A 68,621-nucleotide genomic window follows, 5' to 3' on the forward strand; every position below is an offset into this window, starting at 1 on the left:
AGTGGTGTTAACAAAGGGTTTTATCTTTATGGGGGCTGTTTGATTTACAGAATAAAATAACCCAAGGTAACAAAGCTGGATGAATTAAAAGCTTAACAGCATGAAAAGGTATTCTAGCCCCACAAATTCTTCAGGGAACTTGCCTGGGCTATCCCACTCCTCCTTGCGACCAGTGACACTGCCAGCCAGCACTGTCCTTCCCTCTGGGGCTCTCCAGTACTTGGTTGCTGGCTTTATCCTTTCTAGGAAAGAGGTTTTAGGGGCAGGCAGGCGGTGGCTTTTGGCAGGGATGCAGCACTGTGGGGCTGCTGGGGGGTTTGCAGAGCCAGGATTACAGTTCTGACTGCTTGTGGTTTGACTTTTATTTGATGAGTCAAGGGATGTGAACACATGGGCTGTGTTTGCAAGGGTGATGCTTCTGCAGCTCTGACGGGCAAGAACAAGGGCTGGGGGGGGGGAAATAGTGGGGAGGGATGTTTCTGAGAATCTTCTTCAGTCTTTGCTCTCCTTTCCTGGCAATATCAGCAAGCACTCCAGCACCGCTGCTCTCTAATCTAATCAGACCCAGGGAAACAGGATTTGCTGCAGTGTCTGACCACTTAGATACCCACCAGCAGAGTGAATACCAGACATGTTCTGTGAGAATGGCCAAAAGCTATTCCAGCCCCTTCCAGTGCAGAGATGAGATCTCTGGAAGCTGCACCTCTCCCTGCTTTGGGCTGCTGCTCCAAATTCCACCACTGCTGGCCCTTAGCAAGACTCTGCAGGTGGGTTCATCAATGCAGAGGGGGATGTGTACACAGGGAGCTCAGACCAGGGGGCGTGCAGCCCCTTCCTTCTCATGAGCATTTGTGGGTGTCTTCCAAAGTGTTTTCCTTTATGATTCTTGATTAGTAGATAAAAGGTCATTTCTCCTTTTAATGGAGTCTCTGATGTTAATGGTCTCCCTCCAATCAGATTAAGGTGTTTTGGCCCATTTTACTCTCATGGAGGATGATTGAGAAATATCTGGTTCACAGCCGGCTCCTTGCACTCTCACTGTGCTGAGCTGCTGCCACTGAGACGCTGCTGGGGAATAAAAAACCAAAAGAAGCTGGAGGAGTTCAGCCCCTCCCTCCACAGGGGTCCAGCACTGCCTCCTACCAGCCCCTTCTGGGCTGTGGGCACATCCTGGGAAGAACACGGAGAGCAGTGGGAAGGCTGTGCTGAGGCTGTGCTCACCCCACTGAGCTCCTGGGGCAGCTGGTGCTGCAGCCAGTGCCCTGCCCTCATGCAGCGGGAGCTGTGCTGCCCTCCTGCCTGCTCCTGCCAGGTCCTGCCCTCCCTGCCTGGTCCTGCCCACCCTGCCAGCCTCTGCCATGTGCCATGGGCAAGGGCAAAGCAAAGCTCTGGAGTCTGCTGGGCAATCAGAGCTATTAGACGCACTCGTGTGTGCAAGAGGGTGTGAAATGCAGATGGCTGGAGGACCCTGGGGAGCAGGAGAGAACAAGTGGGGACGTGCCCATGTCTCTGCTGAGGCCAGGAAGGAGCACTGGCTGTGGTTGCTGGGGTCCTGGTGTCCCTGAGCCCACCTGACTTGCACAGAGCAACTCCCCAGGCTGTGGTTGGTCCCTTTGTATTAACAGGGCACCACTTCTGCATTTTAAGTGTGTGCTCCTTGATGTCATCCTGCCTCTAAACGATCCTGGAAATGCATTGTCTACTTAACTACTTTTTAATTAAAAGTCAGGGATATTAGAAAAGAGAAATCAATTCTTGTCACAATTAAGACTTGGTTTGAACAATTGCAGCATGTTTCAGTGAAGGATCCTCTCTGGGCTTATTGATCTGTATTGTCATAATGTCTAGGTTATTGCCATGGCTCAGACAGTCTTAAATGAATATTTCAGCTGAATTATGTATGTTATCTGGCAGGCAGAGGAGGCCACTCAGAGCCTGCCACTCAGAGCCTGCAGGGCTCCCCTGGCCCCCACGCCTGCTGACTGAGGCCTGGGCTGGGATGAGCACCTTGTCTCCTCCAGTGTCAGGCTCCTCTGTGAGCCTGGTCACTGTGCCAAGGGCCTGGTGACCGGCTGGGTGAGCCAGGTAGTCTCGGGGTTTGCAGCCCCAGGAAATTCTCAAAGCTTGGAGGCAGCCACAGGGCAGCCAGTGGCACCAGCTGAGCAGGAGCTGCACCTGCCATGCTGCATCTCCCTGCTAAGAGGAGCTGCGGGAGGGCAGGTGAGCACAGGGGCTGAGCCTTCCCCACAGCTGGCTGTGGCTCACCCAGCCATGGCAGTCTCTCCCTTTCCCTCTCTTTCCCTTCCTCCCTCTCTCTCTGAAGAGAGGGGCTGGTGGGAAGTCTCCAGCACTCTCCACTGTGAAAGTGACAGGAGAGTAGGAGGCTGATTAATCAAAATCTAATATGATGAAGGACCTTTTTAAAGGTAAAAGATGTCCCAGTTATGGTTTGTCTGCCCTTTAAAAGTTCTTGAAAACTAGGGGGTCTTGGAGGGAAGAAAATTGATTTCTCATGGTTTCTCTTTTACCTTGGGGCAGAAAGCAAATTCAAAGGGGCCCTGCCATGAAAGGTTAGAGTCTGCTGCTGTGGCTGATAATGAGATCTCTCAGAGATAAATCAAAACACCTGGACTTCACCACGGAGAGCTACTGGTTTAACCCAAGAGCTGGAATCAGGAAGAAGAGAGGGCACATGCTAAACCTTGCCTGCTGTGGAAGCAGAGGTGGCAGCAGCAATGCTGTAGCTCCTGTTATGTTGGTGCCAGAGCTGTTCCCTCCTGCCTGGTGGTGCCTGGCCCATCCAGCACCTCCCCACAGTTTGTGCAGAGCCTCTGGCCACCATCAATGTACCTTTCACACCATCACTGCTCCCTTATGTGCAGTGGCACATCAGCAGCAGCTCCTGCAGCTGTTCTCCCTTGTCCCTGTGCTCCCCCCAGTCCTGTGAGCTGCATCCCCCAGACTTGGGGGCTGGGGAAGGAAAACCCTCATGGCCTTGACAACACCCCTCGTGAAGCAATGGCTGTGGCTTCCAGGGCTGCACCCCTCTAGATGCCTCTAGATTTACTTTGTGGTAAGTAGGATTCACATAATACTTCTGGCTCGTATTAATGCTTTTAATCTGCAGGCCTCAGAAAGAGATGAGCCAGAGAAAACCGGGAGAGAGATGCTCAGGGAAAAAAAAAAGAAAAGAAGCAGAGAAAAGTGAGTAGGATGAACTCTTTACCTCTCTATCCCATTAGCATGTTCACCATGGATTGCAAAATCCTGTTAGGCACAGGCAGCCTGCAGACCTCGAGGCAGAGCAGAGCCTGCTGTATTAGTGGTGGCTTTGGCTCTGCAGCAGTGCCAGGGCTCTCCTCGAATGCTGGCTGCCCTCAGGGTGCTGGGGAGGGCTCCAGCACAGCCTGCCCCCGGCTCCAAGTGCCTCCCCCGTACTGGGACTCCCCAGCTCTGATATTTGTTGCTCTTTGTTTTGGGTTCAGTGACCCTCAGGCTCTGTGTTCGTGCCTTTGCTGTTTGACTAATTGGAGAAGTGTCTAATCCTCTTCTCCACCGATGTCACTGTTATGCAGCCTGTGATTAAACATGCTGTCAGCTGCTGCTGTTTACAGATAACAATGCTGCTTTCTCTCATTCCTACACTATCAGGCTCATTAGGAAGGTTTATGGATAAATTAGTCAGTCTGGGATTGAATAATGTCTGAAATGTCCTCAGTTCCACTGAGGAACTGCATCTTCCTGCTCTGGATAGCCAAATGTGACAGTGACCTGAGCCACTGCATGGGGCACAGCCCAGCCCCACACCAGGGTGACCCCCAGATCTGGAGCCTAATTGCTGTCCCTGTGTGGGCTCTCTTCAAGGAGACTCTTCCAGGGGTGAGCCCCCCAATTCTGGTACCAGGCTGGAGACAGCAGTCAGTGTCTGGTTGATAAAATCCCCTCTGATGCTTCATTACAGCAGATTCTGCAATACACATAAAAAGAGGCTCTTTTCCCACTCTTATTGCATGAAACACTCACACATTTCCAGAGGAGGCTCCTGGTAGGCTTGGTGCCTGGCTGTTCAATACAGCAGGAACAAACTGCAGCTGCAGATGGGAACAGGTTGTTTCTGCCATTTGTTATTTTTTCCCTAATTATGATGCAGATTGGATGCTCTCTCCAGCATTCCCTCCCTTTCTGTTTATTCAAGCAGGATTTTTGTGAACCTCGACACCAATTTCTCTCTGAGCCTGGAGTGCCCCATTAGAATGGAGCAGAATTTATTGTTTCCCTGAGCTGCAGCCCTTTCCCCAGTCCCCTTCCACCACTGGCCAGCCCTGAGCTGGGGTGGGAGCAGGCTGGGATGTGAGGATCCCCCTCTCCATCCTCAGCACAGGGCTGGCAGGACCCCATGCAGGTATCCTGGGGGATGGTGTGGCTGGCACTAGCAGTCTCTCTCTCTCTCCAGGGCTGCATCTCGCCCTGGCAGGATGGCAGCAGGAGCAGAGGCACCTGCAGGCATGGAAAGCTGTCCTGCTCTCTGCCGAGCAGTGAGCAATCTGTAATTACTGGAGAGCTTTCAGGGAGCTGGACACACCATGCTGGTGCCTTATTTAAAGTCTGCCCAAGTGCCGAGTCCTGGAGTGCAAAATGCATCTATGAATTAGCCACAGCTGGATTAAATTGCTAATTATAATTTGCAAAGTGGGTTCCCTTCTTCTGTCATGGACAAATGAAAAAGACTCACTCTGCGTGACCTCCCCATCACCCTCACCCTGTGACTGGGGGGATAATTGGTGAATGTCTTGTGGTGATTGAGTTACCAAGTGAGCCCTGAAGTGTCTTTCCTCATCAGTGTGTCACACAAGTTGCATTTCTGATTTGCCTGATGAGTAAGAGCCAGAGCAGCATCGCTCCAGGGAAATCCACAGCAGTTCAGCCCTTGTTGTTGCTAAGGGGCATTTACTGCCACGTTAGTGAGGGGCCAGGAAAGTTAGAAACCTTGGTAATGCATTTGAAATGGTGATCAGCACAAAGATATAAACATGAAAAATCTCTTCATAGATAGAGGAAACACCGTCAAACTGGGGAATCCAGGCCCAAGGTGCATTGGCACTTTGGGGTCCCCCTTTAGGGTGCGCAGGGATGCTCTCCTCAGGAGCAGTGTGAACCACACTGGCACACTCTTAGTCTTCAAATCAACCAAGGTTTGGGCTGCAGGTCCAGTGCAGTGCAGCTGGGAGCTGCTGAGGGAGGTCTGGGAAGCACTCAGGCCGTGGAGGGAGCCTGGCACCAGGGCAAGGAGTGGCCCTTGCTGTGGCCACTCTGGAGCTTCTTCCCTGGCACTCAGCCCTGGACACTCGCCTCAGAACCACACCACCAGCAGGACCAGCCTGTCTGAACCAGCTCTGACAATGAGTGATGGCCACATGCTACAGATCCCTCTGTGAAACATAACCAGCCTGCTGTAAGACCATTTCTGATGTGACTGAAAATAAAAATCCTGATGACAGCACTTCAAACAGAACTGCTACAAATCTCTGTGAGTGGTTTTAATGAAACCAGCCAGGAAGAGAAGGAGAGCAAATCAAAGGTAGGACAACTTCTTTGTTCAAATTACTGTAATTGGTATCAAAATAATGTTGGTGGTTGTTTGCACCATTATACTTGAGGTACATCCTCATTTCTCCCTCAGTTCTCAGAGGTTCACCCACCTGAGCTCTCACTCTGCACCTCTGCCTTCCCAGCAGAGCAAGTGAAGCCACAGCAGAGGGGCAGGAGGGGAAGGAGCCTGTGGGGTGCTGGCATCCTGCCCTGTGCTCAGGGCAAAGCACCTCTGAGGGGCAGGACCTGCCTCCTCCATCAGCATTCCCAGGGGAGCAGATCCCACACACAACTCCTGAGCTCAGGGCCTCCGTGTGCCCTTCAGGCTCTGTCACCAGGCTGTGACACCTGGATCCCTCCTGTCTGGCTCTAATTAGCAGCGGGTGGTAATTTTGTCTCTGGTTGAGCTGGAACTTAACACCGAGTGCATCCGTGCCCCAGCCAAAGGCAGGGTTCATACTGAGGATGACAGAACAGGGTATGAATTACTGAAGTGTAATGATGTTATGCTGCCTGGAGCTCTGGATTTTCTCAGTATATGATGAATGGGAGGCATTTAAAAAAATTAGACACTCTATTTTACATTATTTTCTAGAACGTGGATATCTGTGGGCTGTCTGGAAATCCATTAGTAAGAAATGTAAAGATGCTTAAAGGCATTTACCCAGATTAGCTGTGTTTATGCAGTCAAGGGTCTTTTATGTGATTACCTTAAAAGCTAAAGAACTGCTGCAAAACATTTACAGTGCAGACATTGTGAGGCAAAGAGAACAGATCTGACAGAAAGACAGAGCTGTTAAAGAATAAGTGCACAGCTCTGGTTGCTTTGTATTTGCAGACAAACAAGCCAGAAGGTAGAAGGGTTTTCCCTCTGCAGCCCTGAGGCTGGACCGTGCAGCTTTTGAGCATGAGATTTATGGGGAAGCTTTACATTGACTCCATTTTCACTGTGATTTCTGCCAGTTAGCAGGAGGGGATGAGCAGGGCTGGGCCAGCACTGGCTGTGATGGAGGGCTGTGACACAGGGGAGCAGCGTCTGAGCCCTGGGATCAGCTGGGGGTGGCAGACTGCTGAGGTGCCACTGGGACAGGATTGTCTGAGCCTCCGTGGGATATTCCTATGGGATATCCCTCCTCCGTGGGATATTCCCTAATGCCAGGCATGCTTGTGCTGTGCTGCTGCTGCTTCCTCTGCTCTGGCTCTGCCCTTGTCGCAGCAGAAGTCCTGGAGCGTGTTTGTGTGACATGCCCAAAACAGAACAAAACTGCAGAAATCCTTTGTTTTTATTATATAATAACACTTGCAAGTGTGGAAGAGAAAGGAGAGGTGCAAAAGCTTCCATGAGGTTTCTGCCTGCCCCTTCTTTTGTCAAGGATTGCTCTTTCAGCTGTACATTGAGGCCTGCATCCTCATGGCTCCTTTGTCCTTTAGCATAAAAAGTAATTTGTCAGCAAAAGAAGTAAAGTTTTGTTTTTCAGTACAGATCTGGCTGTCCTCCCACTGAGACTTTCAACTCTCTTTATCTCAGGAATTGATGGTCTTGGTTTCTGATTCTCTTTCCTTGGTGTTTGTATTGATTTTTTTTTCTCCAGGAGGGTTATTTTCACCGTGGTGTCAAAACTATCTTTCTGTCTCCACTTACAGCAGGTAATAGCTCACCTTGGCCAATTACACATTTTCTGGGCTAGCCCTGCTCTTTGCACAAGTTCCCCTGACAATCTGGAGCCTGGCTGACCCGATGCCTTTGCTTTCCCTCTGCTCTTGTCTCTGCAGGCTCCAGGCAGGAGTGGGGAGGGGCAGCAGCCCCAGAGCTGGATGTGAGCAGCAGAGATGACCAGACCAACCTGGTGTTCCTCTTCCTTCACCTGCAGATCCTGGCCTCTTGTGCCCCTCAAGGAGCTGGTGGGCTGTGCCATCCTGGGGACAGCATCCCTCCATCCTGTCCCTGGTGTGGCTTTGGGCTCGTGAAGAAATCCAGTAGAATCCATTAAAGGCTGCTCTGCTTCTGTTTTCTTCACACCAGCAATGGCTTTGTCATCTGCTGCTGCTGCTGAAACCAAATTCATCAGATCATTTCCCCAAAGCATGATACTTAAAATCTTAATTAAAATACCTCTGGCTGTTCTACTACCAAGATTTTATAAGTGCTTGGGATAATATTTCAGATAAATGGATAAGCTGTGTGCTTTTACCATGACAGACCCTTCTTCTAGTAAAACATATCTAACATCAAATCTTCCATAAACTTCCAAAATCCTCTTCCCTGCTTGGCTCCTCAGTGACAGGAAGGTGTACGTGCCTGTGGAGCTTGCTGGTGAATGGAGCTGTCCCAGGGGTGTGGATTGATTTCCTTCATGGCATTGATACCTTCCACTGTCCCAGCAGCAAGACCCGGCGTGTGAATACTAAAGGGAAGCTGCTGTGCCTGGAGGCAGGCAAGCCAGATCCTGTATATTACACTGTGAGAGTTGTGTGTCATATTAGAGCAATCTGGCTTTAAAGGGCATCTTTCAAGCACAAACTAGCTTTTCCCCACACTTGAGTGATCACACAAATAACTGTGATTAAAGGTCAAGTGCCTGGGTTTTTCTATTTTACTCCTCAAAAATTTATATGCGAAAGAAAACCTAGAAGTTAACATAGCATGAAATTGTTATGCAGTTCTGAGCCTTTAACGACAACTAAATATCACTTTTCTTCCTGGGTGGCTTGAGAAATCTTCAGTAATAACGGGTCACTTCTTTTGGTTTCCACTTGAGGAAGATTATAAATAAACCATGTCTTTCGCTTCCCTGCTCTGCAACATGATGGAAGGAGGGTTGTGATGGTATGAACACGTGCCCCGAGTCAGCATGGCTGTTCCTGGTCTCGCCAGGAGCTCCTGGGCTGCAGGTCCATGGCAGGAGGGGCTCCAGGGCTGGTGCAGCAGCACACAAAGCACTGATCCACGCTGAGCTGTCCTGGATGGGAAGAACATGGATAAATGGATGGAACTTTCTCCCCCGTAATGTTACCACAGAGAGGAAAGGTGATGACCATGTTTGCAAAAGAGCTGAGAAATGGAGAGCTGGAAACATCCTCTGCCTCCAAATGTCCAGCTGGGCTTGGCCTGAGCTCCGAGCACCAGCTCCTGTGAGCAGGGCTTGGCACGGGCTACCAGAGCCTGGCCGGGCTGTGCTGGATGCTCAATGCTTTTACCTCAGACCTGCAATATTTTACACACAAACACAGCAAAAGGAACATCCCACAGGAATAAATGTTTGCTTTGGTATCACGGTATCCGCCATCGGGGGAAAACCGGCAGGCATTCAGCCTGACTCAACCTCGCACGAACCTGCAAGACCTACAATTAGTAATAATCAAGCCTTGTTGATTACCCCCGATGCAGGAGGCTGGTGCCAAATGCCTTGGCTTCGGTGAGCCAAGAATTGAAGAATTGCCTCCGCAGCCCAGGCAGCCCCGCAGCCACAGCACTGTCCTGGGGGAGGGTCTGGCGGGACTCACCCTGCCCGGGCTGCCTTTCCCGGCGTTTCTGTCTGGGCATTTTTGCTTTCACAGCGGCTGCTGGGATTGGAGGACCTCGACACGAAGCCGGGAATGAAATTTCAAGACAGAAAGGCAGGACAGAGGGCTCGACAAAACCGACATTCCCGGGCACGGGCTGCAGCCAGGGCAGGGTGAGACTGCCGCGCTGCCCTCCCGAGCCCTGAGGGGGCAAAGCGCTGCTGACTGCGGCCGCGGCATCTCGCCACCAGCGAGGGCTGCCGGTGCCCTGGGCAGCAGCTCCAGCAGCACAAGGCTCAGCTCGGCCGGGCGCTCCCTCAGGAGCCGGCCCGCGGGCCGAGCCCGGCCACCGAGCCCGAGCCCTCAGCGGGGCCGCGCCGCCTCAGCCGGGGCAGAGCGACCGCCGCCCCGGCCCCGCCCCCTTCGCCCCGCCCCTGCCGCCCATTGGCCGCGCGGGCCGAGGCCCCGCCCCGGCGGCGGCGGTTGGCGCGCGGCGGCGGGGGCGGCGCGGAGCGGGAGCGCGGCGGCGGCGCGGGGCGCGGAGTCGCGGCGCCATGGAGACGGCGCTGCCGCCGCCGCTGCTGCCGCCGCTGCTGCCGCTGCTGCTGCCGCTGCTGCTGCTGCCGCTGCCGCCGCTGCCCCGCGCCGCCGCCGAGCAGGGTGAGCCGGGCGGGGCGGCGGCGCCTCCCGGTGTTCCGCCGCCTCCCGGTTCTTCGCCGCGCCCCCGACCGCGCCGTGTCCCCGGTGTTCCGTCACCGCCGTGTCCCCCGTGCCTGACCGCCTCGCGTGGTGTGGTCGCATCGGCCCCGGCTTTGGTTGCCCGCGGCGGGTCGGGCTGCGCGTTGCGGTACCGGGAGCGGCCGGCTCGGTTCGGCGGCGGGGTCGCTCCGGGGCTGGCCGGACTGGTTGTGGGACGGATGTGCCGCCGCTCTCCGGGGCGCGGAGATCTGCCGGAGAAGCGGGAGAGGACGGACGGGTCCTCCTGGAGTGACCGGGTCAGCCCGGGGTGTCCCGGTCCCCGCGATCACCGGCGGCGCGAGGCAGCGCGCTGCCAGTCCCGTGACCGGGAGACGCTTCGAGCCCTGGCGTCCGTGTCCGCGGGGACTGCGCTGCCACGGACGGAGCCCACCGGTCCCGGAGGCGAGAAGAGTGTCTCGGAGCATCCCGGAACGGGGCTCGGGGACGTGCCCGCCGGGGATGCGCCGCCGCGCCCCTCGTTCCCGGTGTCTGAGCCCGAGGCTCAACCTGCGGGTCCGGGGCTGTGGCTGTTTGCTGGCTGTGGAAGGATCGTGAAGCTGTCAGCTGAGGGAAAAAGCTCTTCCTGTCAAAGACAGAATTGGCTGTTTTGTGGGAAAAGGGTGTTGTTTGCCAGGGAAATCCCTCTTCCAAAGCAGCTGCCGGTACCTTTCGGTCCCAGCATCCGCACGCTGTGGGCATGGTACAGCGGCAGTGCTGTCTGCGGTGTCCGAGGAACCGTCCCTGGGGTTGGCACAGTCGTTAGGGCATGGATCAGGCACCTGCGAGGTTGTTCTGGCTGTGCAGTGACAGCTTCGTGGCGCTCGGTGCTCGCACGGTGATGCCATGGCCGGTGGAGCCGGGCGGGAGCTGCTCCCGTGAGACCCGGCACGGCGTGGCACTGATCTTCCCAATGCATGGACTCGGTGGGTTTTACCAGCGTTTCCCGTGTCAGTGGTTTTCCTAACATGCTGTCTTCCCTGCAGTTGTCCTGCTGGACTCAAAGGAATCGCAGGCGGAGCTGGGCTGGACCTCACACCCATCGAACGGGGTAAGCACGGGGGTGGGACTGTCCCTCTGCGCCCCTAGAGAGGGTGAAGGGGTCTGTCAGCTTCTTGGTGCTCAGCAGCACTTGAAGCGCTGCCCGTGAGAGCTTTGCTTGCACAGAGCTGGGGTGGGGCTGGCGGCCGCGGGACCTCCTCATCCATGGTCGATGGCTGGCTTGGCATGGTCAGTGCCAGGAGCCCCTGGGAGCAGAGCGAGGAGTGAGGGAATCCTCAAAATGGATTTTACACTACTAAAACAAGCCAACAGGCACTGGTTAAGGCTTTGTGTTGTGGTTTTGCACCAAGGGTCAGTCAAGCCCTTAGAGTCCGAGCGCTGTGGCTGGGGAGGTCGCTGGGATCTGTGTCAGGTAGTGTTTGTTTCATCAGCCCCTGGCTTTGCTGCTGGTGTTGGTCTAAAGCCACTTTCAGTAAGCTTGGAGTTGTGCTCCTTGCAGCTTTGGGTTCATTTTCTTGAATGGAAACAAAGCATTCAGAGGGAAGAGCGATAGGTCCTGGAGTCATCTGTGTGGCACAGCTGTTTGTTTGCAGAAGAAACTCTGTTCTGGGTATGTTTTGACTGTTTTGGATAAATTTACCCCCAGAAAGAGCTGCTTTGGGAAGTTGCCAGGTCATCATTCAGGCTGTGAGGGTTGAGTCATCATTTCGCTGATAGAACCTCTGCTGATAGCTTTAGGGGAACACTGTTTCACTTGCAGTCGGAGGATTTGTCCTGCCGTAGCTAAAACTTCTCCTGGCAGAGAAGCTTCTGTTGTTCATGAAGGCATTTGACATCCTCGTGTGATGGTGTGACTGCTGTCACATCTCCTTAGAGGTGGATTTCTTGGAAATCTTGGATTTCTCTGGGTGGCCCAACCCCATCCGGGGTTACACGGGAAGCGCTGTGTGGATGCACCTTCCCAGGGACAGAACATCTGAGGCGTGTGTGGGAGATGAAGGCTCTGGCTCCTCAGCAGATGTTGTGTCCAGAATCAGGCTTTGTTTTCCAAGACCTGCTGCCAGTGCTGCCTTTCTGGTTGCGTTTTCACAATTGCTTCTCTGCGGAGAGCTCAGGTGTTGGGTGGTCCAGGAGCAGGGTTACTGCAGCTGGTGGGTTTGGTGGGCTGAGGACTTCCAGTGCCTACAGCATAATGACCTGTGGTGGGGAGGCTTGTGGTGGTGACATTTATGCTGTTGGCGTGTCTCTGCTGGGGCAGCTCCCGAGCTTTGTGTTCTGTCCCCAGTGGGAAGAGATCAGTGGCGTGGATGAAACCTTCAAGCCAATACGCACGTACCAGGTGTGCAATGTCATGGAGCCCAACCAGAACAACTGGCTGCAGACGGGCTGGATCGCCAGGCGTGACGGCCAGAGGATCTTTATTGAGCTGAAGTTCACCCTGAGGGACTGCAACAGCATCCCTGGCGTGACGAGCACTTGCAAGGAGACTTTCAACCTGTACTACGTGGAGTCTGACTCGGACCTGGGCCGGAGCGTCCGCGAGGGCAAGCACACCAAGATCGACACCATCGCCGCCGACGAGAGCTTCACGCAGGGAGACCTGGGCGAGCGCAAGATGAAGCTCAACACGGAGCTCAGGGAGATTGGGCACCTGAGCAAGAGAGGCTTCCACCTGGGCTTCCAGGACGTGGGCGCCTGCGTGGCGCTGGTCTCCGTGCGCGTTTACTACAAGAAGTGTCTGAGCACGGTGCAGAACTTGGCCATGTTCCCAGACACGGTGGCAGAGACGGCCTTTGTGACGCTGGTGGAGGTTCAGGGCACCTGTGTTGCCCATGCTGAAGTGGACGTGGATAACCCCCCTCGGATGCACTGCAGCGCAGAGGGAGAGTGGCTGGTGCCCGTAGGGAAGTGCATGTGCAGCCCTGGCTTTGAGGAGAAGGACGGGGCATGCAGAGGTAAAAGTGGCCATTGGTGTCCTGGCAGGTTTTGTCTGTGTCAGTTCATGCTGCTGCCAGACCTCTCTGGTGCCTGAGCACGGTTTGGACGGGTGGAATTGTCTTTTGCAGCAATATGTTTGTTTGGGTGGTGGCAGCTCCCCAGTGAACCACCAGAGGTTTGTTTGGAGGGCTTGGGGCTGCTCTGCAGCCTGGTGCTGGTTGGGCAGACGTGTCAGAGCTCTGGATGCTGTCAGGCGTTTCCCACAGCTTTATCTGTAATGTTAAAATTACTCTAGAACATTAATATCCCTATTGATACGCTTTGGACACGGTTTAATAATTTGGTGACTTTACAGCTCACAAGGTGATGTTTAAGGGCAGCTGCAAAAATGGATGCACCCTCTGCCTTATCAAGGCATCCCACTAATAAACCTGGGGCTGTGACCACTTCCACCTCTCTTTCAAAGGCAGGTGAGAGCCAGGTGTGGGATGCTGGCTGTCATGCCCTTCCTCAGAGTGTAGAGCCTCTGAATGGAGAGAGTTGCTGGGCTAATGCCACCCCTGGGCACCTTCTTGCCAGCTGGGACCTGGCAAAGGAGGTGAATTCTTCAGTAAAACACGTCTGAAAAGACCCTTGCTAGCCATGCCTGGTGTCCAGATGATACCTTGGATGTCCCTTTTCACCTCAAAAACACATTGAGAGGAAAGCAGCCAAGTAAGTCCCAGGCAGGTGGAGTTGCCCTGTCCTGGAGGCAGGTGGTGCAGCAGGAGAGTGAGCTTTCTGCCCTTCAGGGGCACCTCCAGGCTTCTCACTGTGCTGCTGGTGGTGCTGCCTTCCTCCAGGTGGTGGGATGCCCTTCCCAGTGCTCTGGGCAGTGGCTTCTCCTTAAGAAGACCTTATTAAAGCTATCAAATTGAAATCTCAGTGCTGTTGATTGCTTCAGTGGCTGCATGGCAGCTTGCCATGCTTTCCACATCTGTTTGGAGTGGGGATTTACATAGTGAATCCCAGAAGGCTTTTGCTAATGTTTCAGGTTTCTCTGTGTTGAGTTTAAATAATTCATATTCTCCGAGGAAAAATATTTGAAGTAATTTAATGGACATAATTAAGTTTCTCCCCCCTCTCACAGAAAGCAGGTCATTAGTCATTCTCTGTGGAGCAGCGTCTGATGTCTGGTCAAATATCAGAAAATAGTTTTTAAGGGTTGAAAGTTTTGGGTTTGTTTGCAGCCCTGCATTAGCAGAGTGCTGAGTGAATAGCTTTAAAAGATTTCTGAGGAAAGCTGCCAGGGCTGTGGAAATTCTTCAGTGAGGACAAAAGCCCTTGAGCTGGAGGCAGCTGGATGCTTTGGGAGTTTGGGGGTGTTAAACCAGCCAGGTGATGGCACAACACACCTGGCTCCACCACTGTGACCCTGTGGAGGTGGCTTTGGAGGGCTCGGAGGGTGTGAATCCTGCTGGCCCATGGAACTTCATGGCCACAGTCTCTGCTGCAGCTCTTGTGGGCCTGAGAGGTCTGGGTGGTGGACTGGGGGTGGTGGGGGCTTTGCTGCTGCCTGTGGGGTGGCATGGGGGCCAGGGTGGTGGTGGCAGCAGGACTGTGGTGGTGGCAGCAGTGGAGGAAGCAGGAGATGAACTGGCGAAGGTGTTTAACCTTGGTGGCAGAGCTGGTGTCCCTGTAACCCTGATTTAAGTACTGAAAGCATCCTGTACCAACAGAATGTTTGTGTCCTCACTCTGAAATTAGGAGAGATGACAAAAAGCCCAATAGGACTTCTGACTCTGCTAATTCTGGCTGCAGGAAAGCTGAGTCTCCGTGTCCATCCTCCTGTCCTGCACCACTGCTCCAGCCCTCCTGTCAAGTTTGCATGTCTCTGATGAATTGTTTTGGTGTTTGGTGGAGTGCAGCCATCTCTGGGGTGGGACTGCACAACTTTAGTGTCTGCTTAACATCCGCTCATGAAGAAGAGGAGAGTTTGTCACTGAGAATGCACTCAGCCTGCTTGTCTTGTCTGATGTATCTCTGTAGCCAGCTGCTGCTCTGTGCTGCTTCCTCTGACCATAAAACCCATTCCCAGAAGATGCACAGCAGGCAAGTGGGCACTCCTGTGCTCTGTGGATGATCCCTTGCCTATCCCTGTTTTGTTTTCACTTGCCTTCTCTGCTTTGATGTCTTTTTGCCATTAATTTTGTCAGGTGTGAGCTGCAGCCCCTTTGTGCTGTTTGTTTTGTGGCGTGTAGCTATAGTTTTTGTGTAAATGAAGCCATGATGTGGGGGATCTGCCTGACATTCTCATTCAAAGTTGTCTCCTTCTGCTTCCTCTCTTCTATCCAATCTCTAGTAATATCTGCAAGGAGAATTTCAACAAAGCTCAAGGTTAATATTTACCCGCCAGATTTGCTGCAAAGAAGACAACTTAAACCAGACATTGCATTAATGTGATGGAGGCCAGTTACCAAAAATAGCTGCCAGCCACTCTTCTCTGACAGAAACGTAAATTTGTGCTCTGGCAAAGTTTCCTCCTCAATTCATTTCCCTCCGTTTCTGACAGCACTGGCAGGAGCCAGCTCTGCCCTGCTGCTGTGTCCCATGCTCTGCTGCCCCTCGCCAGCACCTGGAGCCCTGCTTGGTCTGGTCAGTGATGGTCTGGTTAGTGTCCCTGTCCCTTGTCCACATGGAAATGACATCACTGGAAACAGCTTTAGAGTTGAAATGGTTTCTAGTGCTTTGTCAGGATTTTTAAGTGACCTTTTAAAGAGATGAGTGCTGCTGCTTTTCCGGGGAGGAAAAGCTCACACAGGCAGTGGCTTCAGTGCCAGCCTTGTCCACAGGTGCTGTTTGAAATGGGGAATAACAGAAATTCCCCCTCCTTGTCTGCTTCACTGCGTGGATTTTTGAGCAGCATGTTGAATTAAACCTGCTATGGACAAGACACAAGGAGGATTTATTTGTATCTCTCTTAGGGAGAAAGCAGAGGTTTAGGGTGGGAGTGGGATGTGGGGTGAGTCAGATGCTCTTCTGGCCATTGGATATGTCCCACCACAGCATTGTGTCACTGCAGTGTCCTTAGGTGGAAAAGAAATAGTTCAATTGAAAGTTAGAGAAATCTGAAATAATAAATGACAATATTTTGTCATTTGTTGCAAAGATACCTCCTGAAGGCTGAGGTCTGCTTTTCTGTTTAAATAGAAAAAAGATGGATCCAAATGTACGGCACTTGGAGCTTTTGATTTGTTTCATCTTTTATACATTAGCTTACAAACCTGTAAGTGCTCCTGGAGTGTACTTTATCTGCTGACTGATGCTGGAGGATTATGCATACGTTTATTTTTCCTCCTGGGGCTCTGCAAGTTGCACAAAGCACCAGGTTTTGCTTTCATCACGGATGCAGCCACAGGCATCCCACAGTCAGGCGCTGTGCTTGCTGCTGTGTGGAACTGGAGGAAATTCCAGAGGAATTCTGGAGCTGGGCACATTGAGGAGGGGTTGTGAGGTGGGATTGTGAGGTGGGATCAGCTGGGTGTTGGGTGCTGCTGCCCACCAGCCACGCACACGGAGCAGCCATGTAAAATGAGTGTGTCTGCAGTAATGACCAGGCTCGGAGGTATTCATCAACTGGGGTTGCACATTGCTGCATTGCTGCTCACAGTGTGTCTGAAATAATTTTATGGCTTTGGAAGTCGTGATGGACCCAGACACAAATCGCTCCGTGACATTTGATTTCAGAGCAAGCCGCTCTGACAATTACAAGCATCACAAGTTGTTTGCAGAATTCCTGCGAGGTTGAGGTCATGGATATCTGGCTGCTGGATGAACGTGTTGGTTGGGCTGTTGGAATCCAGAGGGGACATGTCTTGCCCACAGCTGAGGGGTTTTGTGTGAGCTGAAGTGCTCAGCAGGGTGCTGGAGAGGCTGGTCAGCCAGTCCTTCACCAGGAACTCTTTGGTGGATGCATTAGGGAGCTGAGGCACAACAGTGAATTGCACTTGGCTCAGCGGATGTGCCTGCTTCAGTGTGTCCTTGAGGAACATTCTGGCATAAATAGCAATGAGGTTCTGTCAGCCCTGGCTGGATTCATCAAATGCACTCTGTTAGATATTTCAAGACTGCCTTTCTTCTGGACTAAATCACTAAATTTAATTTTGGCTGTTAAGAGTTCGTTGTTGGGGATGCACAAGGATCTTGCCCTTGGACACAGGTTTTTGTTTTAGTACTCCACAAATTATTTAACAAGGACAAAAATTACAGAGTAGCATTGTCTAGAGGTGTCAGAATTGCATGCAATGTGTTGGACCATAGGCTGCTTGTTGAAAACCAGTTATTAAAAACCTCCAAACTGTGGAAGGCAAGGTGCTTTTGGATTCTCTGGGGTGGTGCAGCCTGAAGTTCCCATCCTGGCAGACGTGGAACTGAGGTGAGAAGAGCCTGACTCAGTGCTTGCATTGATTGCTCCTCATGCTGACTTTGTCCCTCTCACACTGGCACAGAGGTTGGACACGGCTGCTGTCCCTTCTCTCTGCCTGCAGTATCGATCACAGCTGGTGCAGAGGGCAAGGTGAGATCTCAGACTCAGCGTGGAGGGGGCAGGAGCCTCTCTGCTACCCAAGGACGTTTTCCAGCAAGGCTCTTTGGCCACCTCAGTGCACCGCTGACACTCTGCTCTGTCAGGGATTTACACAGGGTGCCCTGTCTGGTTTGGGCAGCCCGTCCTTGGCCATGGGCACTGGCTGGCAGCATCTGTCCCTCCTTGGGGCTGCTGCCCCCTCCTTCCCCCTGCACTGGCCTGAGGCACTTTGCCTCTGAAGCGCTGATGAAATGTTTGGAACACAATAAACAGTGATTTGCTGATGGGATTCAGATGGATGGAGCAGGGCTGTGCCAGCCTGGTCCAGTGAGGGGTCAGCAGGAGCAAGAGCTCCTGTGAGAGATGTGTTGTGAACGCTGTGGGTGACAGTGGTGAGATTGCAGCTGTGAGTGCTGCCTGGGGAGGGCTGGATGCCAGTCTAAGAGCTGGAGGGGCCCAGTGCTCCCAGTCTGCCCTTTGCTGGGAGGGACTGGGGCTGTCAGGCTGCTGGGGTGCCTCAGCCTGTGGTGCTGTCCTGGTTCTTGCTGTGGCACCCCCAGTGCTGGCTGCCTGCCTCCCCAGCTGTGGCTTTCCTAAAGAGCATTCTTATGAATGCCTGCTTCAACAGAGAAAATTAACACACATTAAAGTAGATGAACTTTGTCAAATGCAATTCCATGACCAAAACTGGAAAGGAATTGATTTTGGAAGACAACCGAGTTGTAGTGTTAATTATAAATGCCTATATAGGCATTTTGAGGGAGGCTGCAGCTGTTATTAATTCATGCTGGCACACACAGTGCTGCTGCTGGTAGGACTTCATTGGGAAGGGAAATGGAAAGCTGTCCTGTGCCACTGGAGTAGGAAACCATGCATTTTCTAGGTCTGCATCCTCAGTTGCCCCTGCTTTGCCTGTGGCACAGGCTGGGAATGAGAGAGGACGTTGCTCTCTCCAAAAACGGCCGCTCCTGTCTGAGGAGCTGTGTCAGATGAGGTGCTAAGAGAAGCCTTTCCCAAGGTTACTTCATGCTGGGTAATCGGCCAGGCTGCCTCACAAATCAGTGCAGCTCGTTGTGCTGCTGCTTTGGCAGAGTGCAGCCAGTGTCACACAGAGGGGGAATGTGCTCTCTCTGTCAGTGACAGGGATCAGGCCTGCTTGAGGAGCTTCTGTGGTCAGCAGTGGTGGAGCTGGAGAGAGGCAGCTGATCCATCTCACCCATCTGACTGCTTCTCTTTGGCTCTGGGACAATGAATCATTGAATTTTATTGTTCAATAATTTACTTGTGGTAACACCAGAGGACCAGGATAGAAAGCAGTGTACAAAAAAAGAGAATTTCATTCTATAAATTGATGACCTGATCCCCCAAGAGCTGTCACATACCCACTGCAGAAATAAGCACTGTGAAATGACAGGGACACCTAAACCAGCTGGGGACCAAGAAAAACACTCGTAGGATGAGGTGGAAGAGGGTGGGAGTTTGTCTGAAAAAAGAAACAGAGCCACACACATGATGCATCACATGTGCTGGCACTTTTGTTCTTCTCAAGGGCAAGTTTCGGACAGCCAAGGAAAAAAAAAATTAGCAAGTAAAGCTCATGGCTCCTTGTGGGACACACTCACATGGGGTTGTGGTGCCTGCTCCTGGGACATGCACATTGGGGCATTTTGTGCCATTATTAATGACAGACACTCTGTATACTTACTTCTGGCTGTTACAAACCAGCGTGGACTAGTCTGGAAAACACTTCTAATTGGAAATGTTCAGTTTCCTGTGATGAGATGTCAGATTTGTGTGACAGGCACTTTGGAGGGATGGGGTCTGGGTTTAGTGCTTGGATCCCATCAAGTTTGCAAACAGGATTGATTTTGCTGTCGTGTCTGATGCAGTGATATTTCTGCCCTGTGTGGTGGTCAGTGCTGCCTGACTAAAGGAAAAATCACACTCCGTCTCCATTCCATGAACACACTACCAGTTCTGATTTCTTTCTCAGCTCTAAAGAGGGAACTGGAAGTTTCAGGAGTAATTTTAACATTTGCTATTTTTTCCTGGTTTATCTAGCACCCTAGATAGGGAATGACATTTACTGTGAAAGTCAGTGCTACAGAACCCAAATGGGTAAAACCAAGGGATATCTTTCTTGGTGCCAGGATCATGCAGGTGCTCAGGGAAAGCAGCTTAGAGGGTGGTGTCTGCTGGCCAGGGGCAGCAAAGGAGGCTCCAGGAAACAGGGAAATGTCCCAATTTGTCCTGTGCTGCTCTCCCCTTAACACCCTCTCTCTCTTTCAGCTTGCCTACCAGGGTTTTACAAGCTCTCCCTCCGTCTCCCTCTGTGTTCTCCATGCCCCGAGCACAGCTTCACACAGGAGGAAGCCTCCACGTTCTGTTTGTGCCAGACAAATTACTCCAGGTCTCCTTCAGACCCACCATCTGCCTCCTGCACACGTACGTCTCGCTGGAAGCTTCCAGGCACTCTGTCTGTCCAGGCACTCTGTCCTGCAGTGCCCAGGGCTGTGCCTGCCTGCTCTGTGTGCTCACCTTGGGCTCTGTGCTGGGGTGATGCTGCCCTGGGGAGGGATGGAGGGGCTGTCCCTACAACCCAGACTGATGAAGCAGTCAGGCTCGCAGACTCCCTGATAAACTGGGGCACAGTCATTTAGTCACTATAATTCACAGGTTTTAATTAAATGGCCTCTAGTTAATTGGACTGGACTCCAGCTGCTCTGGTGATGGATGCTGTCCAGCTGCCAGCACAGGGATTAGGAGCCCTCTGTCTCTGCTGAGCATGGCTGGGCAGCGCCTCACCAGGAGTGGGCTCCCAGGGCTGGTGCTGCTCAGGGAGCTGCTGGGGCCAGCCGGGTGCTCCTCATGCACACGGTGAGCTGTGCCTGGTGCTGCACACACATCCCTGCACCTGGGATCCTCTGTTCCACGTTGCACGCAGCAGTGCCTCCCTGTCCCCTCGTGCCACCCCTGCCTGTGGCTGTCCAGTGCCTCCGTGTCCCCTCATGCCACCCTGCCTGTGGCTGTCCAGGACCTTGGTGTCCCCTGGTGCCACCCCTGCCTGTGGCTGTCCAGGACCTTGGTGTCCCCTCGTGCCACCCCTGGCTGTGGCTGTCCAGGACCTTGGTGTCCCCTCGTGCCACCCCTGCCTGTGGCTGTCCAGTGCCTCCGTGTCCCCTCATGCCACCCTGCCTGTGGCTGTCCAGTGCCTCCGTGTCCCCTCGTGCCACCCCTGCCTGTGGCTGTCCAGTGCCTCCGTGTCCCCTCGTGCCACTCCTGCCTGTGGCTGTCCAGGACCTTGGTGTCCCCTTGTGCCACCCTGCCTGTGGCTGTCCAGGACCTTGGTGTCCCCTCGTGCCACCCTGCCTGTGGCTGTCCAGGACCGTGCCCTTGTGCTCTTACCTGCAGCACCTGCTGTGCTGCTCCCAGAGAGGACCTTTGGGTTTGTGATGTGTTACTCTTCGAGCCAGGTCTTATGAGCTCTCAGAGAAACCCATCACACCTGAGACAGCTCAGCTACCCCGAGCGGCATAAAATTAGCAGGATGGCTTCTGGACAGTGTTGGAAACATAAAAAGGTTTAATAAAAGGCAAAATAACAAAGCTCTTACAGAGAAAAACCGAGCCAGGTTCTGCAGGGGCAAGAGGTTCTTGCTCCTGCTAAAACACCCCACAAAATTGATTATTTCCCTTTGTTCTTTTCATTTTCCAGTGAATTACCTAGGTGGGACCTCTTGGCCTCTGTCCGGCTGGACAGCCCCAGATCTGAGGCGAAGTCCCCAAGGTCCCACGAGGCGTCTTTTGTACCAAACCGAGAGACAAACCTGTGGCCTTTCCCCCCTTTTTTAAGCGGACAAAGAACAATTTAGTCACTCCATCAACAGGGAGCACATTCCCCCACGTTCCTCCCAACCCCTGCGCACAGCCACTCTTTTCCTTGCAGGCCCACCCTCCGCGCCGAGGAACCTGGTGTACAGCCTGCGCCAGTCCTCGCTGGTGCTGCAGTGGAGCGCCCCGGCCGACGCGGGCGGCCGCAGCGACCTCACCTACAGCCTGTGGTGTGCCCGCTGCCCCGCGGTGCCAGCGGGGCGCTGCCAGCAGTGCGGCAGCAGCGTGGGCTTCGTGCCGCAGCAGACGGGGCTGGTGGAGCGCACGGCCACGCTGGTCAACCTGCTGCCCCACGTCACCTACACCATCCGCGTGCTGGCCCTCAACGGCGTCTCGGCCGTGAGCCCGCTGGCCGGCCAGCAGTACGCCGAGGTCAACGTGTCCACCGGCCACGCAGGTACGGCTCGTGGTGGCCCTGCTTTGCCCCCTCTGGCGCGGCAGCTCTGGGGTGTGGGGGTCTGCCGTGCGGGGAGGGTTTTGGTGGCTTCGCTGCTGGGAGGACGCGGAGTCTGCGGGTGGTGTGGTCGCCGTCAGCGTGCCTGTGCCGTGGCAGTGCCCCACGCCTGCTCGGTTTGTTCTGTTTGTGCTTAGGTGTGGCAGAGGGGCAGGTGAAGGCTGGCCCGTGGCAGTCTCAGAGGGTTCCTGTTGATGCCTCTGGGATGCAGGGAGTGAGCGTGGTGACAGCCTGGGCTGTGGAGGGACAAGTCTGCTCTGTGATCTGGCTGCAGTTTGAATTTACAAAACCGCCTTGGATGAAGCAACATTTTCAGCCCATTCATCAAAAAAACCCTCCTTAAAAGAGATAATTCAAATGTTGGCTATCCTTCAGAAACAAAAAAATTGATTTCGTCTCTCTATCCTGTGCTGGTCTGTGACACAATTCTTACTGTAACTGTCCCCTTCCATTTCCAGTTTGGCATTTCTGTTCCCTCGGCTAAGGAGAAGTGAGTGCCCATGCCTGGGGACAGGTCCCTGACCAGAGGGGTTGGCTCAGGAGTCCCCCCTCAGCTGTTGTCTGTGCCAAAGGACGGTCAGGTCCCTCCTGTGCTGTTGGCTATGCTGAAGGACAGTCAGCTCTGGCTTGTCGTGTCCTTGTCCATTCCCCTGCAGTTACATTATTAATTTGCATGAAAACCCTTTCCCAAGCCACAGTTAATGGAGACAGATGATCCTCAGGTACCTCTTGGCAGGAAGTGGCCAACAATTTCATCTGAAGAGATTAAACTTTGATCTTGTTATAAATAATTTTCCCACCGCTTGATCAAATGCTTTTGTGCACGTTGTTGCTTTCTCTTCCCTCATCCTTAATCCCCGTGGCTCCATTGGGGGATGCTGTGCTGCAGACTGCTCCTCAGCAGAGGTGTCATTCCTCATTAGGATCTTTGCTGTTCAAGGATGGATTTAGCTCTGGGAAGGTCTTCTGCCTCCTGAGCTCAGGCCGTGGGCACAGAGAGCAGGCTGGGGTGTGGTGAGCTTAGAGAGGTCTGATGAGAAGCCATTCCTCCAGCCTGGCAGAGGGACCGGTGCCACGGAGCTCCCACCTTGCCTGGGCCCCCAGGCCTGAGCTGGGCACAAGCTCAGGTGTGGGCAATGAGTGCCCTGTTCTCTTAGGGAGCAAAGCAGCAAGGCAGTGATGCCAGCCCATGCCTTGGCTGCTGAGAGCAGCTTTTCCCCTGGGGAAGGGGGAATCTCAGCCCCTTGCTCGATACCATGTACTCCTGAGGGAACTGAAACGCACATCCAGAATGTGGATAATTAATCCTGTAATCTGTTCAAAATCAATGTCTCTTGTTGAGCTGTCAAGTCTCCAGATGCAGGTGGTGGCTGGGAATTACCCCAGCAGCTGAGGCTCAGAAGTTTCCTGGAGCACTGACAGTTCTTATTGCTGAGGGTGTCCCCTCCTGGGCAGTGCCAGGCCAGGGCTGCCCTGCCCTGGTTCCTCTTGCCTTTGCACCGTTGGCACGGGGTGACAGGGATGGTTAGGCCATGCCTATCAGCAGAGAAGGTGGGGAGAAGGTCGTGTCCTGAGTTTGTCTGTAAGACCCCACTGCAAGGAGGGGACCCTGTGCGGGCAGGATGTGGAGCCACAGTTGGCAGGGACGGCGTGGGGAGCTGCTCCTCAGAGGACATGGTTTCTTGGAGTCCTGACTCTGCAGCCCCTTGTCACCAGAGCCCACCACAGAAGGGCTGGATGGGCCCAGAGGTCAGGAGGAGGGAGGCTCCAGGGATGCCTGGGCAGTGCTGCCTTCCGTGCTGGCTGTCATGCTGTGGTCTCGGAAGTCGTTTGCAGCAGCAGGGGAGCTCTGTCTGCTGATAAGCAGGTTCAGAGGAAAAATTAAACAAGAAACAAGACCTCATTTAGCTGTCAGATCTTGCTCCTCTAATCCAGCTCCGAGTGCAGCTCCGTGCTGTCCTTCCCCTCCAGCACTCACCAGAGGGAATTGTCCATCCTTCCTTGTAATTGCAGCGAGAAGAAGAGATGCAATTTAGTCTGCAGGTGGCAAAATTAATACAGTGTTTTTTCTAATCTGTCCCCAGCATGGGACTAAATAAAAGTGTTTGAGGAGTGAGGGGAACTGTTTGCCTGCAGGAGTGGAGCTGCATTAGCCATGTAAATGTGCACTCCAGGCCACTGTCATTTGTATTCCCGGCAGGAATACAAGGCTCCTGCCTTAAAGAGCTTTTAAATCTGCTGCTGATTAATAATGCAACCCGTGCCAGAATGCATCCTCCTTCCTGAGGCTGGAGAAGGGGGTTGAGCTGGATTTGGTCCTCCAAAGTAGATTTGCCTGTGTATGCCCAGGGCTGACTCAGTCACTGTGGGGCAGTGGGGCTGCAGGCTGAGCCAGCTCTGGGGCAAATGTCTGAGCCCCTGGGGTCTTTGCCCTGAAAGGGCTGCCTGCTGGCTGGGGAGGTGGCTTCTCTGCTTTGCAGTGGAGATCTCTGAGGCATGTTCTGTGTTGGGATGTTAGTAACTGGTGAGGGAGGGGAGAGGTGGCTCCATCTGGCACGAGCAGGGGTGTTTGGTGTTTGGTATTTGGTGCCCCAGTGCAGCTGGTGGATGCAGCGAGTTGTTCTGGGGAGGGACACGGTGCCACATGTAGTTTTATGCCTGTTCTGCTGCTATGCTGGTTAATCAACAGGAGAAAACCCACGTACAGGGGAATGGAGTTTATAAAATCAGGCAGAGTGGTGAATAATTTAATGTTTGCTTTCTCAAATAGAGGCAATGATAGGAGAGCTTAAAATATTGATGGGAAACACATCTTTTTTCGCAGTGTGAAATGCTTTATAGCCTGTGTGATTTTCTTTAATGTTTTTTAAACATGTTTGAGGCTGGCACCTGCTTTTCTGTCATGTACCATGGGCTCTGCTCTAAAGCACATCTGTGAGTGAGTGGGATTTTTCCTGATGACTTTGTTAACAGTCAGGACCACGCAGTCAGGTCTCTCCAGTCCATTTCCAGGACTCAGAGACACAGGAGGGCAGCTGTGTGATATTTTATTGATGGGGGTCATACAACACAGTGAGGAGCACTTAGCTTATCTTACAGGAGCAGGACCCAAGGCAAGTGTTGGGGGTAATGTTTGACTATGTCCCACACCCTGGGGTGGCTCACAGCAGAGGGAGCTGTGTGTGGGCCATGGGAGCTGCACAGGAGCCCCTTTCACTCCTCTCACAGGAAGACAAAGTGACTTGGAATCAAGGAGCAAATCACCATGAATAAAACATCATGAGGGCTTTTTATTTCAGCAAAGATTAATGAGCCAAGTAATAAATAAAAATTTCACAGATACTTAAGTTTACTTTCTAGGGACTTGTTCCTCTCCACAGGAGTCTTGGTGGGACAGAGACAGGTCCAGTGAATGTCCTGATTTGATGGGACAAAGTAGGACAAGCTGGAAACAGCCAACGTCCCTGTGCAGCTTTTGCTGTGCCTGAGGGCTGTGAGCTGCTGCCTGCATAGTCTGAAGACTTGTTTGGAGCCAAACCTGGTTAAAATGGGAATATTGGCAAGTGCATCTTGCAGTAGATGAACTAAATGGACGTTGGGGAGGGAGTTTGTGCTGACCAGAAATACACAGGCAGCTCCTGAGGCACAGCCTGCTCTCAAAGCAGGGCTCAAACTCCCAGCAGTCCAGCTGCATGGGGTAGACCTGGTGTGAGCTGGTTCAGGAGGCCTTGGTGTGTCCCTCCTGATCAAAGACTGTGTTTTGCCTTTCCCAGACATCCTCAGCAGGGTTCAGAGCCCAGGACATGAGCCCATCCTCAGACCCCTCAGCAGCACTAAGGGTGGAGGATGCTGTTGGGATTTTTGCCAGTTTTCCATTGGAGTGTTGCAGGCTGCCCATGGATCACAAAACTGTTGTTTTTCTATCTTCTCCCACTGGATGGCCACCAGCTTGGAGCTATTCCACTCCTGATTCAGAGAGAGGGAACTGGTGTCTGCAGAAGCCACACACTGTGCAGCTGTTCAAGTGAAAGGTTTGACTGGAGCAGCCCCTCAGTCACTGCCCTTTTCCTCTCTGCATTTTCAGTGCCATCTCCTGTCACTGACATCCGCACGGACAAGGTGGAGCAGAAGAGTGTCTCCCTGTCCTGGCAGGAGCCAGGCTTCCTGGCTGCCAATGGCACCGAGTACGAGGTCAAGTACTTTGAGAAGGTAGGCTCTGGGTGTGGGAATCCTTAAAATCAGAGGGTTTTGGGAAAGCTGCAAAGGACAGGCCTCAGAGACAGCAGAACTGTGATTAGAGCTAAGCAGTACCCATAAGATTGGTCAGCAGAAAAATTATGTAAGAAATAGAAAAGGACAAATGGAACAATGGTCTGTGTATTAACACTTGTCTAGAATAACTCCTTAAGCTGCAGAAAAGAATATCTAGCAAGATATTAGGGAGTTCTAAGCTTAATAATGCAGCTCTGTGCATTGTGTTTTAAGGCTTGGAGGCAGGTATTGTATTGGAAATAAGCAAGCACTGCTTTAACCAAAGGTACGTGTGCTTGCAGTGATTGGATAGAACTATTGTTCTATAGAACATAATAGTTCTATAGTTCAATAGAACTATTGCTTTGTGTGATTGGTCAAAAATTTTTTTAAAGTGAGTTGTAACATTAGGTTCTTTGTCTGCTGCCTGGGATGTGAGCTGCTGGCATCTTCCCGTTGTCATAACCATGTGATGAGACTGATGCTGGAAAACAAACAGCTCAAGAAGCCTTCCCCAGCAGCCCTGTCCCATTTGTGATTTGCACACAGACCCTGGCCAGAGATACTGGGCACTGCCATGGGCTCTGCTTGTGCCCCTGGCTCCGTGTCCTGCCCTTGCTGCCCTCAGGAGGAGGGGTGCTGTGTGTGCCCATCCCTCTGTGACTGCAGCCAGGCAGGGACTGACACCATGGTGGGTTCCTACCTCCTGGAGGAGATGCTCTCTGTGTTCCCAGCCTGCTCTCCAGGAGAGTGTTGGACCTTGTGGTCTGCACTGGTTTAGGGCTGAGAGCCACAAACCTGTGACTGTGGGTGGCCCATCTACATGGGAGGAGACCCAGCAAATATTTTTTATGACAGTTTCTTGATTTTAAAAATTGCTGCTGTTTGACGGGTGCAGTAGGTTGGGAATTTTAGGAGAAATACCAGTGGGAAAAGCAGGGACAAGGCTCTAAATCAAAATGAATGCAGTTTATGACACAGTTCTGCAAATTACCTTATCTGCGTGTGCTCAGGCTCGTTATGGAGCTGACGGTGTGTCAGGCACACTGTGCAGGTGACATGTCAGCTTTCTGTATTTAGAAACAAGCTACCGTGAAGCTGATTCATATTAATGTGATTTTCAGCATCTGATAGATTTGAGAGGAGGGATCTGTGGAGGAGGGCAAATGCTGGAGCCCGAGACATTAATTCCTGTGCAAATGGGCTGCAGCAACATGATACTTGGGGTATGAAATGAGGAACCTTCCTCCTTGAGTACAGAATTTAAATTCAGTTTAGCAGTTATTCACTGAAATGAGGCTCTTGATGCTGACATGGATATCAACTTCGTTCCTAATCTTTGCTTTTAAAGCTTTTGTTTTTGCTGTGAAGATTCAAAGGGGAAAACATATTGAATGGAAACACAGTTGGTAGTGATGTGAGCAGTGCAGCAAGTGGCTGCTACTCGTGCCCATGCCAGACTGTGGGGCTGGGACACTGCCCGTGCTGGACTGTGGGGCTGGGACAGTGTCTGAGCCAGACTGTGGGGCTGGGACACTGCCCGTGCTGGACTGTGGGGCTGGGACAGTGTCTGAGCCAGACTGTGGGGCTGGGACACTGCCCGTGCTGGACTGTGGGGCTGGGACACCTCCTGTGCTGAGCTGTGGGGCTGGGACACTGCCTGAGCCAGTCTGTGGGGCTTGGACACTGCCCGTGCTGGACTGTGGGGCTGGGACACTGCCCGTGCCAGACTGTGGGGCTGGGACACCTCCTGTGCTGGACTGTGGGGCTGGGACACTGCCCGTGCCAGACTGTGGGGCTGGGACAGTGCCCGTGCTGGGCTGTGGGGCTGGGACACTGCCTGTGCTGAGCTGTGGGGCTGGGACACTGCCTGTGCTGAGCTGTGGGGCTGGGACAGTGTCTGAGCCAGACTGTGGGGCTGGGACACTGCCCGTGCTGAGCTGTGGTGCTGGGACAGTGCCTGTGCTGAGCTGTGGGGCTGGGACACTGCCCGTGCTGATCTGTGGGGCTGGGGTGCCCCTTGGGGCTCCACCTGCCATTCCCCAGTGCACACAGGGTTGCTCCAGTGCTCGAGCAGCTGCTGCAGGGGGGCAGGGAAGGGCTGGCTTGTGCCCCAGCTGAGCCTGGCACGGGCAAGTCACCATGAGGGGTGGCACAGCTGCTCCCCACCACCCCATCTTCTGCCTTCACGTCCTCATAGCACCATCCACCCCCTCTGCCATTTCCTGTGACCTTCCCATGCAATTTCTGTTGATCAGACATCCAGTGAATGTGTTGTTTCTTTTGGAGGCTGGCTTTTTGGACAGGCTGTCCTGATGGGACCCAGAGCTGTGCCATGCTGGCTCTGTGTCACAGCTGTCAGTCCAGCTCCATCTCAGGTATCTCATTATTTCACAGGATCAGAGAGATCAAAGTTACTCAACTGTGAAAACCACATCGACGGCCGTGACGGTCAATAACCTGAAGCCTGGTACCCTGTACATTTTCCAAATAAGAACATCTTCCTCTCCAGACTACGGGAACTACAACCCTGGCATTGAAGTGGAGACATTGGCAGAGTGTAAGTGCAGCAGGGCTCGTGTCCCTGCCAGGGCTCTCAGCTGAGCCCTGGGGAGGCTGTGCTTTTGCAGCTCGTGCCCCAGCTGCTCCTGGTTTCGTGGAGCAGCACTTGTTCCTCTGGTTCTGCTGCTCCAGGTCTAAAGGCCACTGCTGTCCAGGAATTTGCTTCTCCTTGCATTTTCCCGTCAGATTTTGATGAGGTTGGCCCTGCTGCCCTGCCTGTCCTGAGAGAGCCTGTCCTGTCTCTTCTCAGTGAAGAGTCAGAGGGCAGCTGCTCTCTGGCTGCTTTCTCATGAGGAGGCTGGGACAGGCTCTGCTCTGGCTGAGATTGCCCAAAACCACGCTTAGCCCACGGCTGCTCCTGCCTCCCGCTGCTGTCCTGGCTCAGGAGGCACTTGGCTTGCCTGCTCCTTGGCTGGCTCAGGGCAGCCAGCAACAGTGTTATCTGCTGAGACTTCTCCTCTTGAATTCCCATTCATGACTGTGGTCCAAAAGCATCTTATTTCACCAACAGAGGGCTGGAGGGATGTTGGGCTTCGTCACAATCCCCCACGCTGGCTGGAAGAGCAAGGCTGAGCTGGCTGGCTCAGAACAGCTCCCACAGATTGTGTTTAACAGGGCTTTAAATTGCCTTCATTTGCCACACAGAAGACATTTCAGAATTAATTGAAGCCAATAAAAATTTTATAGAGAATGTAGCTATCTAATACCCCTGTTTGCAAAAGCAGGAGGAAAAGGGATTAATGTGATGAAAGAAAACTATTTGTAAGGCCATAAATTTTGATATGTTCCCCTGATAAACAGGATTCTTCCTCAGCTCTGATTACCAGCACCAGGAGCTGGTGCAGCAGTGCTGGGTTGCTCTGTCTGTGCTGCCTGCAGCACTGCCCAGCATGTTGGACTGATCCCACCAGCCTGGGCTCTTAAAGCTGAACCAGAACATGGATTGTTGTGAGGATGGTGAAAAGCATCCAAACTGCCACAGCTCTTCTGGAGGACACAGGCTGGCCATGGGAGCAGTGACCAAGGCAGCTCCTCTCCTCAAACCTGCTCCAGAGCTTGTTGATGAGTGGCTCTGCTTCCCTCCTGCAGTGACAGTGGCCTCCAGTGAGCAGAACCCCGTCCTCATCATCGCCGTGGTGGCCATCGTGGGGCTGACAGTGCTGGTGTCCCTGGTGGTCGGTGTGATGGTCTGGAGGAGGTGAGCAGGGCCAGGCGTGGTCCAGGAGGGTCTGACCTGGGGTAAGGAGCTACTGCCCAGCTGCTGGTGTGCATCTTCCTTCTCTTTGCAGGCAGTGTGGGTACAGCAAAGCCAGCCAGGACGGGGATGAGGAGCTGTACTTCCACTGTAAGTGGCACCCAGTTGTCACAGCTGGTGTGACTGTGGGGATCCCTGATTTATCATTGTTAATAACCCACCAAAGCAGCCCTCGCCCTCGCTTTTGAAATGCTGTCACCCTGTGTTATCCCAGAGCAGGGGCCAGCACAGCAAGGCTCTCTGAGCAGAGACAGCTCCGTGTGCCAATGTCTGTCCCTGCTGTGGGTGGGTCACTGCGTGCCACAGGACATGGGGATACTTGCAGCTGCCATGGGGGGTATAAATTATTGTCAGCTTCTCATGAACACCAGCAAACAGCCTTGTTTTCTGGGGCTATTCTGGATTATTGAGCAGCAATAATTTTACAGACAGCAGTTGTCAGAGGGAATTCAGATGTCGGGACTGGTGAGTTTATTTGATTCCTGGCACAAGCCCATGGAGTGCCCACGTGCTTTTCTGCTCCCCGAAGCACCTCGGAAGGAAAAGAGCCTGCCTTGACCATTCCACTTGGCTTTGGAGGGTGGGAGCTTCACTGGAGCAAAGGGGCTGCTCTCCTTTACCCAGGGGTTGTGGCAGTGGAGTAGAGCAGTTGGATTCACTCAATCCTAAAAAAAAAATAAAATCTTAGAAGCTTTAGAAATGAGTCTTTTGCTTTGCTAATAGAAAGGTGGCACGTTGGTGCTGCCCACAGACCAGGAGATGGATGAGCTGGGGCGGTGTTTCCCAGGATGGGTGGGTGGAAGTTCTGCTGAGCCCCACTCACCTGCCCTTTCTGCCTTTCCTGCAGTTAAAATACCAACCAGGAGGACATACATTGACCCCAGCACCTGCGAAGACCCCATGCAGGCTGTGCACCTCTTTGCCAAGGAACTGGACAATGCCAGCATCAAAATTGAGAGGATTATCAGGACAGGCAAGTTCCACGGGGTGCTGGCTGTGCTGGTGTGCTCCCCTTTCACTGGGCCATGGCAGTGCCAGGACATTGCTCCAGTCCTGGGGGTACCCGCCTGCAGCAGAGGATGGGAGTGGGGCTGGTGAGGATTTTATCCAGAAGCTTTGTTCCACATTGCTGGTGTTTTCCTGAGGCACTGAGCACAGCCAAGCAAACGCCACGCAGACCAGAAAGCATCAGCAATTATCTGCATCTGGGCAGTTTGACAGCAGCATGAAAACTATTTATAAATACGTGAACCTAATGATTTATCGATTTTCATCAACTTCACTGCCTAAAACTTAAAAGCAAATTAAAATCCCCTGACTGGACCCTAGAGCCTTAATGGCTACCGTGTGCCAGAATGTGGGAAACGTGATCATTCTTTGTCATTTGTTTTCCTAAAGATAAATTCAGCTGTAGCAGCAGCAGAGGTGGAGGAAGGGAGGAGGGAGGCTTTGCCTGCAGCTGAAGGACAGTGTTGAAGGGGAGAGGACACTGAAGAGGGGATGAGGTTGCCTTTGAACTGCAGTGTGGAGCAGCTCAGAGGAGCCCCATGTACCTTTCAGGAGCAAACTGGTGTTTGAAAAATCAAGAAAGAAATTAGTAAGGAAGACACTTAAATCTAAGGAAATTGGGAGTGTGTTTGTCTCACTGCTGACCTAACAATAATCTGATTTCCAAATCAATAAAGCTGTTCATAGCTACACGCTTTTTGCTGTCAAGCCAATATTGTTTTTTATGTTGGGAATTCCGTAGCTCCTGCTGTGGAGCACATGGCTGTGCAGTGGGATGTTCCTCCTCAAGGATTGCAGGAACCCTCCTTCACAGCCCTGCTGTGTCCAGCTCTGTGGGAAGCAGACCAGGAGGCAGAACTAGGGCGAGAGCATGACCTCAATGACGGGGTTACTCCTCCTCTCAGGGGCTAAAACACAAAATGCACTGGAGCAGAGCATGGAGAGAGCAGCTGAGAGGCTCAGGAGGTGCCTGAGGGTCAGCAGCCGTGCGGAGGAGCAGCACAGCGCTCAGGATGGCCCGGTGTGAGTGGCAGCAATCTGTTTAACCCGTTTCCCTGCCGTGCAGGAGAGTTTGGGGAGATGTGCCGGGGCTGCCTGAAGCTGCCCAGCAAGCGCGAGCTGCCGGTGGCCATCCAGACGCTGCGGGCCGGCTGCTCCGAGAAGCAGCAGCGCTCCTTCCTGGCCCAGGCCTGCACCATGGGCCAGTTTGACCACTCCAATGTCATCCGCCTGGAGGGGGTCATCACCAGAGGTACGTTGTTGTCCTGATCCAGGGCAAATTTGGGAGAGAACCCCCAGAAGGGCTCCTCTAGGAAAGCAGATTCAACTGGCCCCTTCCCCGCAAAGCGGTCCGGGAGAAAATGCCTCCTTGGAGAAAAGTAGAAAAAACCTGTTAATTAAACAATAAAACCTGAACAATATTAAACAAGAAAACCTCTTGCTGCTCCAAAAGAGATGGCAAACTCAGAAAATTCCCCTCCCTGGGCTGCAGCTCGGCTCACTCAGTCTTTATCAGTCCCTCAGTTGCTGGAAATGCCGCGGCCCAGGCCCGGCCCAGTGGCACAGGTGGAGCTGCCGCTGCTCTGCTGCGTGTTCAGGCCAGAGCAGGTTTAAACAGTCCAAAGAAAAGGAAAAAAAACACAGTCCAGGGAACTTCTGTGCCTCAGCGAGCTAAAACTAACTGAGGAGAGCTCTGTCCTTCCACAGAGAGTCTGTCCATCCACAGACAGCACAGTGCAGGAGCGGGAATGTGGAGGAGTGAGAGCAGTGTCTGAAAACAAACTGTGCACTTCTTCCTCCCCCCTTCACTCTCTGGAACAAGTCTTAAAAGTGCAAAACTTATCATTCAGCATAAACAGAACAAGACCATGGGGGATAAAAGCATCAGATAGTCAGCCCAGGACAGTTTTATTTATTGTTTCTTGGAGGTGGCTTCGTGTTCTTGGACATTCTCCTTTAAAATGCCCTCTTTGACTGCAGGAATAGCACACGTTTCTTGGAATTTGTTGGTTTTCAAGTGCTTTTTTAAATGTTGTTAGTATTTCTGCTAAGGTTTGTGTTTGCATTTTTACAGGTTTTTTTTGCTGCTTTGGGGTATTTTCTTGAGCTGTTGTGGTGGCATTCGCTAGCACTTCTGCTTGCATGGCTGCTGCATGCTCAGGGGTGCTTAGGTGATTGCAAGGATCTACTAGCTGTGTTAGGGTGGGCTTTGTGGCAATATACATCATATTTTTTTGCAGGTTGGATTTGCATTAGATTATTGTAAGCTGTTTTAATAATTCCTACAGTACATGGGTCCCAGGAGGCTCCTATGCAGCAATGTGTGGTATTTGCTGGGTCCCCAGGACGAAGGAGGAATTGATGAATCTGACTCCATGCTCTTAGAAGGCTAATTTATTATTTTATTATTTGAATATGTTATGTTATATTATATTATATTATATTATATTATATTATATTATATTATATTATATTATATTATATTATATTATATTATATTATATTATATTATATTATATTATATTATATTATATTATATCATATCATATTATATCATATTATATCATATTATGCTATACTAAAACTATACTAAAGAACAGAGAAAGATACAGACAGAAGGCTTAATAAGAATGAGAATGAAACCTTGTGACTGACTCCTAAGAGTCTGACATGGCTGATGGTGATTGGTCATTAACTTAAAACAATTCACATGAAACCAATCAAACAATGGCCAGTTGGTAAACAATGTCCAGACCACATTCCAAAGCAGCAAAACACAGCAGAAGCAATCAGATAATTATTGCTTTCATTTCTCTCTGAGGCTTCTCAGCTTCCCAGGAGAAGAATCCTGGGCAAAGCGGATTTTTCAGAAAATATGACAGTGACAGGAATGAGCTTAAGCTGCTGCATTGGAGAGGTAACCTGGTGCTAGAGGTGTAGCTGGCTGCCTGGAGAGCAGCTGTTCCCACATGCATCAGCTGGGTTTGCCTTTTGGTGATTAATAAAAAGCTTCCTGCTAGATTAATAAATGCAGGTAGTGGGACTGGCTTAGCAGCCAAGCACGTGTGCTCTTCATAAAAGTCAATTGAAGTGAGATTCTGTCAGTAAAACAGATGAGAGTGGCTGCTGCAGCTCTCTCCCATGAGTGCGTGTGCAGAACCAGGCTATGGATATGATAGTTTAATGGATATTCGTGTGAATCCAAAGAAACCAGAGCATGTGAGCTGATTCCAGCTAGGGTTTTTATTAGGAAAGGAAGTATTCTGGCTGAGCTGGTTGCTTTTGCTTTCACTGGGCTGTGCTGTCCTTTTTGATTCAGAGTCCAGATGAAAGGAGCTTCTGATACTGGAATCCGTTCCTAGCTGGGAATGGCAGGGAAGCCTTGGCCCTAATGCTTATTATAACCTGGCTGAGATAACGTCCTTATCTCCCCCAAAAGCCAGGCAGTGCAGGGGCTGGCACCTGGATTTGTAACCTCTGCAGAGTCTAAGTGATGGCAGCACTGACACCGTGCTGCTTGTCTGTCTGTGCAGGGAGCACCATGATGATAGTGATGGAGTACATGGGGAACGGCCTGCTGGACTCCTTCCTCAGGGTGAGTACTGGGGTGTCTGCCCAGCTGGGACTCTCCTGGCCATGTTCCCACGGCTGCCCTTTGGCTTTTCCTCCTCTGCTTTCACAGAAACACGAGGGGCAGCTCACGGGCACGCAGCTCATCTGCATGCTGCAGGGCATCGCCTCTGGCATGGCGTACCTGGCAGAGATGGGCTACGTGCACAAAAGCCTGGCTGCCCACAAGGTCCTGGTGAGCAGCAGCCTGGCATGCAAGATCACGGGGTTCAGACGGCTGCAGGAAGACAAGATGGAAACCATCTTCTCCACCATGGTGAGCTGCATTTCCACATTCTCTTGTCAACACTTTTCCTAGGCTCCCATCTCCTTCTTCAAGTGTCAACAGGGATTCTGCACCTTGGACTTCTTTCTCAGGTAGAAAGCCAATGTGTGTGGTCAGGGACCTGCACAGCAGTGGCCTGGCACCATGCCTGCTCCAACCACAACCCCACTGTGCAAATCAGGGCAGAGGGACTTGTGTTTGTACAGCTGTGAGGTGGTTTTCCTTAAATATTAGTGTACAAAATGCCATCAGCTCTTCCTGGGGACATTCTCCTCTCCCATTAATATTTCAGGACTCAACACTCCCACGTAGCATGCAGTTGTAGTGACATTTCAAACAAATTGAAGGAAAAGCTTTCTCTTAGTACTAAATGTGCTCATGGCACACGGGTTTGCTCGGTGTCCACCCTGTGATGCCAGGCAGGGCACGATGAACAGTGAATGGCTACCTGGGAATTGCCAGCATTGGCCACATCCTGCTGGGCAAGCAAATCACTCCTGCCCTTCTTCCTGTGCAGCGTGGGAAGAGCCTGGTGCTGTGGTCAGCCCCTGAGGCCATCCAGTATCACCACTTCAGTCCTGCCAGCGACGTGTGGAGCTTCGGGATCGTCATGTGGGAAGTCATGTCCTACGGGGAGAGACCCTACTGGGACATGTCCCACCAGGATGTGAGTGCCCTGCAGCTGCACGGTGCATGGTGCTGCAGCCATTGCTGCAGGATGGCTGTGCCACGCCTCTCTCTGCCGGTGTGAGGAGGGAGGCTTGCCCCAGGGGTTTGCCCCAGGGTTTGCCTCTGGTTTGCACGGCAGCACCTGACCCCAGCCCCTTTCGTCCTGCAGGTGATGAAGGCTGTGGAGGATGGGTTCCGCCTGCCTGCCCCTGCCAACTGCCAGCCTCCCCTCCACCAGCTGATGCTCAACTGCTGGCAGAAGGACCGCAGCCAGCGGCCCAAGTTCTCGCAGATCCACAATGCCTTGAGCAAGTTGGTGCAGAGCCCGGAGCCCCCAAAGTGCCCCAGCTCTGCATGCCCCAGCTCTGCCTGCCCCAGGTGACCGTCCTCTTGCCACACCAGCCCGTCCCCACTCTGCCCTGCCGTGCCCCACTCCCTCTTCACCACCCTCTCTCTTGGCAGGTCCCATGGCACGTCCATCCCCCTCTCCAAGAGAACCTTCTCGGCCTTCCCATCGTTCAGCTCCGTGGGTGAGTGGCTGGAAGCTATAGAAATGGGCAGATACAAGGACAACTTCACTGCTGCGGGCTACTGCTACCTGGAGTCGGTGGCCAGGATGACAGCCCAGTAAGTGACCCGTTCTCCTGGCTGTAACCTCATCTTGTGGGTGCAGTGAGAGCAACATTTCCTGCCCCCAGCGAGCAGAGCCACATCCAGTGTGATTTACTGATAAGCTGTTGTGCTGCAGGGTGGTGGGCTCAGAGCTGCCCCATGCCTGGCGTGCTGCAGGCTCCTGTTAGCCCAGAATGCCTGGTCAGTGTCAGGGCTGCTTTGGCTGGGGCTAAAGGTGGGGGATTTCTTACTTGAGCATGTCTGGAACAGGCACTGTCTGGCCTGGAAGCAGTCAGTGTTGGGGCACACGGTGGTCACGGTGACGTGAAATGCACATCCAGAATGTGGATAATTAATCCTGTAATCTGTTCAAAATCAATGTCTCTTGTTGAGCTGTCAAGTCTCCAGATGCAGGTGGTGGCTGGGAATTACCCAAGCAGCTGAGGCTAGGAAGTTTCCTGGAGCACTGACAGTCCTTACTGCTGAGGGTGTCCCCTCCTGGGCAGTGCCAGGCCAGGGCTGCCCTGCCCTGGTTCCTCTTGCCTTTGCACCGTTGGCACGGGGTGACAGGGATGGTTAGGCCATGCCTGTTAGCAGAGAAGGGGAGAAGGTTGTGTCCTGGGGGAGCGGCTGCAAGCTGAGTTTGTCTGTAAGACCCCACTGGGGTTGTGTGTCCTGGCTGATGTGGGGCTCATTTTGCAGAGACATCCTGAGCCTGGGCATCACGCTGGCAGAGCACCAGAGGACCATCCTGAGCGGCATCCAGAGCCTGCGGGCCCAGGTGATCCAGATGCACGGCCGGGGCGTGCAGGTGTGAAGCCGTGTCTGCAGAGGCACAGAGCAGCCTGCGCTCCCGGGGAGGAGAGGCCTGCTGGCCCCAGGCAGCCCCACCTCTGAAACCCGGGGGTCTCAGGTGGGCTGTGGGAGCCGCTGGGTGCTGCCAAACACGTGGCAAGAGAGCAGGGCTTCTGTCCCCTGCGCCAGGGCAGCCCAGGGTTCCTGGGACGTGCCTGGGTGGACGTGGCTCTCCCCAGCACTGTTTTGTAAGATGAGTCAAACTGTATTGATGCCATTTCATGTGGTAGTTGAGTTCACAGGGTGGGATGGACCTTTTTGCACTGTCTTAATCCAGAGCCAACACTTCTGTATGTAGTATCCTGCTGGTGAATCCATGGGGACTTTTATACAACCTGACAGATCACAGCAACCCCACAAGGAGTTTTTATTGCTTTTATATTTAGAGAGCAGCTCTCACCCAATGCCCAACTCCTGGAAGGTGACTTTCCCCATCTGTGCTGAAGGAAACTATTTCCCAGTTGCATCCCTTCTGCTCCATGAGCTACTTCACTGAGTTTTGACACTTCAGTTGGTGAACAAAACCAAATATTCTCCAGTAAAGCACAGAGGAAATGGTGCTGGCTGCATCCATGCAATCCACACTTTGTTTTGTGAGCATGGTGCTGCCTGCCTGGCATGCTGGCAGCTCCCATAGCTGCAGCCTGATCCCTGAGAAGACATAAATACCATCTTAATAATACAACTTTCCTTGAGGTTTGTTAATTAAATGGGTATTTGCAGCCCTGTATGGAGTTTTGTAAGGCTTTATTGTGATCTGTAAGTGTCTCAAGTGAATTATTAATGCTGAAAGGCAAAGATTTACGTAGGGGATGAAGGCTGTGGAAGATGCTCAGAGTCTGGTTGGAAATCTGCTCCAGTCAGACCCCGCTGTTAGCTGCTCTGAGAGGATGAGGATGTGAATGAGGATTGAGTGAAGGGCCCCTTGGGGCTGGCGTGGTCACCACTCTGCCCAGGAGAGTGCTGCATATGCCCTGAGGAGTTTGTTGCTCTCTGGGGAAAACAAGATCTCTCCTTCCTGCCCCCTCTGCAGTTCAAACCATGCTCCCTCCCCAGAGTCTCTTGGTCAGTGTTTTTGACAGAAATCATTTCTCTAAGTCTGGCCCATCCAGTCAGGTTGGTCACCTGCCATGCCCCTGTTTCCCAGCCTGAAGAGCAATAGCAGTGAACCAAGCCCTGCATTTAGTGAAATGCCTGATCCCAAGGATCAAGTGCAATTTGTGTGCTCTCTGTGTTTACATTTTATCTCTAGAGAAAGTACATTACAGGTTTCTAGGCAGGGGTTGAACTAGCTTGATTCTGGGTCTTCCCTCCCCTCTCCCTGCTCGTGCTGCCTGTTGGGATGCAGGAGCCGTGCTGGGAAGTTGCTGCTGGAGGAGCTGGCTGCAGCCTGGTTCACCTGTTCTCAAGGAGGTCTGGAGACATCTAGGGCTTGGTCATGGGGTGACAGTGTGCCTCAGTTTGGAAAACAAACTTGGCCATGAGCAGGCAGCAGCGTGTTCCCTCGAGTCCCCCAGAACAGACCCTGCCTCCAGAATAAGGAACGTGAGAAGGGACCAGCTCTGGGTGCCACTTGTGGCCACTGGAATCTGCTTTTCTGTCCCTCTGGGTGCTGCCCAGCTGGAAAGGGATAAACCTCAGCACAGTTATCTGTGTCAGGGCTGTTTTCCTGGGCTGCAGTGGCCAGGGCTGGTGGCTCCTGTGGAGGGGTCCCACAGGAGCTGAGCTCTGGGATGGCTCCGACTCAGCAGAAACAGGAGTCACCAGCTCTCCTGGTCTCTCCTACAAGGAAGAAAAGGAAAGCCCTCCATGGAAGCAGCCTTCTAGCCCAGGTTTTTGCAAGAATAAACACTTTTAATTGAGCTCCTCACCAATAGGAGAGAACAAAATTTGTAGATTAAGCCGTAGATTGTTGTTATGATATTAAAATTAACTTGCATCCTCTCAGCTTCTCTCCTTGGGGAAGTAGTATAATTAAATTAATCAGCAAAGCTGTTTTGCAGCTGCAAGGGAAATGCCTCAAAATGACCCTGATCTCTTCCCATCCAGCATGTCATGAGGCTCTTGCCTTCTCCACGGGCTGGGAGAGCCCCAGTCCTGTTGGAGCAGCATCTGCAACACTCCCCTCACAAGAAACCAAATGGGAATCAAGGTGGTTCATCTCCAGATGCTTTTATATTCATTAGCCACATCTTAAGTACTGTAAATACACACTTGAGAAGTCAATATATATTTTTATAAGCTTGAGACGAATGTAATATAATATTATAAAGGACTCTGTGTGCATCTCATGTTTGAGCTATAGTCAGACATCTCCAGGGACTCTCAGTTGGTTTGGAATATTTATTAATAATATTAATAATAATAGTTATTATAAATGCTAATAAAATCTATTGACATTTTTTTAAATTTTGTATTTATTAAACCATGGTTGAAGCTGGCAATAAAGAGATATCTAAATACCAGAGTAAAACCAGCCAGTAATCCTGCCCTGGTTTGTCTGTGTGGGTCATTTCAATGTTCTGGGGGAAAATGCCACTTTATCAAAGGTGGCACGTGCTGAGTAAGGAACAGTTTTAGTAGCATCAAGGTGTGAAGTGATGCCTCGTTTTGTTAAATGACATCTGTGCTAAGGTGGGCTGACAGCTGTAGAGGGGCTGGAGGGGTGGTTTCTTGCTGGTGACACTTTGTGGGGAGGAAAAAGCACCTCCTCTGCTTTGCTGGTGCATGTCGTGGTGTCGGAAAGGTGCATGGCCTGGCCTGGGGGCCAGGTGCTCTTCAGGCAGGTGGGAATCCCTCCCACCACCCTGGGACCAGAGAGCCTTGGACATGCTGCCAGAGTGGAGCTGTCAGTGCCGTGTGACAGCAGCTGTGTCAGCCTGACAGTGTGGGGATGCTGCTGAGCAGAGGGAAAATGCTGCAGAGTTCCTGCACTCAAGGCACATAATTAATTGTTTTATTGAGTGAATGAAAGCTGTGTGTGGCCAGCACATGGAATGCAAACTCAGCACAAGCAATGATATTTCAAAATTATTGGATGCCACTCTCACCTGTTCACATCTCTTTTTCCTGGGCTGTTCATTTCCAGGGACAGGCAGAGGAGCCCTGGCTGGTGTGGTGACAGCAGTGACAGCTGCTGGGAAGGGACTGAATGGGTGCTTAGAATGGGTGAAGTCTCTTTGCCTGCTGTTGGTCAGTGAATGCAGGCAGCCTCCGTGGAGCCTGGCTGGGGCTGTGCTGGCTCTATAAAAAATAATCAGAGCTCTGCAGCAGGGGGATGAGCAGTGGAAGCCCTGTCACAGCCAACCAGGGGCAGAGTGTGCCCCGTTATTGGCAGTTGTGCTGATGCCTTCAGAAGGCTGCCCTAGAACAGAGACCAGACAGAGCTAAAGAATAAAGCAGGGATTTATTAGAAGGCCTCAATGGATCCACCTTGGGCAGTGCAAGAGCACATACCCAGCTACACCCAAGATGAACCAAAATGGTCCCAGAATGGATGACTGGTCACAGGGTCTCTCACTTTTATAAGTTCTGGTCCATTTGCATATTGGAGTTAATTCTCCAATTCCAGCTTTAGCCCATGCATTCCCATCCTTCTTGTTTTTCTCTCTGCAGCCCATGGTGTTTGTGCTCTTGGGCCTGAGATTTGGATCATTTGTCCTTGGTCCCCAGCTGGAGAAGGAATTGTTTTGTCTCCCTGCTCTGTGCAGAGAGCTCACCATCCCCTAATAAGAAGCTCAGAACCACACACTAAAGCAGCACAGAACCTGAAAAATATAAAAGCTCAAACCTGAGGCACTTGGGGGATGTGGAGATGGGTTTGTCTCTCTTCTGGGGCCTTCCTGGCACTGTCTCTGCTGGAGGCTGTGGGACACCTCCTGTCCTGGCTGCAGCCCTGCACCCCGCTCAGCCCCATGCTGCAGCAGAGGAAGGGGCTCTGCTGGAAGGGGGGTCCATGTGGCTCAGACAGGGAGCCCCAACATGCAGCACTGCTGCCGAGGACGGGCTCAGCGCTTGGCAGGTGCTGATCATATGGGGGATTTTTAAAACAAAATGTTCATTGCATGGTGCTGGTGAAAGCGGAACCCAGCACTCAGCGGGCACCACCAGGGAGAGCAAGGCAGGAGCCAGAGCTGCTCCTCTTGCCCCTCACTGCCCCACAGCAGCCTCAGACATGAAATCCATCACCTTCCCCCTCAGACATGAAATCCATCACCTTCCCCCTTCCTCCTGTGGGCTCTCACTGCAGAGAGGCTGCCAGACCCAGAGTGCCGGGCTCAGACCAGCCTGGCCTTGCTGCCACCTGTCCCCACCCTGCCCACACAGGAAGGACACGGGCAGAGGAGGGCAGTGCCCTGGGGAAGTTAAAAAGAACCTGGGTCTGGAGGAAGAGCAAGGTTTGAATATGAAGAATGGCTAATTAGCAGGAAGAGCAGGTGCCATTTGTCACGCTAATCAGCGATCTGTCAGTTCGAGTGCGCTTCTTTCCTCCTGCTGCTCACCTCCCACGTGTGCCTGGAGAGCCCTGCTCAGGCTGGGACACGGCCAGACCCCCGCAGCTCCTCCTGACCCGCCAAGGACGGGTTCCCAGTGCCACACGGGGCTGTCCCCAGTGCCACACGGGGCTGTCCCCAGCGCCGTGCAACACCCAGCTCAGCCGGGACTAGGTGGGTGCACCTGTACTGGCTGGCCAAGGGGTGCCCATGGTGGGGATGTGGGGATTTATGGCCCAGCTGAGGCGCAACTGGATGACCCTGGAGCAGGGCAGGGTGACACTGGCACAGAGCTGGGTGACCCTGGAGCAGGGCAGGGTGACACTGGCACAGGGCTGGGTGACACTGACACAGGGCTGGGTGACACTGGAACAGTGCTGGGTGACCCTGGAGCAGTGTTGGGTGACACTGGCACAGGGCTGGGTGACATTGGCACAGTGCTGGGTGACACTGGAACAGTGCTGGGTGACCCTGGAGCAGTGTTGGGTGACACTGGCACAGGGCTGGGTGACCCTGGAGCAGTGCAGGGTGACCCTGGAGCAGGGCAGGGTGACCCTGGAGCAGTGCTGGGTGACACTGGCACAGGGCAGGGTGACATTGGCACAGTGCTGGGTGACACTGGCACAGGGCTGGGTGACCCTGGAGCAGTGCTGGGTGACACTGGCACAGGGCTGGGTGACACTGGAACAGTGCTGGGTGACACTGACACAGGGCTGGGTGACATTGGCACAGGGCTGGGTGACACTGACACAGGGCTGGGTGACACTGACACAGGGCTGGGTAACCCTGGAGCAGTGCAGGGTGACACTGGCACAGGGCAGGGTGACACTGGAGCAGTGCTGCGTGACACTGGCACAGCGCTGGGTGACACTGGCACAGGGCTGGGTGACACTGGAGCAGGGCAGGGTGACACTGGCACAGGGCTGGGTGACACTGGCACAGGGCAGGGTGACCCTGGAGCAGTGCTGGGTGACACTGGCACAGGGCAGGGTGACATTGGCACAGTGCAGGGTGACACTGGCACAGGGCTGGGTGACCCTGGAGCAGTGCTGGGTGACACTGGCACAGGGCTGGGTGACACTGGCACAGGGCAGGGTGACCCTGGAGCAGTGCTGGGTGACACTGGAGCAGTGCTGGGTGACACTGGGGCAGTGCTGGGTGACCCTGGAGCAGTGCTGGGTGACCCTGGAGCAGGGCTGGGTGCCAGCCAGCAGCAGCCACCAACCCCACCATGGGTGACCTCAGCTGCCTGTGCACTTGTGTCCTGCCACTCAGAGCGGGGCCATCTGCACAGCAGCAAGAGCTGCCTGCCAGGCACAGGAGCCATTTAATTACACAATTATAAAGAGCTTCGGCCTTTTTATCTTCCTGGGGCTGACAAGCACCTTCAGCAGCAGACAAAGAGCAGCTGTTATCGCTCGGCACAGCGGCTCCTCCTGGGCAGCTGCCACCCCTGAAGGAGCACAGACAAAAGCAGAGGAGCTGTGCTCTGCCAGCAGCTCCAGGTGTGTCCCAGAGCCACTGGCACAGCCTGGGCACGGCCACGGCTCAGGGAGCTAGAGCTGCCTTTTTTCTGCCACCTCCAGAGCCCCAACAGCAGGAGCAAAGGGGAAGGAGGAGAGACATGAGGTTGTTCAGAGGTTTCTGGAGTTTCTGTAGCAATGAAGAGCACTTACAAGGTGTTCTCCCCAGGCACCTGCTCCCACACCCTGTTTTTTAAGGATGATGTCTGACTTAGAGGATGTCAGTAATTAAAAAGTCATTTTAATGAGCTCTGGTTTATTGACAGACCAGACTTTCAGGGGTAATTGTGCCAGGAGGAGCGTTGCAGCACCGTTCATAGAACTCTCTGAAAAGCAGGCACTTTTGGTGGTGCTGCACAGCTGTCAGGGTGGCAGTGCTGCAGAGCCAGGGTCACCCCCCTGCCTGCTCTGCTGCTGGGCACCTCTTTGGGTGCTGTGGCAAATCCCTGGTGCCTGCAGCACGTGGGGAGCTCCCCTTGCTGTGCCCTGCGTGGCGGGAGCCCAGCTCACTGCTGGGTGTGCAGCCATGAACATTTCCACTGACTCCCACAGCCCTGAAATTCTGAAATGGGGCTGAAATAAAGCAGCAGCCTCACATCCCTGGGGGAGCCCTCAGTCACCTGCTCCAGAGGCACCCTGGGGAAGCATTTGAAAAAGAACTTAAAACTGGGCAATTATGGTTTTTCTTGCAAATCCCTCCTGTATAATGAAGCTGTTCCTGGTGGCATGTTCCCTGGGGAATACTGTGTCTCTGTTTGCTGGAAGCTTGATGCAGCCCAGGTGTGACGGGGCAGTGATGGCTCAGGTTTGAGCTTTTGTGTTTTTCAGGTTCCGTGCTGCTTTAGTGTGTAGTTCTGAGCTTCATATGAGGGGATGGTGAGCTCTCTGCACAGAGCAGGGAGACAAAACAATTCCTTCTCTAGCTGGGCACCAAGGACAAATGATCCAAATCTCAGACTCAAGAGCAGAAACCACATGGACTGAAGAGAGAAAAACAAGCAGGATGGGACTTGACAGGCTAAAGCTGGACTTGGACAATTAACTCCAATATGCAAATGGACCAAAACTTATAAAAGTGAGAGACCCTGTGACCAGTCATCCATTTTGGGACCATTTTGGCTCATCTTGGGTGCAGCCCTGGCTGGGCCCTTGTGCTGCCCAAGGTGGATCCATTGAGGCCTCCTAATAAATCCCTGCTTTATTCTTTAGCTCTGTCTGGTCTCTGCTCTAGGGCAGCCTTCCCAAGGCATCAGCAGCAGCGGGGCAGCAGCCAGGGCTGCCAGGCCTGTCTGACTCATAAAGCCCGAGGCTGCAGGGCCAGGGGCTCTTGGAGTGCTGAGCAGGAGGTGGTGGGGCTGTCCCCTCAGGCAGCCTAGGGATGGCACTGAGCCCTGGGGCTTTATGCTGTTAAATATTTTTAAGTGAATTCTATTAAACAGTAGCAGGCAAAAAGATTAGGAGGGCAATGAGGAAGATTTTTGTGAGATTCAGGTGTTCCTGGCTGATGGCAATTTTGTGTTGGATAAATGGCTGTTTGTGACTGTAAACACAGGGTAATGGAACACACATCAGGAATGCTGTACACCCCCGGGGGAAAACGGGGACCTCAAAAATGATGAGAGTTTCCCTGAGCTGGTTAAAATAATTTTTCAGAAGTGTTGTCCCTCCTGAGGAGAGCTGGGTGGATCTGTGAGGCTCACACTGTCTCACAGCAATGCACAAATCCCTGCCTTGCCTCAGGGGAAAAAGGATGTGTTAGGTATCACATCACACTGCATCAAAATGAGAAGTGGCACAATGAATCGAACTCCCCAAAATAAAACTTTCTTCCAGAAATAAGCTTGTCACTGTCAATTTAAACTCTTGCCAAAGAAGCATGATTTGAGACAGGTTCCTCTTGCCAGTGATGTACAGTAGTGGGTGTGTTTAATCACTATTTCTGATAGCAAGAGTCTAAAGGGAGGTGTTTCTATTCAGAGGTTCAACATGAAACCCAGATCCTAAATGCAGCTCTGATACAGCACAGCTGGGAGGAGAGGGCACAGAGCACAATGCACTCAGGGCACTGAAGGAAAAGGAGCCTCTCCTCCATTTCCACCTCCCCAACACCACGGGGGTGACACAGGGGGCTCTGGGCAGGACTACTGCCCACCCAGCCAGAGCACTGCCCCTGCACCTCACCACCCTGAGGGGTTTTAAGGGGTTATTTAGAGACAAAATCTTACAAAACTCTGCAGGGACGGAGGGGATCCTGCCTGGTTAACAAACTGAGAAAGGCATCAGAGTGCCAGCCTCGGGAAGGGCTTTGTCTGGAGAAAGGCCTGATGCCATGCATGGGCACTCATCCCAGGGGCTCCCTCATTATCACTAGGGGATGGGGTGGTGGCATGCTCCTAGGCTGTTCTGCTGCAAACACAAAACCCTGCCATGCCCCCAGTGCAGCACAGCCCTGCTCGGGGAACCCACATAGGCACCAGCTTGTGGCTGGTGGGACCCTTCCAGGCTGAGCCCAGCAGGGGCTCTGTCACTGACTTGAGGAATGTTTCAAACAGATCGTTTATTTTCATTAGACTTGTACCAATATCTCTGTCCCAGTGTTCCTGATGCAGGTCGACAGCAGTCCTCAGGAATGCTTTAATTGTGTTTTCCTGGCTTTGCACAGCTCTTTATCTAATGCCTTCTGGCTTCATTAGATTAGACACCTCTTGTCCCGAGGATGTTGTCATGTTTTCAAATGGCTTCAATCAGCACCTCCCAGGCTCTGGCTATTTCAGGATACAATAAAGCTAAACCTCATCCAGGCTGGTGAGTAATGGAGGTGCATCTCCCACCCCCATGCAGCCTGGCTTTAAATTTGCCTGGCTGACATCCTGTAGCTGCAGGCAGAACACAATTAAAGCTCTTGTCTTTCAGGCATCGTCCACGCTTACACACGGCTCGGGAGGAAGAGCTCAGCAGCAGCACCTGTGTTTCTAATGATCTTGTCATCCAGAACGGCAGAGAGAGATAAATGAAAGAGGGAGGAAAGAGCCAAGATCAAACCCAGCTCTCCAGATGTCCAGGGCATGGCAGGTTGCAGGCTGGCTGTGCTCATCTCCTCAGACCCAGGCTGGCACAGCTCTCAGGATGCAGGGACGTGTCCTCTTAGTGCCAGGGAATGAAATGCAGAGGGACACAGCCTAAGCCCACCCAGCACCAGTGCTGGGGGCTTCTCTCCTGAGCATCTCCAGGCTTGACTGCTCATAAAACTCATTCTGCAGGAGCCTTTTTCCTCGTGGGGTCCCAGGATCCTTCAGCAGTTTGTGTCCCCACCACCCAGCTGCAAAGTGCCCACAGGCTCAGGAAGGAAACTGAGGTGGGAAGGGACCAGCCAGACCCCAGGCTGGGGGCAGAGACCCCCCAGCTGCACTCTGGGGGAGGGCTGATGGCTCCAGGACAGTCCCTGCTCTGTGTGTCCCTCCTGGAGCCCAGCACAGCAGTCCCTAGCACAGCAGTCCCAGGGCTCTCCTTCCCCAGACACTCTCCCCTGGCAGGAGAATTGCCTCAGCCCTATCTTCTTATCATGAGCCACCACAATATCAGCATCGATCCCTTTCACCCCACAGGCAGTATTTTGACTTCTGGAATTCATCTTACCTAGCAAGGGACTCTAAATATATCCCAGACAATTTCCTCTCCTCATTTTTAATAATCTCTTTCAGCCTTAAATTCATTTTTGAAAATATGTATTGGGATGATGGGCTTTTTATCACAGCTGATGGACAATATTCATCACACCTGTGTCCTACTCCTCACAACACACACACACACACTCCTTACAGCAGTCCTGCATCAATCTGAACAGCACTTAATTCATTACAACCCCATCACTGCCTGTGCGTGCTCCCCTCAACAATGTCACGGGTGATTTGTCACTTGGGTCCCTGCAGGCAGCTCTGGTCCCGCCTGGCAGAGCCACTGTCACTCCCTGAGCCATGGGACAGGATGGAATGGCCCCGTCCAAGCACAGCAGGGGTAAAGGGGGCTTCACTGTCCCCACCCTGGAAACCTCTGGAAGGGGGCAGGTGGAGGAGTAGAAGCAAAAACCCCTTTTCTGTGCAGGATCTCTTGGCTCACTGGGCACAGCAAGGCTGAGGCAGTGTGCTGGGCCTGTCCTCCCAACCCTGAGCCGTGCTGAGACCAGAGGGGAGCCATGGGGACAGCACCAGTGGTGCCTCTCTGGGCCCCCAACTCAGTCAGGGTCCCCAGGACAGCAGCTCCTTCAGAAAAGCTTCTCCAGCAAATTCCCATTTTGCCAGACGCTGCTACCAGGCCCTCACCCAGACCCTGTTTGGGTGCTGGGCATTCAGGTGCAAGGGAATTGGGCACTCCTGCACAAACTAATCCAGTGCTCGGGGCTGAGCTGCAGCCCCTGATCAATGCTCAGCTCTCCGAGCTCCCCTCACCTGCTCCAGGGCTGAATGTGCACCAGGCTGGAGGTTCCCATCGTGCCAAGGCAAACCAAGCTCAGAAAGGCACAGAGAGGCACAGAAAGGCACAGAGAGGCACAGAGAGGCACAGAGAGGCACAGAAAGGCACAGAAAGGCACAGAGAGGCACAGAAAGGCACAGAGGAGCCTGGCCAGGGTTCCCTGGCAGTTGTGATGTGCTCTCTGAGTACTCTGCTCCCCACTGTGCTTCCACGTGCTCTTGTCCCTGAGCTGTGACTGTGGAGCCATGGTGCTCCAGACCCCTGCCCTGCTCTGGCACCTCTGGATCTGCAGGGGCTGCTTGGCCAGACAGAGCTCAGTGCTGGCAGCTCTTGGCAGGGTTTCTTTGCCCAGCAGATTCCCGTGGAGCTGCGTTCCGTCCCCTTCCTGGGCACTAATGAAGGAACAGAAAGACAAAGCAGGAGAGTCTGAGCAGGCCTGAGCTGCTGGCTCAGTGCTGCCCTGGCTGGGCCCCTCTGCCCACGCTCCCCACGGAGGCATTTCCAGCTGCACCTTCCACTTGGCATCGACTGCTGCCCTGTAATGCCTGCAGTCAGGTTCCTGTGCTTCGTTTGCAGTCAGCAGAGATTGCAGTCAGCTGACACCGAGAGAGAAGGACTCCTCGGATCCCATCAATCAATCCCATCAGGATCCAGCTTCCTGGGCTTGCAGGCCGCAAGGTCACCCTCGGTGGGACATCAGCTTGCCAGCTGAAGCAGAGCCCTGCTGCCACTCCTCTCCCAGCACAGCCCCAGCTCTGCTGCAGGGTGGACAGGGAGAGACACAGACCTGCAAGCTGCTACTGGGCACTGACCCTTCCCTCCTGCTTCAGGGCTCTCGGACTATTTCGGGGATAAGTGGGAAGGAAAATCACAAACTTTTTATTTTGGGAAAGAGGGAAATACACAGAGCTTTCTCCCGGGGAACTGTGTTCAGTTTGGCACTGGAATCAGGTCCCAGTTCTGCTCAGGACTCAGCACCAGCAGCTGAGACCTTATTGACATTTCCAGCTCCTACCCCCAGAGCAGAGGAATTAAATTCAAATTGTGTATGAAGCCCGTGGGCTGCCCTGCTCAGCACAGCCCTGAGCTCTGCACCATCAGCAGGGTTTGTACTTTATAGGGACGATTGACCCAGAACTATTGATCTTTCCCTGGAAAGCTGCTCTGGGCTGGTGGCTGTGTGACCCTGACCTGGCACAGGAGCCCTGACAGGAGCTGCAGCTGCAGAATCTTCCCCTGGAGAGATAAGGGGAGTGTCCGGGGTTTCGGTGTCTGTGAGCAATGTTCAAATTAGCAATTCTGTCTAATCCTGCTTTTAGTGTAACAATGCTTCTGGCTGAGGGGAGTGTAAAGCTCAGGGGCTTGTGGGCAGTAATTTTTGGAGATGGACAATTTATTCCCTACTCTCACCAGAGACAAGGCTGGAATCACTCTGAAGCTGCACCCTGTAGGCTCTGCTTCCTCCCACTGGATTGTAAGAGGACATTTCTGCTTTCTCCAGCTCTGGTGACAGGCAAGCAGTGCCCCCTCCCCAGTTCCACAGCCAGGCCCAGCCACAACACTTTCCCTATTATCTCACTGCAAACAAAATTCACAGCCAATGTGGATTGGAGGTGCAGCCCAGAGAGAGAGAAATCCAGCCTTCAGCAAGCTCCCATCTGTGAATAAACTGGATACAGTGCTTTTGGTCTCCTGAGAGGCTCAAACTTTCAGTTGTGAGGCTGTGAAAGCCAGGAGCCATCCTGCCATCCTTGAGTCCTCAAGGAATCCTTGACATACACCTGGGAGGTGTGGATGCACCTTCCAGAGATGCAGTTCATCCCTTTGAAGGTACAGCTCCCCAGTCACTGATTTAAAAAAGGGAGAAGCTTCATGAATTCAGTGATGCTAAGGAATATTTTCCCTCCTTATGCTTTCAAGCTGACCCAGGAAACACAGATTTCTGGTGGAATTATACAGGTCAGGGGAGAGACCTGCACGTGCTGGCCTGCACCTTCAAATCAAGAACTCCTGCATGAAAAAAATTGCCTGGAGATGGCTCTGATTTGTTCCAAACCATCATCCCTTCCGTCAGCAAGCAGGGAATTGTTATCTATTTATGTCTTACACTGCCATTGAATCCATGGGCACCTGGAAGACGTTGAGGATGACAAACCTGGCAGTGCATCTCTGCCAGGCTGCTGGTCAGGAGCTCAGAGCCAGCCCAGCACAGGAGCCTCACTGGCTCATTATTGCTCCAGATCAATAATTTCACATTTCCATTAATAATTTGGGCAGGAATGTGGAGCTCTCACAGCACAGCTCAGCACACACCGAGCCCCCCAGGCCACAGGAGGCCCTGCCTGGAGCAGGGCTGAGCTCTGGGACAGCCAGGGGAAGCAGGAAGGCTTTTTCCCTGCCAGGCTGCACTTACCCAGCCCTGGGGAAACAGCCACGTGCCTGCTCCCTGTGCTGCTGGCAGCTCTCCCTCTGCAGCTTCCTTTCCTAAGGGAAACTTCTTTTGGAAGAGCTTTGATTCAGGGGCAGGAGCTCTGATCTTAAAGATTGCAGCTAGAGCTTTTAAATCAGCCAGTGTTGATTGAAAAGAATTCTCTAGGCAAGTTAAAAATTCCAGTTAATTTTGTTTTCCTGGTAAAGGTGTAGTTAAAGCAGAATCTCAACTTACACATTCATAAACATCCATTTACAGCTCAACTAATTGATGCCTTTAATTAATATGTGCACAGCAGAGCAAGGCAGGTGGAGGTGTAGCTGAGTGGGATATATTATTGCCACCTGCAGTTCAGACTTAGAATCTGCTAAAACCTCTCAAAGAGAGTTTTCCACAGCCATGGTAGATGAGTTTTCCAAATCCACGAGGTTTTCCCTACAATAAAGTGCTTGCTCTCCAAAGGAAATTCATGTATAAATGCTGTTCTATAAGCTTTCTCCCATGCCACACCCTGCAGCCAAGAGCTCTGATTACAGTTCATCTCTCTTTTAGCCATGCTGCAGGCCTGGTTTGGCCAAAAGTAGAACTTTTTAAATATAGGAAATGTTTCAGAGTCTCAGCATCCTTGTTTATAGCCCTATAAAGAGGCTTAACTCAAAGACAAAGAGGCAGCTTTGGAAAGGACAGTGCACCAGCTAACAAGGAAACAGGGATTTTTCTAGAAAGAGAAAATTCTAGACAAAGTTAGAGAGAGAAGCAGAGTTCTTTACTCTGAACATGGCTCTTAACATGAGTCACCAGGCTTTCTGCCCACTTGCTAAACTTCAAGCCCAAGAGAGCAGTCTCATGGTTTCAACCTTAAAGGAAATAAAAAATAAGGGACATTTTTTCTCTCCAACTTCATTTTATTTCTTTCCAAAGTTCAATTAATTTTTCTCCCATTACATATCATAGGTAAAATAACTGCTTTTTAGCTTCCATTCTGTAGGTCAATAAAAGGAATATACAAATTAAAACAAGAACTACAGAGGGACATCTTGCTCACTGACTTCCATCTTGGGCCATTTTTGCCTCGTTGCAAGCCTGTGTGAGACAAACCTGGAAGGAAAGAGAAATCCATCAGTACTAAGAGACACCTGCAGCTCCAGCCTAAAGCACAACTTTGTTTTTCAGAGCAGTGACAACAGCTCTTTTCCCACTGTGTACTGAGCCAGAGGTGATGTAAAGCTCCTGCTTCTCCCTTCCCTGCTCCACGCTGCTTCTTCACTTCTGACACCAGCCAAAATTGAAAACAAGGGGCCAGGGGGAAACAAGGAGTTTCTGCTGCAGCTCAATCATCCCCTGACTGATGACAGAGGGACAGCACTGCCTTACAGCCATGGCTGACAACAACACCCAGACTTACTGACAGCTTCTGCATGAGCCCTTGGGCCTTGGGGTTCAGCTGAAGGAAATTCTTCTTGGTCAAATCCTTTTCTGTCAAACGTATGCTCTGTGGAGACAAACCCAAATCTCAGGTTTTCTGTCTGGCCAGCTGCAGCAACTGGAGACAGTAAAAAAGTTAAATAAAATAAAAGAGATTAGGATCTAAGTATAGACAGGCAGAGAACTACATTCAGCTGGAACAGCAGCTCATCTCTCACCTTTCCTGCAGTGCATTAATGCATTACTGGCTGTGGTGGTTTTAAACAGCTTGATTTGAGGTGAGGGGGGATAAAGCCAGGGAATGAATGAATTTTTTGTGGGTGCAGTGGCATTCAGCCAGCATCAAACCCACTACACTGCAGGCACTACTGCTGCTTTAAGTGCTTTAAAGTGAATACACAGTGAAACATCCTCCTGTTCTGTTTCAACCAGCTCCAGCAGGCCCCATTTCTGGCCAAGAATCTCTTCAGGTTTGTTTTAAGCTCAATCAACCCCTCGGATGAACTGCAGCAGCACAGCTAAAGAGACAAGAGGGGATGAACCCAAGCAGGCGAGGCTCCCAGAGGTGCCTGTGCACCCCTGCCTGAGCAGTGAAGGGTCAGGATTTACCTCTCCCCCGCCGAGGGGCAGGGTGAGGATGACGTCCTCGGGCTCGGCGAGGGGGCTGCCCTTGGCAGAGAAGGTGTAAACGCGCTCGTTGATGGCAGGCGTGCGCAGCCCCGGCGTCTTGAACACCCTGCAACGAGACACGAGTGACTGAGGCTGGCTCACAGCACTTCCAGCCCAGCAAGAGCCTCAATGGGGGATGTGGGACTCCAGGCAGCTCTGCAAAATGCAGCTTATCACATCCAAAACGTTACAGCAGTCCAGGGTCGTGGGTGACAGAGCCTGTGCCTACAGCTGGCAGCTCCAGCAGGCCTGGAGACCCTGAGTTTAGGTTACAATGCATTATGTACTTTTCTTTAGGTTACAATGCATTATGTACTTTACTGAGCATCTCAATACAGAAGAACCAATCTATACCTTAACTTTTATCTCTAGCCTGTCATAACTACTATAATTACCATATTCATGTTGCTGTTCTCCAATCACTAAAAGTCAGTACATTACATTTTAAGCTAGAAGTTGGTTTTCAGTTTTCTTGCAGTAAAAAATTGAGACCTTTTTTCTACTTGCAGCATTGGCAGGCTTGTTTGCCTGTGTGATCTTTCTGCTTGGTAAAAACATCTCCTGTTTAAAGTGAGTTTATCCTTTGCTCTAAGCCAAAAAAAACCCTTCTAACTAACACAGCCTTTGCCTCCTTGGTTATCCAGTAAGACTGGCTCAGCAATTCTTTTCTTCTATATCAAAACTTGCTTTCATTTCTATTCCTTCTTCAAATTCTACATTCAAAAATCTTTCTGCCAAGCACACATATCTGTGAGACTTTCTTGTTAAACTTTCATCCTTCCCAACATAGTCCAAGCCTTTCATTTCATGTCCAAAAAGGCTGTGCTGTAAACAGATGGCACGAAGCAGTTTGGATCAGAGGTAGAAGGGAAATACATTTGTTTTCTCTGTTAACAAACCTGGGATCAAATCTGGGTGTAACCACGGAGGTGCCTCCCCGAGCACACATATCAACCATTCTGCCAGTAGCTGGAGTGATGAAGCTGTTTTTGCTGGATCTGTTAAAGGGAAACAAACATCTGCACATAACATGACCTCTAACAAGGGCACAGGCACTTGTCAAAGGCTTGAGGAAGGTGACCACCACTAAACCCAGGGATTACTACTAACCAGTGACCCCAAACCTGGGGACAGCTTGTTCTCTCAGGACAGGCAGTTGTCCCTCTGTCATCCCCATCAATTTTGCCCGGTAGCACGGCACAACTCTCCCCCCACCATTACTGAACCAAAGCCCATCCCACCAAAGAGAGATATTTGTATTTGCACTCTCACTCCCCATTCCTAGAGAGGAGACAGAGACATCCCCATTACCTCTTGCTCATGCCCTTCACTGTCGCTGAGGGGGGTCTTCTGGCCACGGGTGGTTTTTTGGTGGATGCCTTCACCTGAAGCACACATCACTCACTAGATCAGTCACTGCCCTCTCGTGGGACAGCTGAGTCCACACAAACAGAGGCTTCCACACAAAATGCTCAGCCCCTTTCCATGCCACAAGAGCCCAGAACAAACACCATTCAAGCCTTTGGGACCCTCCCCCGTTGCCAGGACTCTCTGGAAGCAACAGCTGTGTGTGTCCCCCTCAGAGCAACGTGGGCACCCCAGTCATCAGCTCAGTCAGGAACTCCTATCCTGAGAACAACGGCACCCCAGAGAGCAGCTATTCACCTTGGCAGTCCTTGCATCCCCACTGTCAGCCTCTGAAGGACACTGGCTGGCAAGTCGAGATCTCTTCTGCCGTGGAAGGGATGGAGGCTCTGCTTCCTCATCAGCTTCAACGCTCCTTTTGATTTTACTCACTAGAAAGAGCAAGTATTATTTAACTAAATAATGACTTTTAAATAATAACAGGGAAGGCAAACAGCTACAAGCAGTTTTGCCAACAATTTACTTCAGGTACCAAAATTCCAATACAATCCTAATGGTTGCCAAAGCACTACTTCAAATTATTTTGAATGTTTTAATGAAATTAATTAGAGGCACTGCAGGTACTGGGGATAAAAGTAGGATTATTTTCCTGGTTTAAACATACTGAGGGATGTGAGCAAGAACTGAATTATTATCCAGATTAAGTAACTACAACATGCTCCCACCTCACCAATGACGGCACAGTGCTCAGACTCACCCTTCTCAGCAACATCCAGCAGGGGATCAAGGACTTCTGCGCTCAGCCTGCGGACTTTTGTTATTTCCATGTCTGCCTGAAATTACAAACACTTGTGGCACCATTGGGATTGTTGGCAGCTCAATGTTTACCTAAGTCGAAGTTGTAGGGCAAACTCTTAATAATTTTACAGCCAGATGAGCTCCATGTTTGCTGTTGTGATCAAACTGGGCCCTTTTGTGCATCTCTGCCCCCCCTGGGACTCAGGGCCTGGCTGGCAGCTGCAGGTGTGCCATGCCTACACCCTGCTGCTCAGCCAGCTTGGCGATGCTGTCTCAGGGATTTGGGAGCACTATCTAGCAGATGAGGAAAGATCAACAGGGAGGAGCAGCACCACGTAAACCCAACCTGTGATACAACAGGCCTCTCTTATTGTTGAATTTTAAAGAAACATTTATGAAAATATTGATGTAACTGTTTCTCTTGCAATGCTCCACCACACTATTCCAGCGTGAGGAGCAGAGTGGGATGGCTCCAGAGAGCTTTATGCTTGTTCTGGCTACCTACCTTAGCCACGTCCTCTGGCGTGTTTTCAGTTCTTGCTAGAGCTAGAAAGAAAACGTATCAAGATACATCAGGACGTGTCGGGGACACTCACACAGCACAGCAGGGCTGTCACCATGGGGGTGCAAAACCCAGCACAAACCAGTTTCCAGAAGCAGCACCCACGGGCAGCCCAGGGGATCCTTCCCTGGGAATCGCAGAGCGGATCCCAGCCCCTCCCTTACACCCGGGGTTTATTATTATCTGCGGGGGAAGGGTCCCTCAGCCCAGCACCCCGGCCCCGCTGCGCACCGAAGAACTCCAGCCAGTTCATCTCGCGGATCTCGGGCGGCAGCCGCAGGATGGCCATGTCGTACATGTGCTCCACTTCTTGCACCATGCGCTCCCCGTCCGCCTCGATCCGCCGCAGCCGCCGCTCCACTGCGGGGAGAGCGCCCGGCGTTAGCCCTGCCCGCGGCCCGGGCCCCTCTCCTCCCCGCGGGCTCCTTCCCCCTGCCCTACCACCTTCTCTCCCTGCCCTACCTTCTCTGTCGAAGTCCTGCAGGAACGCCTCCATTTTCCGGCGGCGGGCGCTGGCGTTGCCCTTCTTCTTGGCGGGAGCCATGGCGGGGTCTCTCTCCGGTAGGCTCGGCGGGGCTCTGCAGGGTTTCTCTCCCCGGCAGGGTTCTCGTTCTCGCTCCGTCGGGCTCACTCCGGTAGGTTCTGCAGACTCTTCCCACGGCGGGCTCTCTCTCACTCTCTCTCCGGCGGGCTCTCCCCACAGCGGGTTCTCGCTCTCCGGTAGGTCCTACAGGCCTCTCTCCGGCGGGCTCTCTCTCCGGTAGTCTCTGCAGGGCCTCTCTCCGGTGGGCTCTCTCCCCGCTGAGCCCTGCAGGGTCTCTCCCCACAGCAGATTCTCTCTCCCCGCTGGGCTCTTTCCCCAGTAAGCTGGGCAGTCTCTCCCCACAGCCAGCTCTCTCTCCAGCAGGTTCTACAGTCTCTCCCCACAGCGGGTTCTCTCTCTCTCCGGTAGGTTCCGCAGAGTCTCTCCTCACAGCAGATTCTCTCTCCGCTAGGCCCTGCAGGGTCTCTCCTCAGCAGATTCTCTCTCTCCGGTAGGTTCTGCAGTCTCTCCCCACAGCGGGCTCTCTCTCTCTCTCTCTCCGCTGGGCCCTGCAGGGTCTCTCCCCACAGCAGATCCTCTCTCCGGTAGGCTCCGCAGGGTCTCTCCCCACAGCAGATTCTCTCTCCAGCAGGTTCTACAGTCTCTCCCGGCGGGTTCTCTCTCTCCGGTAGGTTCCGCAGGGTCTCTCCTCAGCGCGGGCTCGCTCCTTTAAACGCAACCGCCGCCCCAGCCGGCCAATGGCGGCGCGGCGCGGCCCGATGACGCACGAGAGCGGCGCCGGGCGCTGACGGCGATGATGGCGGCGCCCATGGCGGCGGCCGTGGCCGCGCTCCGGGCCTGGGCGGAGGCGGCGGCGCGGGCGGAGGCGGCGGCGCGGGCGGCTCTGGCAGCCGCGACCCCGCTGCTGGGCGCGCTGGCCGCGCTGGCGGCGCAGATGCGGGCGGCGCGGCGGCTGCCGTGGGACGCGACGCCGCTCGGCGCCTTCCCGGAGCTGCGGGCGCGGCTGTGGCGGAAGCAGCGCGGCGCGGCCGAGGCGCTGCTGGAGCAGCTTGGCGAGCGGCGGTGAGCGGGCGGCCGGGGCCGGGCGGGCAGGGGGCGAGGGCCCGGCTGACCCCGCTGTGCCGGCAGGGAGGAGCTCCGGGCCGTGCGGGACGCCGTGGGGGCGGCCGGCAGCGCGGTGCTGCGGCTCTTGGAGCAGCGGGGCCCGGCCGAGCTGGGGCTGGCGGCGCTTCTGCGGCGTGGGCCGCGCTGCCCCTCGCTGGCCGACGTGCTGGAGGGGCTGCAGGACGTGGAACGCTACTACCGGCACCTGTATCCTGCTGGGGCTGTCAGGGCAGCGCTGGGGGTCTCTGGGCAACGCTGGAGGGGTCTCTGGGCAGCGCTGGGGGTCTCTGGGCAGTGCTGGGGCTGTCAGGGCAGCGCTGGAGGGGACTCTGGGCAGCGCTGGAGGGGGCTCTGGGCAGCGCTGGGGGTCTCTGGGCAGCGCTGGGGGTGTCAGGGCAGCGCTGGGGGGGTGTCAGGGCAGCGTTGGGGGTGTCAGGGCAGCACTGGAGGGGGCTCTGGGCAGCGTTGGGGGTGTCAGGGCAGCGCTGGGGGTGTCAGGGCAGCGCTGGAGGGGTCTCTGGGCAGTGCTGGGGGTGTCAGGGCAGCGCTGGGGGTGTCAGGGCAGCGCTGGAGGGGGTTCTGGGCAGTGCTGGAGGGGGCTCTGGGCAGCGCTGGGGGGTCTGGTTTGTCCGTGTTGTCCTTAGCAGGCACAAAGGTACTTGGAGAGCAAGCTGCTCCTGCAGCGCCTCAGCCTGGACAGCCTGGCAGACGTGGAAGCCCTGCCGCAGTCCTGGGAGAGGATTTTGGAGCGTTACAAAGATGATGATGTCGTTCAAGGTAGTTCTGTGTGCAGAGAGACAGGGGTGTTTCCCAGGGCTCCGTGCTGATGTCCCCTGGGGACAGGCCTGGCCCTGCTGGCTCTGCTGGTCTCTGCAGCAGTGGGTGACCCTGCTCTGAGGTCTGTGTCAGCTTCAGGTGAAAGTACCATCACCTGGGCACAGCTGGGAGCAGCATCCTCCCTCACGGTGTGGCAAGGGCTCAGAGATCTGTTTCACTGCTCATCAGTTCTACCCACACTTTTTTTTATTGCTTTTAGAATCAAGTTTTTGGGAGTACAGAATACAGGTAAAGCACACTCAGCTGACAGAGTTGTTGTTTTCTCTCTGTCTCAGATACACTCCTGAAGGTCTCGCTGTTCCTGGAGAACCATCATGAGGTGAGCTGCTCCCCTGGCTCCTGACAGGGCAGCAGGGACTGGCACTGACCAGCTTCAGCCGTGCTCTGCCGTGCTGCGAAGGGGATGAGGAACTGAGGGAGCTCTCCTGAACGAGTTGAGTCTTGTCCTCAGCATGAAATGCTTGAACTGTACCGTTTTCAAGTGGAAACAGCCTTGGTCTGTGAAGAAGAGGCTGAGCCCAAAAAGCTGTGAGGATAGAAGGGAGTCACCTCCAGCTGTGGAACTTGTCCTTTCCCTCTTCTGACACGCCTGTTTTGTGTCCTGGTGAAAATGTTGATACTTGCATGAGGTGCTGCAGATGTGTGGGTGTAATAGAGTCCTTCAGGCTGCTGCCATGAAAGATTGTTGGGCTCTGTCCTTACAAATAAAGAAAACGTGTCAGATTAGGGTTTAGGAACAGTGCTCACCTCATGCCTTCGAGCAGCGTGTTTGCATTCATCCCACCTGGGCGTGGAGGAGGAAGGAAGCACATCTGGCTTGAAAATGTCATTATGCAGGTGCTGGATGCCTGAGTTCTGACACGGGCAGCTTCAAGGGTGAGCAGTACACTGCTCTGTTACCACTGAAATCAGCCTTAAAGTATCACTGGTAGCCACTGCTGACAGTTCAGGGACACCTTTTGTTGGCCTTGGCAGTGCTCCTCTGAACATTCCCAGGAAGCAGTGGGTGTTTGTCTCTCAGCTGTGTATTTGGTGAGGAGCTGCAGCTTCTCAGAGAAAGCCAGTAAAGAATTGCATGGGACACATTGAGGGTCACATTCACATTCTCTGCAAAAATCCCTTCGCCCAGGGTTTTTCTCCTGGGAAGCTGAGAAGCCTCAGAGGAAAGGAAAACAATTCTTATCTCATTTGCTTCTCCTGTGCTGTGCTTGTGTGGAATGTGTTTGGAGATTGTTCACCCACAGGTGATTGTTTCACTGGGTTCTGCTGGGAGTTGTTTTCACTCTTTGGCCAATCAGGGCCAGGCTGTGTCAGGGCTCTGGAGAGAGTCACAAGTTTTCATTATTATCTTTTTAGCCTTCTGTAAGTTTCCTTTCTGTATTGTTTAGTTTAGTATTCTTTAATATAATACAGTATCATCAAATAATAAATTAGCCTTCTGAGAGCATGGAGTCAGGTTCATCCTTCCTGCCTTCATCGGGGCACCCCACAAATACAATAGTTGTGGGTGTGGTGTTTGTGCTCACGTTTCTGTGTCCCCAACCCGGGTGTCCCCGTGGCCATCTGAGGGCACTGCATGTCCCATGAGCACTGGGGGGGATCAGATTGGGGTGCTGGGGGATGCCAAGGGTGGGAGGGGGCTGGCTCAGGGCTAGGGCTGCCAGTGCTCCCATCAGGGACGGGGGATCATGAGTTCCAGCTGCAGTTCTTCTCACACAGTTGTCACTGCAAAGAAAACCTGCTCCTGGCACGGGGTGCCCTGCCCAGGGTGGAGGTGAGGTGGGTTCTGCTCCTGGAGGGGGCTCACGTGGCTGTGCAGCCTCGGCTCCTTTCACAGGGTTTGGAGCATGGCTGATGGCTCAGGGGGAATCAGGGTTGTCATCCTTGCTCAGGCCTTGGTGTGCCATCCTCACAAACCAGTGGGTCACGGTGAGCTTGGATGCAGAATTGTCTTTGCAGGTGTACAACCCTTCAACACCCCTCTTCTGTCAGCCCCTCCTCAGGACAGCTGCCCAGTGAACAAACGGATTTAAATTCTGGGAGAGGTTCTGCACAGTTCAGTGGTGGCCCTTCTGCTTCTCCCAGATGTTTGGCCCCTGGTGTCTGTCTCTGTGCTGACAACAGCCCTGCTAAAAGTGCTGAGGGAGCTTTCTGCATTGAAAGTGGCCATGCCCTGACTCTGACTGACTGAAATGGGGTGAAGGAGGTGCTCACTGAAGTTTTGGTGTGATTAATTGCTCTGTGCTGTTCCTGGTTCCTGGGCCGTGTCATCAGCTGCATTTGTCTGCAGCGTTCTGTGGGGTGTGAGTGGATCTCTGCATCAGAGCGCTCAAATTGGGATCAGCTGTGGGCTGCTTCCCCTGCAGATCTGCATCTTCTGTCAGGATGGCTGCCAGGGACCCCATAGCTGAGGAGGTTCCTCGTGTGTGCAGGCCTCCCTTCAGCTGGCATTTGCCCAGCAGTCCCTGGGGTTGGAGGGTTCCCCCGTGAACAGAGCCAGGGTGGGCATTCACCCTTTCAGTGTCACGCGTGTCCTCAGGCAGGTGGAAAGGCCACTCCTGCTCCTCCTTGCCTGACAGCTGCAGGGCTGAGCCCTGCTCACAGCACAGGGATGTCCCTGGTGTCACATTTCAGCTCCTTCCTGAGTCCTGGGACAGGAGGGAGGTGAGTGAGAGCAGCAGCTGCTGCTCCAGCTGCCTGGGGAGCCAAATGCAGGGTCAGGGTGATGCCTTTTCCTTGGTCCTTAAATTAACAGCCAGACACAGTTAAGGGATAAAGGGTTTTTATCTTGGTATTTAATAAGAATCCTTATGGTGCAACACTTCATCAAGGTGGAGTGTGCTGAAATACACACCTGAGAGATTGTGTGTACAATTTTACAGATTTTGCAAATTACTGTATCCAATAAAGATGCTTCAATGAGACGCTTGAATGAACAGCGTGACATTTTCTCATCTCAAAGTATTCCATCTTGCATGGACTTAATTTTAGTTTATAGGATGTGCTTTAGATGGGACCTTGGATTTTCAAGATAGCGTAGGGCTTTAGAGCTTTCATCTGCAAGGCCTTGAGGATGTTTGGTTTTCTGGCTTAGCAGAATACCAGGACCATATTAAGTTATCAGGCTTAAGGAATTACAAGTATGTATTCTAAGAGCACTGAGAATACATAAAAGATATAGAAAAGATCTATAAAAGATACAAAAGGCAAAAATTCATCATGGCCTCAAGGGGCTCCAGACTGTGCCGTGTCTCAGGCTATGGGTAAGGCAGCACTAAGGGCTCTGAGACCAACTGGTAAAATATATGGAACCATAAAAATTAATCCAAGTACCTTTATTTTTGGAGTAGAGCTCTTAAAGTATTCTTGCACGGAGATCTGTCTTTGAGGAATGCAATAAAATGCAGTCAGCAGCTGGAGCTACCTTGTTAAAGGAAAATTGTCAGGAAACACAAAGCTCACACTTTGATTTTCAGCTTTACCTCCTGCTAACTCCATTGGGAAACAGTTATTCTTCACTTAGAGGAAAAGCACAAACTGAATTCAGTTACAGAATTCAAATGCCCACAAACATTTATAAGGAGCACCTGACTTGTGTATGGTTGTTTTGTTTCCTCCCATTGGGGTGGGCACTGGCTTCTGGTGCCTTTGCAGTTCTGCTTAGAAATGGGGACCTGCTCTTGGTAACAGCAGACTTCCAAAACAAACCCAAGAGCTTTGCTTCAGCGTAAGCTCAGGGATTTGAAACAGATTTCAAAACTGAGTGTACTACAGGAGCCCACAGTGATGGAAAAGACAAAGGATTTGGCACCTGAACTGAAGTATAAAGTGGCTCAGAGGCAGAAATACATGATAAAAAGCTTTGTGATTAATTTAATAAACCAAGTATGGGTTTCACAAGTCCCTATGTTTTTTGACCTTATTCTTTGAAACTTTCATCTTGGCCTGAAGCAGAACTCCTTTGTGACTTTGCTGAGGGGCTGCCTGAGAACTTACTTGCTCTGAAACACAGCAAACATTCTCCACTACCTGTTAGCTGGCTTTTTTGCTGTTCCCCAGTCTTGGCTCAGTGTTTCTCTAGTTCCTGTGACTTTGTCCCAGCTTCTGCCCCACTGAGCTCCAAGGAGGGGCAGATTCTGCTGATCTGAGGGGTGGGCAGTGAGTGGGGAATGGTTCAGTGCTGTTGGCACCCCGGGGTCCAGCAGTGGGGATGTGCTGGAAGGATGAGCCTGCCTTGTTGCCCCCTCCTTCCACCACCTCCCCAGGTACCAACACCTCCCCACACATCAGAACACAATGAAGTATGAAGCATGTATTTAATTTCCCAACAAAGCACCCTGAGATTCGGTTCCCCTCTGTCCCCCAGCATGGCACAGCTGCCTCTTCACTGGGGCTGACGTGGGATGGCTCCCTGTTCTCCCTGGTCCTTCTCTCCACAGCCCAGACAGTCTCTAGGCTGCCTGGGGAAGGCAGAATGAAGAACATCAAGCCAGTAAGTCTCCTAACCATTCTGCTATGTGAGGAATGAATCCAAGAGCCTTTGCACACTATTAATCTTTTCCAGTTCCTAAGAAAGCAAATGATCTCCTCCCGCTCCCATAAATTCAACCTCTCTCTCCAGCTTCTCCCCTGGCGTTTGAACTGTTCGCCAAGAGCTTTATTAAAACCTACAAGAGGCAGTTTTGTTCCTCACTGAATCCTAAACAACTGTGCTAGATGGAGAAGAAACATTTGGTGCTGTCAGCTTTAGAGCATTTTTGTGTGTAGTCCATGGCCACTTGTCAGCCAGGGACCAGCCTCAGCCCCACACTGAGCCCAACAGGACCTTTGCTCTGCTCCCCTGAGGTTGGGAGATAAATTCAAGCTGGCCAACCCTCGTGGCCTCATGTCCCAAAGCACCTGGCAATGATCCATGCGGGTGGCAGGAGAAGAGATGTTCCCCTGGATGCAGCGTGGTCCTGCGGCACCTTGCCCTCCTGTGCCAGTATCTGCAGCTTGCCAGTGGCCCTGGGGACAAGCTGGGCAGCTGCCACACCCTGGCAGCTTTCCTGCCACCTCCTCTCCTGCTCTGAGAGGAGAGGCTCCCGCTACAAACCCTGTGTCTGTGCCCTTGGCGTGACCCCCCAGTGCCAGCGTGGGGGTGTGGGGCAGCAGGTGACGGTCCCCAGGTGCTGGGTGAGCAGAGAAGCTGCAGCTGGTGCTGGGCAGCTGTGGGTGAGCAGGGACAGCCAGGGGGAGGCTGGCAGGTCCTGTGGGGGCAGCAAAGGTGAGGTGCACACCAGAGTCCTGCCAGCTGCCGTGCATCACCACTGGTCCTTGGCACATCATGCAATGTGTCACAGCCTTCTCCCTTTCGTTTCCTAACATTCCCTCAGTCTGAAACTCATCAACCAGTGCTGAGAGAAAACATTCACAGACGAAGCCAAAGCAGAAGTGAGTAAAGCTGTTCCTTTGGCTGCATTCCTCCAGCTCCTTGTGTGCCACTGCTTGGTTTGAGCAAGAGCCACGTTTCCCTGCCCTGTGCACCTGAGCCCTGGGGAGGGGACAGCAATCTCCAGCTGCCGTGGGGGAGAGCTCTTGTGGCTTTGCCAGGGAGAACTCCCTTTCATGGTACAGCTCTGGTAGCTCTGCCCAAACCCCAGGGAAGGGGTGAGAGCAGGTTGTGTGAGAGGGAAGACAAAGCTATGGAGCACGGCTTGCACAAGGCGTGCTTTTAAACTTCATAAACCTACTTGTGAGTCAGAGGGCAGGAGCAGGAGAGGGGAGAAGTGAGGGATGAGAAAGTCAGTATAGCTGTGCCCAGAGAAGGAGCCTGAAGCAGCTCTGGGACCAAGAAGCCTGCAGCTGCTCTGCTGGAAGCAGGGGCTGGGGGCACCTGAGGCAGTGACAAAGTCCTGCTCATGAGGAACCTGAACAGGAGCCCCTGTGCAAGCCCCATCTGGGGAGACCAGAGCTCATGGGGGCTGAGCCCTGGCACAGGGGGGTTTGGGCAGTGCTGCCCACCCTGTGCTGCCCATCCTGGGCTGTATCACACCTGGCAGTGTGGGAAGACAGGGAAGCAGGCGTGTGGAAAAGCCCCAGAGGTGAATAATCCAGCCCAGCTTTCGCTGGACACGGCTCCCCCAGCTCTGAAAGGCTTTTTGGTCGGGTTTAATGAGATTAGTCTGTAAGCTCTGGAGATGTCAGCCTGCTGGCAGCTCCCTGTTCAGTAGTTCCTCGTGTGCCAGGGAATGATGTTCATTTCGTTGGCCTTGACTCCGCTGGATCGGGCTGTTGCTCTGCTTCTCAATTAGCTGCATCTGCGTGGCAGTAATGAGCTGGAGGTCACACAGCCTGGAGAGGGGTGCTGAAAAGTTCACTTGTGGGGAAAGGAGCTCTCTGTGCCCCCACCCAGGGGATGCTGGGGCTCTGCACCCAACCTGACCCCTGTTCTCCCCGGGAGCCCCTCTGGGGTCCAGCCCCCGCTTATCGCTGCCGTGGTGACACCGCACAGCTTGCTCAGTGCTGGAGAGGCTGTGTTTGTGAGAGCTCCAGTCTGGGTCTGTGCTGACATTATTGAAGCTACTGGTAATAAAACATGTCACTACAGGGGCCAGGGCCACATCCGATCCTGCAAAGGGAAAGCAAAAATCCAAACAAAACCCAAAACCTCCAAAGAGCTCTGACCAAGCACATGCTGGGGGTAGGGCTGGATTTCCAGGGATGCAGACCCCACTCCTGCCACCCTGCCAGGATGAGAGGCACCTCCTGGCCCTGCTGGGCTGGCCCTGCACAGGGGAGTCCCAGCTTCCCAGTGCCACATCCTTATGCATGTGCTGAACCCTCCCTGTAGTGCAGGGAACTACAAATAAACGCTGTTGATGCCTCTGCCCTCCCGTCAGGGATTAGGACATGCTGGAGCAATTTGCATGGGAATGAAACTTGGAAGAAATGGCAAAGCTGAGGGAATATGATATTATTTATTATTGCCAGTTGCAAGGGAACAGCAGCAGCCTCCAAACTTGTATAACTCTGGAACATGACTATTATTAGAACGCAAAGTTAGCAAGCAATTAGCTAATTGCAATTCACATTGTCTGTCGGCAATTATAAGGAGAACAGTTATAAACCCCAACAGATGGAACTCAAATGGGTCAGTCTCTCTTTTTCTGTTTTATTTTTTTCCATCCCCAAAGGCATTTGCTATGAGCTAAACTCAGGTTCTCTCTAGGGCTCATGAAAGCAGCCAGCCTGTGAGTCAGTGTGCACTGGGGTCCCTGCAGGTCACAGTCCTGCACCCCAGCCCTGCACATGGAGCTTGTCCTGTCCAGACCTTCCCAAATGACCCAGTTTTGAGGCCAGAGAGTTCAGCTAAAAGCACTGTGGTTTCCATCATTTACTGTCTGTGGTGGTGTTTTTTTAGTGGCTGTGGAAAAGCGGGGAGCAGAGAAATCCAGCTGCAGTATGTCTTTGTTCCCATCCAGCTCTTCACAGCTGTACAGCTTCAGGTAATACCTTCCCTTCCCCCTCCAGCAGTGACACAAACTGATGGCGCCTCCCTGAGCAGGATTTCTAAATCTTTTGAGGTTATTTGAGTGATTTTCCTTCCCTTCTGAGGCTGAGTCAGAAAAGGGATCTCTGCAAAGATGAGCAGGCAACAAAGCAGCGCTCTGCTTCCCCTCTCCTGCTACAAGAGATAGCAGTAGAACAGCTCCCACAGGGCAGAGATTATCTCATTGCTTTTGTTAGAAATGCCTGGGTGATGCAGCATCAGGACATGACAGAAGGGTAGAACATGAGCCCTGGACTCGAGGGATCTCTCAGTGCATGGTTTACATCTGTTTAACCAAACACAGGTGCTCCTACCTGTGACACTTTGCTCTCCTCTGGGTGGGATTTGTGCTCTCAGTGTTCAAGGGGTGCTCTGACAGGTGTCTGCTGAGGGTCATGCCTCAGGTTTGAGCTTTTATATCTTTCAGATTCTGTGCTGCTTTAACGAGGAGGTCTGAGCTTCATATGAGGGGATGCTGAGCTCTCTGCACAGAGTAGGGAGACAAAACAATTCCTTCTCTAGATGGGGAACAAGGTAAATGGTCTAAATTTCAGGGCCAAGAGCAGAAACAACAGTGAACTGAAGAGAGAAAAACACGGAGGATGGGATTTCATGGGCTAAAGCTGGACTTGGACAATGAACTGCAAGATGCAAATGGACCAGAACTTATAAAAGTGAGAGACCCCATGCCCGGTCATGCATTTTGTGTCCATTTTGGTTCATCTTGGGCGCAGCCCTGGCTGGGCTCTTGTGCTGCCCAAGGTGGATCCACTGAGGCCTTTTAATAAATCCCTGCTTTATTCCTTAGCTCTGTCCAGCCTCTGCTCTAGGGCAGCCCTCACAAGGCATCAGTGGGGTGAGAAATCATCATCTACCTGTCAAGCACTTCTCTGCTGAAGCATGCCAGGGTCCAAGCTGCGCACACAGGTCAGAGTGTTTGACACCAGGGCCATTCAAGGGACACACATGATAGCCCCAGTACCCCAAGTGTTGCAGCCTGGCACGTGCCAGCCTGTTCCTCAGGTTTGCAGCAGGTGCAGGAGTGAGGCAGCAAGGCTGCTGTGACATGTGGAAACCCATCCTGCATTTCAGATTCATGGAAACCCATCCTGCATTTCAATACCTCTTCAGAAGAGGGACCAGTACAAGCAGATTTGACCTTAAAAGGAAACATCACAGAAGGTATTCTGAGGAAATATTTCACTAAAGAACCTCATGTCTGCTTTCAGATGCTTCGTGGCCATGGGAGGAGCTTTGCCTTTATCCTTCCTGAGTGCTGGTGATGCCAGTGACTGTGGCAAAAGAGCATCCTTGGTTTGGGTCAAGCTGATGCAGACACAGAGACAGCCGGGTGATCTGAAACAGATTAGGCCAGGCAATATGAATTTCATAAATAGCAATACAAACCCACTGCACACCTTTGGCTGATATTAAACAGGGGATGGGTTGGGATTTGTCTCAGAGCAAAGGCATTATAATGAAATGGAAACATCAGGTTTTACTTAGAACTCCCAGGTTTCCCAGAGGAGGCAGTTTATGTAGTGCCCATTTATTAAAGACAAATGCTATCATTTGGAACATATCTCATGGACAGCGGGGGACTGGCTGATGCAGGGGAGCAGTAACTGGAGATGGAGCTTTGCATTTACAAGCCGTTGTTTTCAACAGGCTCTGCATGTTCTGCCAGGTGTGATGAAAGCTGCCAGGTGCCCCCGTGTCTGCCAGGAGCCCTGGCCCTGGCCTCCCACCGTGCACAGCCCCACGAGGGCCGTGACCCAGGTGAAACATGCTGGACTTCAATGAGCATTTAACAGCAGACAGAAAGATAATCTGGTTATCAGAAGTCAGGCAATCATGGGCTAAAATAAGCAGGTATGGATGGGGGGCCCAGCTCTGGCTCCAGGTGCTGAGCCAGGCTCTCTGCTCCAGGAATCCCTTGAAATGAGAGCCAGCTCCTGCAGAGCATCTGCTGGTGATGCCTCAGGTTTGAGCTTTTGTGTTTTTCAGATTCTGTGCTGCTTTAGTGTGCAGTTCTGAGCTTTGTATTAAGAGATGGTGAGCTCTCTTCACAGAGCAGGGAGACAAAACAATTCCTTCTCCAGCTGGGGACCAAGGACAAATGATCCAAATCTCAGGCCCAAGAGCACAAACACCGTGGGCTGGAGAGAGAAAAACAAGCAGGATGGGACTGCATGACCTAAAGCTGTAATTAGACAATTAACTCCAAGATGCAAATGGAGCAGAACTTATAGAAGTGAGAGACCATGTGAGCAGTTGTCCATTTTTGTGACCATTTTGGTTCATCTTGGATGTACCCCCAGGCTCTTGTGCTGCCCAAGGTGGATCCATTGAAGCCTTTTAATAAATCCCTGCTTCATTCTTTAGCTCTGTCTAATCCCTGTTCTAGGTCAGCCCTCTCAAGGCATCACTGGGGCTGGAGGAGACCTTGGCCAAGGAGCAGCAGGGACAAGGAGGCTCACCTGTGCCCCAGGACACATGGCAGCCTGCACATGTCACCTCCTCACAGCTCCTGAGGCTCTGGAGTCTCTGATTTGGGGTCCTCACTCAAAAAGCTTCAGAGGGGTGTGCTTTTTGGAGGGAGACCCTTCCTGGCTTAGCTTGTTCCTTTTGAGGCCCACTGGGGTCAGCACAGGCGAGGCACCAGCCTGATGTTCCTCTCCTTTCATGAGTGAGTGGTTCTGAACGAAAGGGCAAATGCTGAACAGGAACAACTGCTGTTACAGTCACATCTACAGGCACCTTTGGTTCAGGCATTCACCTGGAAAGAAACAGCGTCCAGTCAATTAATTGAAAAGAAATTGCCCTTCTGAAAACTTTCTGGATGGGTCCTGGCATCCCAACAGGATTGCTCTTTGTTCTTTTGAGACCAGAATCCAGGACAGGCCTGTCCTTCCTGGGCAGTAGCAGGTAAAGCTACAAGCTTACAAAAGTGCAAATTCTACTCTTTGCATGCAGGAGAACTTTCTGCCTCAATGCAGGATGGCATTTGCAACCATGAATTTGAAAAAAATTCCATATTTCTGCTCCACCCACCTTTTAGTACATCAGAACAGAACAGTCAGTCCTGCACGTGTTTCCCCTCCCATGTGATCATCAGGGATCTGACACCTAATGCCACTGCTCCTATTCCTCACAGAGCTCCCAGAGGTCAGCAGGTCAATTCATGGAGTCCGACAAGAAGCCATGGATTCCTTTGGGGTAAAAAGCAGCTCTGGAGCAAGAGGAGTTTGGGATTTCTGCCCATTCCTCAGGCTGGGTGCTGGGGAGGAGGCTGATTCCCCTGGGGCTGCCATTTAGGGAAGAATATTGACATTTCTGTGTCCCCCCCAGTGAGCACTGCAGGCATTGGGGAACCTCCTCTCAAAATACAGGCACAGGAAAAGGTGCTGGGCTCAAGAGCCACCACTTGGCATCCCTTAATGAGAAAATCAAACCCTGTCCCACAAAACTGCCTGCTGCAGGTGGCTTGACCCTGGGAATGTAGCTGAGGGAAGATATCCATCTGTGCTGAGCCTGCCTGGCCCCTGCACAGAGTGGAATAACCCCCCAAAAAGCACAGGGTATCAGACAAGGGCTCTCCTAACTGCCTTATCCTGCCAGCTCCACATCTGGGAGGAGAGCAGGAGGGCAGAGAAGTGCACTGCCTGCCTGCCTGCACCGTGCAGACAGGCTGGTGACAGCTCAGCAATGGAAATGATGCATAATAAGCCCTAAATAAAGTGTGAGGAACATGCTTGGGATCAGCAAATCCATTCTGACAAGAAGAAGCAAAGGAATGAAATCCCTTTTCCCAAACAGACCGCTAAGTCACGGAATGAATGTAATCTAATCCCACTGGAAAATGGCTACTGAAGATTTCTAGCTGGGGTCCCCCTGCTCTGCTCCATGGGGACACTGTGACTGTGCTCCAGGGGACAGGGTGAGCAGAGCTGGGCAGGAGGAGCTTTGGGACACTGTGCTCCAGGGACAGGGCGAGCAGAGCTGGGCACAGGAGCCTTGGGACACTGTGCTCCAGGGGACAGGGAGAGCAGAGCTGGGCACAGGAGCTTTGGGACACTGTGCTCC

The 68,621-nt window shown here is 52.7% G+C and overlaps 3 protein-coding genes across 6 annotated transcripts; 2 read left to right on the top strand and 1 right to left on the bottom strand.

The window, feature by feature from the left end:
- Positions 1–9,642: 9,642 nt before the first annotated feature.
- On the top strand, positions 9,643–39,226 carry EPHA10 (EPH receptor A10). 4 transcript variants are annotated; one of them, XM_038161050.1, is made up of 17 exons: positions 9,643–9,753; positions 10,815–10,879; positions 12,116–12,785; positions 19,622–19,777; positions 21,278–21,619; positions 25,761–25,885; positions 28,325–28,487; positions 29,579–29,687; positions 29,779–29,834; positions 30,592–30,717; positions 31,819–32,004; positions 34,286–34,347; positions 34,435–34,638; positions 35,165–35,314; positions 35,486–35,694; positions 35,779–35,943; positions 36,631–39,226. In XM_038161050.1, exons 1-17 carry the CDS (start codon positions 9,648–9,650, stop codon positions 36,743–36,745), a joined length of 3,009 nt encoding a protein of 1,002 aa, XP_038016978.1. In that variant the 5' UTR covers positions 9,643–9,647; the 3' UTR covers positions 36,746–39,226. The 4 variants fall into 4 exon arrangements, with proteins under 4 accessions (XP_038016978.1, XP_038016977.1, XP_038016980.1 ...); XM_038161049.1 differs by having other exon boundaries at positions 34,286–34,638; XM_038161052.1 differs by lacking the exons at positions 19,622–19,777; positions 21,278–21,619.
- Positions 39,227–50,596: 11,370 nt separating this feature from the next.
- On the bottom strand, positions 50,597–55,197 carry CDCA8 (cell division cycle associated 8). The gene is made up of 10 exons (XM_038160700.1): positions 54,982–55,197; positions 54,751–54,879; positions 54,463–54,503; positions 53,917–53,992; positions 53,460–53,590; positions 53,106–53,179; positions 52,694–52,792; positions 51,735–51,861; positions 51,106–51,192; positions 50,597–50,798 (listed from the first exon to the last, which is right to left on the bottom strand). The coding sequence occupies exons 1-10, from the start codon at positions 55,061–55,063 to the stop codon at positions 50,742–50,744; spliced, it is 903 nt and encodes a 300-aa protein (XP_038016628.1). The 5' UTR covers positions 55,064–55,197; the 3' UTR covers positions 50,597–50,741.
- Positions 55,198–55,841: 644 nt separating this feature from the next.
- C23H1orf109 (chromosome 23 C1orf109 homolog) lies at positions 55,842–57,738 on the top strand. Its single transcript, XM_038160701.1, has 4 exons — positions 55,842–56,125; positions 56,192–56,374; positions 56,823–56,944; positions 57,280–57,738. The coding sequence occupies exons 1-4, from the start codon at positions 55,857–55,859 to the stop codon at positions 57,345–57,347; spliced, it is 642 nt and encodes a 213-aa protein (XP_038016629.1). The 5' UTR covers positions 55,842–55,856; the 3' UTR covers positions 57,348–57,738.
- Positions 57,739–68,621: the final 10,883 nt, after the last annotated feature.

The sequence above is a fragment of the Motacilla alba genome, chromosome 23, assembly GCF_015832195.1.
Source record: "Motacilla alba alba isolate MOTALB_02 chromosome 23, Motacilla_alba_V1.0_pri, whole genome shotgun sequence".
Lineage (NCBI taxonomy): Eukaryota > Metazoa > Chordata > Aves > Passeriformes > Motacillidae > Motacilla > Motacilla alba.

Coding starts and splice junctions, on each gene's coding strand:
- C23H1orf109 (XM_038160701.1), top strand. CDS start 55,857: ATGATGGCGGCGCCCATGGCGGCGGCCGTGGCCGCGCTCCGGGCCTGG. Junction 56,126..56,191: donor GAGCAGCTTGGCGAGCGGCG/GTGAGCGGGCGG, acceptor CTGTGCCGGCAG/GGAGGAGCTCCGGGCCGTGC. Junction 56,375..56,822: donor GAACGCTACTACCGGCACCT/GTATCCTGCTGG, acceptor GCAGGCACAAAG/GTACTTGGAGAGCAAGCTGC.
- CDCA8 (XM_038160700.1), bottom strand. CDS start 55,063: ATGGCTCCCGCCAAGAAGAAGGGCAACGCCAGCGCCCGCCGCCGGAAA. Junction 52,793..53,105: donor GTGAAGGGCATGAGCAAGAG/GTAATGGGGATG, acceptor TCCCTTTAACAG/ATCCAGCAAAAACAGCTTCA. Junction 50,799..51,105: donor GGCTCATGCAGAAGCTGTCA/GTAAGTCTGGGT, acceptor CTTTCCTTCCAG/GTTTGTCTCACACAGGCTTG.
- EPHA10 (XM_038161049.1), top strand. CDS start 9,648: ATGGAGACGGCGCTGCCGCCGCCGCTGCTGCCGCCGCTGCTGCCGCTG. Junction 21,620..25,760: donor CGTGTCCACCGGCCACGCAG/GTACGGCTCGTG, acceptor CTGCATTTTCAG/TGCCATCTCCTGTCACTGAC. Junction 25,886..28,324: donor AGGTCAAGTACTTTGAGAAG/GTAGGCTCTGGG, acceptor ATTATTTCACAG/GATCAGAGAGATCAAAGTTA.